General features: G+C 43.2%; 1 protein-coding gene across 1 annotated transcript; it reads left to right on the top strand.

Moving 5' to 3' along the window:
• The first annotated feature begins 1,825 nt into the window (after nt 1-1,825).
• On the top strand, nt 1,826-17,976 carry slc2a1a (solute carrier family 2 member 1a). The gene is made up of 10 exons (XM_049016280.1): nt 1,826-2,194; nt 9,563-9,658; nt 11,125-11,285; nt 11,980-12,220; nt 12,951-13,113; nt 13,388-13,575; nt 13,672-13,776; nt 13,911-14,012; nt 14,111-14,314; nt 14,733-17,976. The coding sequence occupies exons 1-10, from the start codon at nt 2,177-2,179 to the stop codon at nt 14,928-14,930; spliced, it is 1,476 nt and encodes a 491-aa protein (XP_048872237.1). The 5' UTR covers nt 1,826-2,176; the 3' UTR covers nt 14,931-17,976.
• Nucleotides 17,977-62,428: the final 44,452 nt, after the last annotated feature.

Below are 62,428 nucleotides of genomic sequence, written 5' to 3'. Positions count from 1 at the left end.
TGCAGATATTTGCTCATGCCTTGCGCCTCTGCACTGGCCTGGCTGCCGGGACACACCCACCCGTCTTTGTTTCAGGAATTGTCTGCTTTTGTTTGTTGATGTTGGTTTTCAAAGACATTACATGAAGCACAAGGGGACAAAATTCCACGATATTTGCCAGCATTTCTAATATTCCCCTCTCATTGTATTCTATGCACGTAAACTTCTTCCTGTTCCGGCTTAAAGATTATTTTCTTTTTGCTTTTGGGCCACAATGTTCTGCTGTCGGACTTTAACGTCTTGCCTTAGTTTTGTCACCAGAACTCAGACACAGACAAACATTTATCACAGTTAACTTTAATGCAGCCTTTTTCATTTTTTATTTAAACAATAATGTTACAGAGATTGTAGTTGGGTATAGTTTTGTATTTTTCTTAGAATTATATGTAAAACGGTACTTTTTCATCTCTGTTTCATAACAGTTTCATAACAGGAGTTCTTATAATAAGAATTAAGTTAAGACAGTTTCAACTTAACTTAAAAATAAACATCTTTTCATGTTTTACTATAGTATTTTTTTCTCTAACATTTTAAACACAAATTTTTCTTCAAAGGTTTAATGTGAACGTTATGTGAATCTGGTTTGGAATGTTCTAGACACGTGAAGTTGACTCTCGTGCAGTTCGTTCAGTTGAGTATAATACATGCTAGAAGCCAAAGATATATGCAGAAATATGACAGTTAATGGTTTTCGGTTGTTTGGGAAAGTTATTTATTTACTAAATGTACAAAACGCGGTAAATTCTTCAGAATAAGGGATTTACTAACTGATTCTGCTACGAGGTGACTGTCAGCTCTTCCATAAGCTCTTCCTTTGTAGCCTAAACACACGCAGTTAGGTTTGATTAAGTCTCTGAATTGCCCGTAGTGTGTGATGTTGCGTAAGCGTATCCATCTTTATGCCCTGTGAAGGCCTGGCAACCCCCCCCCACACACACACACGTTATTACTTTTATTACTAGGAATAACAGTAATGAAAGTGAGAATACCGAAGGATTGTGTTCAAGCCTTTATAGATATTTTTTTTTACAATAGACTGAAAAATAAATTCACATCAAAAAATAAATATCCATCGATCTTTCAACCGCAGGTCGCCAGATTAACGCATACATATATATTTGGAAAGTAAATCACTTACTGTGTATGTGGCGTAATGTAAAAATAATGAATGAAACTAATCATAACAAACATCCATCCATTTTCCAAACCGCTTATCCTACTGGGTTGCGGGGGGTCCAGAGCCTATCCTGGAAGCAATGGGCACGAGGCAGGGAATAAGATTTTTAGTTCATTTCATCAGCACAGCAAGTATAAAGGAGATTTTCCTCTCTGGGAATAATGTAATGTGAAAATGCGGCATGCAATTAAAGCTTAATTGAATTTGAATAATTCAAAAATGAATACACTTTTAATATGTAACCACAAATTAAATATATAATTAAATATATGTATATATAAACATTGTTTATCTCATCCACTTTTGTTACACAATTTAATAAAAATGTAATGTTAATAGATATTTATTAGAAAAATATATAAAACTGAACGAATCTATGGACGATTCTGAAAGACTCGATTCACGGAAAAGGGATCACGATCCCCATTATTAATTCTCACTGAAGAATTTGCTCAACCAACCTCCCCCCACACCCCACCGCTGCCGCCGCCACCCCTCGAGCTGGCAGATAGTGAGGCGGGGCTACAGCGCGCAGCCAATGAGGATGCTCCGCTCGCACACACACCTCCACCTCGGGGCTTCCGCGAGCGATAACTGGCTAATGAAAGCTGCGCTATCCCTGCACGCTGAGGACCTCATGCTCCTGCAGGAGCACGCCGGTGCATTTTCCTGCAGGAGGTGTCTTCGTCTACATCGTAGCTGAGTCAGGATAAGTACAGCGATCACGCTGGCTGAACTTCCCTGCCTCCCTCGGATACGATGAACTATGTTTCTGCTTGCCGTCTTTTTGTTAAGCCTTTTACGTATTAATTACGTACACGTATGCTCCTGCGTTGTTGCGTGTTCCAAGACCTCTGGCTCTAGAAGAACATTTTGAAACATCAGCTATTTAGCGACGTGAGGAAAGCGCATAAAGACTTAAACAGACTTTGAAAAGGAAAGCGTGCATTTGTGACCGCGATGGAATCCGGTGACAAGGTAAATATTTACATTTACGCTTCGTGCTTATGTGTGCCACGCGGCTGCTAGTGACAGATTATACGGCCGTAGTGACACTGCGGCTCGCAGCCCGGGCACCGTTGCGTCAGCCCACTAACAAAGTTTCACGGTCTCTTACTAGATTTATATCGCATAAATAGATAACGTGGACAGTGGACTTGCTTTGTGATTTTTAGAATTTGACGCTAAACATTAAAATTCCCTTTTCGCAAAAAATATCATGAACAAAAATAATTGGAGTATTTTTCTAAGTGTGTAGATGTGATAATTTTTTACTTTAACATCTTGGTATTGTTATATTTTACAGTCCCTGTATATGCCAAAACATATTTTACTAAGATGAGTTTTGATTTACCTTGGCGACATGTGTCTTGTTTGTACTAATACTAATACTTGATCACCACTTCCACGTAATTTCAAGAACAGAGTACTTGTGGTTGACCTATATATAACGAAACGGAAGCAAAAATTGGGACGTCACCGGCATCTTGGATCGATAAAAAAAAATTAATTTGAGTCAAAAGTGAATACATTAAAAAAATTATTACTTTGCGTTGATTTTTCCCAAGGTGATGTTATAAAACGTTTTGCATTTTTCTCAGACCAGTTCCAGGTGCTTCTTTCGAGATTCTGCCGAAGTCTCTTTCGATGCTGCATGGATCAACATGTATTTGCTAAACAGAGGTGGACACTAGTACCGAGACTCTAGTCGCTTTTTGGTCTCTTGTGCACAAAAGATGATTATATCCTTTTCATCTAAGCAGTGCATTCAATGACGAAGAATGAAGAAACCCATAAAATGATAAATGAATCATTGGCTCTTTGGTTAGGGTGTTGTGGTCCAGACAGCTTTGTTAAACTGGTTTCCTGATGTGAAAAGTTAGTTTTGAGATCTGGTGTCCCGAAGAGCGTCACTGTCTTAAAACCTGTTAGGGTTTCAAGGGCAGCATCCTTAGCTTGGGAACATTAGTCACACAAATTCCACCATGGAACTTGCCCATTACCTGTTGCTGTCTGCCGTGAATAAATTCTACTTCTGTCATTTCACACGTCTTTTGTCACCCAGTATGTGCTTAGCATCACAGCACACATGTAAGGGAATGAAGTTTGGCAGTGGGAAATGGGAATGTCGCGCTACACATTTGGCTGCCAACTGGTGGATTCACAGTGTAACCAAGTTGCGTTTGAATCCGGAACATGTGACCCACCCAGTTTTGTTATTGGGATCCCTCCCCCAGGTTGACATTTTTAGAACCTTGGCTTTTGGGTCTTAGAGAGCCCTTCTCACATGCTGCAGTTTCTGATTCTACGTATCTATACCAGGGGTCTCCAACTCCGGTCCTGGAGAGCTACTATCTAGCAGGTTTTCTATCCTACCCTGGCTTCTGATGAGTCACACCTGTTCCTGGTATTTACCTGAGAGCAGGTGTGGCTCATCAGAAGCCAGGTAGGACAGAAAACCTACTGGAGTTGGAGACCCCTGATCTATACTATATCTATACTATGTATCTATACTGCATTCTATACTATCGATACATATTCAGTTTAACCATGGTGCTGCCAATTGCAGCCCATCTCAGTAATTTTAGAGGACAGACAACCCAGGAGGGAAGCCCACACACACAGGAAAAAACCACCAGAGAACCCAGGAGGGAAACCTACACACACAGGAAAAAACCGCAAGAGAACCCAGGAGGGAAACCTACACACACAAGAAAGAACCAACCAAAGAACCCAGGATGGAAGCCCACACACACAGGAAAGAACCAAACAAAGAACCCAGGAGGGAAACCTACACACACAAGAAAGAACCAACCAAAGACCCCAGGAGGGAAACCTACACACACAAGAAAGAACCAGCCAAAGAACCCAGGAGGGAAGCCCACACACACAAGAAATAACCAACCAGAGAACCCAGGAGGGAAGCCCACACACGCAAGAAATAACCAATCAGAGAACCCAGGAGGGAAGCCCACACACACAAGAAAGAACCAGCCAAAGAACCCAGGAGGGAAGCCCACACACACAAGAAATAACCAACCAGAGAACTCAGGAGGGAAGCCCACACACACAAGAAAGAACCAGCCAGAGAACCCAGGAGGGAAGCCCACACAGACAAGAAAGAACCAACCAGAGAACCCAGGAGGGAAGCCCACACACACAAGAAATAACCAATCAGAGAACCCAGGAGGGAAGCCCACACACACAAGAAAGAACCAGCCAAAGAACCCAGGAGGGAAGCCCACACACACAAGAAATAACCAACCAGAGAACCCAGGAGGGAAGCCCACACACACAAGAAAGAACCAGCCAAAGAACCCAGGAGGGAAGCCCACACACACAAGAAATAACCAACCAGAGAACTCAGGAGGGAAGCCCACACACACAAGAAAGAACCAGCCAGAGAACCCAGGAGGGAAGCCCACACAGACAAGAAAGAACCAACCAGAGAACCCAGGAGGGAAGCCCACACACACAAGAAATAACCAATCAGAGAACCCAGGAGGGAAGCCCACACACACAAGAAAGAACCAGCCAAAGAACCCAGGAGGGAAGCCCACACACACAAGAAATAACCAACCAGAGAACCCAGGAGGGAAGCCCACACACACAAGAAAGAACCAGCCAGAGAACCCAGGAGGGAAGCCCACACACGCAAGAAAGAACCAGCCAAAGAACCCAGGAGGGAAGCCCACACACGCAAGAAAGAACCAGCCAAAGAACCCAGGAGGGAAGCCCACACATGCAAGAAAGAACCAGCCAAAGAACCCAGGAGGGAAGCCCACACACACAAGAAAGAACCAGCCAGAGAACCCAGGAGGGAAGACCACACACCCAAGAAAGAACCAGCAGTTGTTTCTCTGCTTTAGTATGAGAAACATTCGTGACATGAGATGCTATGCTTCACATTTATAATCGAGAACCATTGTGGCTGTTTTTTTTTATACAATGGAAGTACTGTTAGTTGCAGTCAAGTCAACATTGCTGTAATCCAAATGCAAACAGATTAAAACATAATTAATTTACTGTCTTTGATATGACGCTTATGGTGTCAAGGCAACTGGAGGGACAGAGGCCTGGTTTAATCTCCCTATTTTAAGGGTAATAAACATTGGCTGAGTATTTCGGAGCCCAGATTTAATCCAATTTCAACCTCAGAGACGACTAAGACCTCATTTACCGTGTCGGGATGGATTTTACAGGCATACAAACTCAAACTCTCTTTAATATTCATGAGCGTGTAACAATGTAAAGAAAGCGAATCAAGGCGCTCCAATATAAAACCCGAAGCCATTTTGATCGTGCACAAGGGCTCCCAGGATGCACTTCGCCCCGGCTCTGCTGAAACCTTATAGTGGGTGTGGCACAGCGATAAAATTCCAGTCAATCAGTAGTTTCGGATTATGCATTTTGAACATTTGCGAAGTCGTCATGCTCGAGGTGGAATTGTGGAGGCCACCTGTACAAAAACACATTCAGGTTTGTTTTTATCTGTCAGGCATGATGTGATTGAGGATGGTGGAAAAACTGATGATCACTCTATAATCAATACAGACAAACTATAATTTATTCTTGAAAAACAAAAGAAGTGTACAGTACAAACCTGGCTGAGGGCTTTATAAGTGCTTCATTCATTGTGCACTAATTGAAATCAGCCTTTCCTGGTACGCATGCGTCTGGAGAGAGAGACACTGCCATGTTTGTTCCTAAAGTCATGGGGTCTACACTAACTCCACTGAACAGGTTTACTGTATCCTTGTTCCCCCTGCCATCTGTCCATCTTGCCTGCGTTTGGGGGGGGGGGCTGTCCTAGGCAGCACAGGGTGCCCAGAGGGGAAACACCCTGTCCAGGAAGGTATCCCTGTTCTGTATTTCCAAAAAAACATCTCTGCCCCCACTTTGCTTGGCCTCAAAAAATGTGTGGGTGAAAGGTTAAAAAAAGACTGAAAGGAGCGTACAGTGATTCAAGGCTGAATTCCTGCGTGTCAGTGAGATGGTGAGGGGGGGGTGCGTAACACGCCTTTCAGAAAGCGTGTGGGGGTGTGCCCCACAGAGATGCGCGCAGCGACCTGGCCCCCTGGTGCGCCGCATTACACCTCGCATTTATTAAAGCACAATCCTTTTCTTTTTCCTTCCTTTAGCCTGTCGGGAGGGTTGGCAGCCAGGGGACCTCGGACCCCCGGAGGTTTCCCCGATAGTTCGACAGGAGTTTTTCGAGTCTTTTCTTTGTCGCCTTCTGGAATTTACTTTTTCCCTCAATCATGATCAGTTCAGTGTAAATGAAGTAATCATGCATTGCAACACACTCTCGTCAGCGCAAGGGTCCAGCTGTGTTTTGAAAGGCGGCATATAAAATTGAATTGTTCTGATGTTTGTGCTTTCTGAAGTTCCAGTATTTTGATTCCACATTTTTTTATAATTTCCAACAGCCTTTAAGAGGCTACAGCTATCTGCACTCTGTGGTTTCCATGCTAATGCATCCTTCCCTGCATAGTAGTGCTTGGAAAACATAATACAAAAAATCTCTGCATATAGTCTGGGTCACGACTAAAGTTCCTGAAAGTAAATAGAGGGGGGCTCCCTTTAGTTCATGCTGCATATTTTAACCACAGTGAGGGACTTTTAAGGGGGGTGGGGGATGGGGGAAATTTGACAGAGGTAAAGCAGAATATGAACTCGCAGACCCCTGACGCCTGCCCTGATTGGCCGATTCCATCTTTTGGATGATGTAACTCCCTGTGTAGCACCTCCCTCCTCCATTCTTGACTCTGTCCAAATATGGGCATTTGTATCCCCCTTTTGCAACCCTTCTCCATCAGCACTAACAATGTGAAACCTAATATGTTTTGTGTAGTTAAGCAGTGTACAACAGACAGGGAGCACTCTGTTCCTGACAATCAGGTTATCTGGCTTCTTTTACGGTTTTTAATGCCCAACTCATTTCCAGATGCTTTAATATGGTCATGTATCCCCAGGGGAAAAGTCGGCAATTTGTGGTTAATGGAATATTTTATGACTAAGAGAATTTAAAAGGTTAAAAGAAGATAATAAAAATGAGTTTGGCCATCATGGTGTTTATACCGTCCGGTGCTGGTGTTCCTGCAGTGTGTGTTCTCATTCCGGCTGTGATTTAGGTTTAACTGAGATCGCTGGGAAGTTGTCAGAAACCGCAATAACATTATTTAATCGTTTATAAAAGGATTTTTTTGTAATGAAAGTCTACAGAGCTTCAAAAGCAGTAGATAAAATGAACAATAGACTCTCCATTATAGATTCAGGCAAGAGTGTAAAAAACAGTGATCATTCATTAAATAATATTTACGTGTGATATTTAGTACAGGGGAGTTTTGCAGAATAGTATTTGCTTGTATTGCATTTAACCATTATTATCATTTTTTAAATTGAATTTCATCCCTCCATCCATCCATGGTCTGCCGCTTATCTGGGGTCGGGTCGTGGGGGCAGCAGTCTTAGCAGAGATGCCCAGACCTCCCTCTCACCAGCCACCTCCTCCAGCTCCTCCATGGGAATACCAGGGAGTTCCAAGGCCAGTCGAGAGACATAATCTCTCCAGTGTCTCCTGGGTCTGCCCCGGGCCTCCTCCCAGTTGGACATGCCCCAAACACCTCCCCCGGGAGCCGTCCAGGAGGCATCCTACTGTAGGTAGATGCACAAACCACCTCAACTAGCCCCTTTTGATGTGGAGGATAAGGATACTCTCCTTAAGGCCCCCCCCCTCCCCCAAACCTCTGAGCCCCTCCCAAATGTCTGAGCCCCTCCACATATCTCTAAGGCTGAGCCCAGACACCCTGCGGAGGAAACTCATTTTGGTCGCTTGTATTTCACTTCAACACTATCCTTCTTCCAGAGGCAGCATTTGGGAAAGAGATGTTTCAGTATGAATATAATAATAATACTAAGGTATATATGTCATATGAGAGGTGCAGTGCAGTGTTCAGGCGTGTGATTGCTTTAAGGAAGATGCTGTTTTTGAGTCTGGTAGTGTGAGTGTGTTCTATAGCATTTACTAGATAATAGAGAGGCAGTCAGACAGTGATTGGGATACTTAGAGTCTTTGATCATGTTTATGACGCATATTTTTATGACATTTTTATGACCTTTTTTCATTCCCGTTCTCTTTGATGGCAATTTACTTTTCCTCCAGTTCTCCAGTTTGCATTCGCTGACCCAGTGGTCTGTGTCACAGCTTAATCAGACAGTAATTCTCCTTCTCAGCTGGGATGAAAACCTGCTAATACACAGTTGCTGGTAAACACAAGGATTCAGTGTGTTCATTCAGATTTTTTCCATTTTTGATTTTCCGTTTTGACAGTGCATTTCAATTTTTGTTGCGCTAGCATGAAAATCTGAAGTAAATATTGGTGACAGGAGAACTAAAGCCCAGGGTTTAATTCTGGAGGAGACTGGTCTCAAATCAGATATGCAGACCACAAATGGCCCGTTGGAGAGGGTTAGGGTCACTCCTCTGCATCCCTGAGAAGCTGTAGCACTCTTCCATATGCCGAGTGTTTCATGCTCCTTGGACAGGATTTACAGTAGATATGTGAATCAGGGTGGAGCTTCTGGGCGCCAAGTGATGGGTATGATATAGGAGGGGTGTGAAGTTTGTGGATTTGAATGAGAAGTTACTTGTATGTCATCAGGTAGTGGATTGCTGCCCACTGTGTGTGTTCAATGTCTGTGTCTTTATGAATGAAGTTACCCCATCACAGACTTTATCTCATATTGCTTTCCACTAGATTCAGATTTAAGTACTTTCCTCTTAGCTGCCAATTTGTTTAGCTTTTCAGTGTGAGGGAGACATTGAAAATGAAGTAATAGTCATTTTTACCACACAGTGCATTAACCCATATAGTATGTGATATAGCAGGGGCAGCAAATTCAGCACCCAGGGAGCAGTACCTTGCTCAGGGTAGCTCAGTGGTACCTTTCTGGTCGAGGATGCGAACCAGCAACCTATCAGTCACAAGTTTGCGTCCCTAACGATTAGGCCAGCCCTGCCCCTTATTTGTAACTTTGTAGTCAGTCTGAGGGGGGTTTAGCGTCTTGTGCTTTTGCTCAAAGTAATTAGCATCATTTTAAAAATTACTTGTAGCACAATAGCCCCCTCCATAGGAGTTAATAACAAATATATAGCAAGAAAGTATATAATGTAAGTACTGCTAAGGCAGAAGCATTGAAGGTGCATAATTTGGCCATGTGCTTATTGTAATTAAGAAACTTGTTTCAAGGTGATTATTGTGAACCAATGAGACATAAAGATCAATGAATTAAAATGTTTGTTTTTTTCTTTGTTTGCTCTCCCCCCTCCCCAAATTCGTTCAGCAAATAACGCTGCAGCTGATGTTGGCAGTTGGGACCGCTGTCATCGGCTCGCTGCAGTTTGGCTACAACACGGGGGTCATCAATGCTCCTCAGAAGGCAAGTACGCTCGGAATGCCGCGGTAACAGGTCCGTCAACTCAGGACACCCTTTAGCCATCTAGCTGCGGCAGTATTCCGCTCCCAGGAATGCCGTCTCATTATATCTCCGCTTAACTTTCCCCTAGCTGACATTACACAGTATCCCAGTGTTAAATCAGTACTGGTGCCCAGTAGCTGGTGGAAGAACAGGGCTCTGAGGAACAGATGAGCAAGAAGAAATCTTGTTGCGTTTGCCAAAAGGTGGAAATGTCTGGTCCAGAAAGTAGTGATCCAGATCATGGATTTGTTCCAACCAACCTGTTGCGTACTCTGCGACTGTGACTCTTAATACTCACCTATTTGGTTGGAACAAAGTCTTGGCCTGGATTTGTACTTACTGGACCTGAACTTTCTACCTCTGTGTTTACCTAGACTGTAAGGAAAGGAAAATGGGACAAAAGTTCATGAATTCAGACCGAGACCTTAGTTCCTCCCCACCAACGAGCAGCCTGAGTGGGCATGTGCGTATGTTCGTGCTGACAGCATGCTGTCACAAGCAGATTATTGCTGTGGCAAACAAGGCACCCCACACACACTCAGAAGTGAGCGTCTGCAGTAAAGGCGCTAACGCTAACATTGTAGCCTCAGCGCGGACGACGGACGCCTGACCTGGGCCGTCACCCAGAATAGCTCTGGGTTTATTAGATTATGTCCTTATAAAGGACTAGGGAACAGGTCAGCACTGTCTATCTCGCACTGCCTGCTGGGAACTGGGCTTGCAGTGATGAATAAGGAGTGGACTGTGTGCCTGTAGCACCGGGCATGGCTGGGCAACCCTGCTGCTTGGGGGAGGCCCCTAAGACACCCAAGCAGCTGAGCATAATGACTCTTCTTAGGTTAGCATAAGGGTCATTATGCTAACCTAGCCTTAGCGATAAACTTCCTCTACTACAGCTGTGGCAGTAAAGCACGACTGCTACATCGTTCATGTAAATGATGTAGCTCAGAGCGAAGAATCTTGTGACTGTGAAAGGTCGACCACGTTCCGTACTTAATTAGCCTGAACTGGCCAAATTTCGCTATTCAGCAGTTGCTGTGAAAGTGGCCTACAGACGAGGTGAATCATAGCCAAGACTGAATGGTGGGTTTCGGTGAAAGGGGGTTTTATTCGGGCTCAGCACCCTTTATTTTCATTGTGAAATTTTGCCCTCTTTTGTCCCACTTTGGAACTGTCAGCCTCGCAGTTTCTTTCAGGTCAAAGAAATGCCCTGGTATTCAGGGTCCCCAGCTCGCTTGTCAGGGTGCCGACTGTGATGCTGATGTGCTCTGGAGGTGGAGGAGAAACAGAGAGATACCTCTTTTTTAATATACTGCCCTCTACTGGGGGACTAGTAGACATTTATTAAATAAGATAAGATAATGGCTTTAACTGATAATTCTCCAGTCGCCTCGTCAGTGATAGCGGATCCTTTTCCACTCTCGCAGATTATTGAGAGCTTCTATAATGAGACCTGGTTTGACCGGTACTCGACGTCAATCCCTGCGACGTATCTCACCACGCTGTGGGCCATCTCCGTCTCCGTCTTCTCCATCGGGGGTATTGTTGGATCCTTCTCCGTGGGACTTTTCGTCAATCGCTTTGGAAGGTAAAGACAAAAGAAGGTCAATAGCTGGGGCCGCACCACATGATATTCCAGTATAATCATATCAGGATACGCTGAATTTATAAAGATCATTAACTTTTTTTGAGTCACAAAGTGCCTCATAAATATTTTAGGCTACCAGTACTACTATTAATACTACTACTAACCTGCCTACCAAATTGTGCGTGTAAATAAATGCCCGTATGGTACTGAAGAGCTGACGTCTCGACAAAGGTTCCACCTGTTATCTAAAGGCGTGGTGATTGTCGCTCATGTGCCATGTCTTTGAGATGTGATACTGTGCAGTGCTATCAATAGCTGAAGTCACTGATCAGCTACATTAAACGATTACAATGTTACACCAGCGTTTCCCACCCCTGTCATCGGGGAACCCCGGACAGTCGTACATTATTGCTCCCTCCCAGCTCCCAGCCAATCAGGAACACCGGATACCTGGCACAGGTGTGCTGGGAGCTGAGAGGAACAAAAACGTGGACTGTCAGGGGTTCCCCGAGGACTGGGTTGGGAAACGCTGGATTACACTCTTCAGTATAAGAGCAGATCCTCACCTGAAGTCATTTAGGCGCACGATCATTTATCAGATGGCTTTCTACTGTCTGGTTATGTGGGGATGTCATTCTCTGTTCTGGGGGGTATCCCCAGCCCTGGCCCTGATCCTTCCCCTTTGGGCCTCCAGGAAGAACTCCATGCTCATGGTGAACGTCTTGGCCTTCGTGGCGGCCGCCCTCATGGGCTTCTCCAAGATGGCAGCATCCTGGGAGATGCTGATCATCGGTCGATTCGTGGTGGGACTCTTCTCAGGACTCTGTACAGGCTTCGTGCCCATGTACGTGGGAGAGATCTCTCCCACCTCCCTCCGAGGGGCTCTGGGCACCCTGCACCAACTTGGCATCGTCATTGGCATCCTCCTGGCACAGGTGACACAGCAAAAATGTTCAGGGCCTGTCTGACCATATGCCATCGTTTTGCTGCCCAACCTGCACTTTCTGCAGATGGACTCGAGGTCTTCTCTGGGACTTCCCCTGACTCGGGGCCACTTCCTTCCCACTGTGAAACCCCGGGTGTTTCTCATTTGGCTGTACTTGTGTTCTCACGTATGCGTTTTACATCATCTTCCATTGCTGAAGACCGGTTCCAGTACTCGGGAACAGAAGTACAGAGGATGGTAAATGAATTAGGTGATCAGTGGTCATTTGTTGACACACCACAGCGCACACAGCACAAGTATCCATCAGTTGCATCCTCGCCAAACAAGATCAATCCCATGATTCATTGCTCCCCAAGTCCGTTCTTGGGAAGCAAGTTAGCAAGACCGGTCTTCCCAAGACCACAAGTACGGTGTTTGCATTACTGCTATTGAGAAACACCCCGTGTTCTGTGATTCCTCAGTGTTGTTTCTTTCTGTTAACTTCGTAATTTTACAGTCTGCAGTTGTTTCAAGGAGCCTGGGATAGAGGGCACTGTTGCACCTTTGGTTGCTGTTATCCATGAATCATTTAACTCAAACTATTGGTATAGCTTGTAATTGTGAGCTGCATAAGTTATTATGTATCAACTAAGCTTCTGAAACAGCCATAATTGATCTTGGCGGAACATGTATTAAGGCTGTTAGAGTTTGGTTGCACACTCTGCTGCTGTCCTTGGCAGGTGTTTGGCCTGGAGGCCCTCCTGGGCAACAGGACTATGTGGCCCTTTCTGTTGGGCTTCACCTTCATCCCTGCTGTGGTGCAGTGCGCACTCCTGCCCCTCTGTCCTGAGAGCCCACGCTACCTGCTCATCAACCTCAACCAGGAGACCAGGGCCAAGAGCGGTGAGGCCTGGTGCCCGGGACACCAGCATGGCAGTCTGGGGAGGCACTACTCTTATATCTTTGAGCGGGACGCTCGTCCCAAATTTTCCACTTCATTTCCAGCCGTACAAGTGAGAGCAGAGCTATGAGTCGGCGTGAGTGTGTGAACGGCTTCGCATAAAAGTGTCTGCAGAGTAACTGGACAACTTGCCGTTGGATGGATGCTGGTCAGATACCAGGCCCCTATCATGTGGCGCAGTTAAGGCGTTTACGTGTCTGTATCCGGCTTCATCAGTGCTGAAGAAGCTGCGGGGGACGACGGACGTGAACGCCGACCTGCAGGAGATGAAGGACGAGAGCCGGCAGATGCTGCGGGAGAAGAAGGTGACCATCTTGGAGCTCTTCCTGTCGCCGCTGTACCGCCAGCCGATCTTCATCGCCGTCATGCTGCAGCTCTCCCAGCAGCTGTCAGGGATCAACGCGGTGAGCTCCTCGCGCACGCACACGCACACGCACACGCGTGATCCACCATGCTTGGCATGACAGTGTCACTAGATGGCGCTGGGGCTCCTCTTTCAGGTGTTCTACTACTCAACCGGGATCTTCGAAAGGGCCGGTGTGGCTCAGCCGATTTATGCCACCATCGGAACCGGTGTCGTCAATACGGCATTCACCGTGGTGTCGGTAAGCTGTGCGGGGGGGTTGTCGGTAAGCTGTCCGGGGGGGTTGTCGGTAAGCTGTGCGGGGGGGTTCTGTGCTGCTTGACGGCTTCTGTTCTATGTGGTTGTTACAAATTCTGTACACACCCCCCCCTGAAGCTGTTTGTGGTGGAACGAGCCGGCCGACGCCCCCTGCACCTCACAGGCCTGATGGGAATGGCCATCTCCGCTGTCCTGATGACCATCGCCATGGCGCTGATTGTATGCATTCCTCCTCTCCGTCACCTCTCACCCGCTTTCGGCAGAGTGGCCTGCTGCTATTGAAACCCCCCCCTGTCTCCACCTTCCCCGCACCGCAGGAGACGCTGCCGTGGATGTCCTACGTCAGCATCGTGGCCATCTTCAGCTTCGTGGCGTTCTTCGAGATCGGCCCGGGCCCCATCCCTTGGTTCATCGTAGCTGAGCTGTTCAGCCAGGGCCCACGGCCTTCTGCCATCGCCGTGGCCGGCTTCTCCAACTGGACGGCTAACTTCATCGTGGGCATGTGCTTCCAGTATGGGGAGGTAGGCAGCCGTTCTGCAGGAACGGACAGTGTCGGCTCCCTCACCGTGGTTACATATACGATAAATGCGTCACCATCACCAGTCCATAGCTACTTTGTAGCTTTTAGTTTTTCCTAATTTTTACTACACATCTTGCTAAGTGTTACTAAATTGCCCGTAGGAGTGCACTGGTGTGTGAGTGTGCCCTGCGATGGGCTGGCCCCCCATCCTGGGTTGTTCCCTGCTTCGTGTCCATAGCTTCCGGAATAGGCTCCGGACCCCCCGCGACCCAGAAGGATACGTGGTTTGGAAAATGGATGGATGGATGGATCTTACTGAGCTTTACTTTCCGGTTTCGGAATTCCTCTGTTGGAGGCAAGTCCTTCTCCGGTGATTAATCAATCAATGGTGATCATGTCCCTTTTCCTGGTCTCCATAGCAACTCTGTGGCCCCTACATCTTCATCATCTTTACCTTCCTGCTGTTGGGATTCTTCATCTTCACATACTTCAAGGTGCCGGAGACCAAGGGCCGAACGTTCGACGATATCACCGCAGGTTTCCGCCAAACGGCGTTGGGGACTGAGAAGTATTGCCCCGAAGAGCTCAGCAGCCTGGGATCCGACTCCCAGCTGTAGACCCACCCAGGTTCCGACTGGTGCACCGGCTCCATGCATATCCTTAGCTTTCCTAGAACAGTAAATCCCCCAGCATCCGTTATAACCATTTTCACTTACATTTTTAACTCTCGACATAGACTGAGGAACAGAGGTGGGGATTTGAAAGGAAATAAGAGCAGTGATTGTCTTATGAAGAGGATACTCCCAGTGCGATCAGAGTAAAGTGGTGGCAGCCCTGCCCATTCTGACAGTGACCACTGCAGATTGTTAGCTGGTCACACTGCACTTGCATACTCGCGACTTCACACTGCCCATGGGAGTTGTACAGTCTGAGGACAGAACAAAAAATGATTGGTTTAGAGAGAGAGCCAATCAGATTGTAGAGGAGGTGGGTCCAAGCAAATAGAGGAGGGGGACCGAGATATTTGATTGGTTGGTCCCACCTCCTCCAGTTGCTTGGACTCACCTCCACTACAATCTGATTGGCTGTCTCTATAAACCAATCATTTTTCATTCTGTCCTAAGAACATTTTGTGTAATTAAAACTCCCATGACCCTTCACACTTAATCGTTCCTCTTTTATGTCCCATGGCCACAGATGCGAATCCAGATAGACAGCAGTAAGTCCTCTTATGGGTCCCACACTGCCACCTGCCTGCTCACCCCCGTTCTAGATCGTCCTCATTACCGGTCCATTACTTTTGACCCATGGCAGGTGTCTATGTATGGTGGAGACAGAGGGTTTTCTGGGGCTTTTCTGGAGTTGTATGTAACCTCTGCAGGACAAGGGTTTATTGGGACGAGGGAAAGCACTTCCCTCCATGAAGCAGGAGGTGTGGACAGGAACGGCTTCTCTTTCAGGCCCCGTGAGAAGAGCCCCATATCCACAGGGCCACCTTTGCGTACACAGTACCGTCAGAAATGCGTCTTGGTTCATCGCGTTACTACAGTGTAGTAGAAGGCGATGCCTTCGTTTATATGATTCGCTTAAGAGACGTTATCTAACTTGTACAAAGACAGCGTTGTTTTTTTTTTTACTACAAAATGTAATTTTTAAAGTCAAGGCGGAACTGCGTTCCTTTTTAAAGAGTTATTTTTAACGTTCTTTAAAAGCAGTAACAGTCTGAGATGCAAGAAGTGTTATAAGATTATGTAGTACAGTATTATTTAGCAGTCGAGCACTGTGGGTAATAGGATGCATGCCGTATATTATAGCATGTATAAAGCCCCACACTCACTGCTCGCTTAATATAGCGTATTTTTAAAACTGTATACAGTCACCAGCTGTTGCTGGGCCATTAAACCTTACTGTATTGGATTTGCCTCCATACACACTGCTTTTAAAATAAACTGTATGAAGTATATGTTGGAAAATAGGTTTCTATACTGTATTCCTTATTGTGTCAGCTTTGGTCTAGAACCTAATATATCATCATACTCTCCTTTTACATCTATTTATTTAGCAGTTGTTTTTGCCCAAAGCAGCGTATAAGTCAGTGGATGCGGTAGTTAGTGCATTAAGCACAGAGCGGCTACATAAATAATCTGTAATCAGCAATTAACAGGTTACAAGTGAGCACAGGAGATCTTGTGTAATGAGTCTTTGTATGTGAGATGCTATCGTGCAGCACTGGATAACAAGGTAGCTGATAGCTTGTAAGAAGCTGTCAAACAGGGTCGCATTATTAGTATTGTCTTCATTTCCTGTTACTTGAGTCGTGAACATTGTCATCATCCTTGTTACAGCTTAGTGATCAGTTAAGTGCAGGTGTCCAAAATTCGGCCAATGTCACATGTATGCACACTGACTCACCACCTGGGCCTCACACAGTCCATTTCATGAAATCGTTAATTATCTTTTCACCAGTTTTGTTATTACAAAAAGTTTTAATCTCTGTGAAGACGCCCCACCTCCCTCGCAGCTCCCTCGGATGGCTAACGAGCAGTCATCCTTTTGAAAGGTGAGGCAGTTGCATAAAGGAGGACGTCTTTGTTAAAGTCATAGAATGGACCACATGTGACTTTGGAACCCTGGGAAGTGCAAGCATGTTGAAAATGGGTGAAATAAGGGCTTCGGAGTAAATGTGCAAATGCGCTGCATCGTCGGTGATGTGCAGAGTCTGCTTGGAGATGCTTGGTTGTGTCGTGGTGGGTATGTGCCGTTACAGGAGCTCACCGAAGATGTCAGAAAAACACTGTTCTGAGTGAATAGCTGTAAACAGTGAAGTTCGGTTCATCTTATTTTAAGGAAAAAAGGGAAGAGTGACTCATTAATCAGAGTTCACCATTTAAATCGTTTAATTGCCCAGCAATCCCCTGCTGAGGACAATCAAACTCAAAGCACAAGATTTATTTGGCTTGCGAAGGTGAAGCTCCTATAAGGAGTGCATGATGGAAGAGCAGCCGCCCCTTACAGGTGGACCAAGCTGATGATGATCTTGAGGTGTCATCGTTACTCATTATTAATTGTAACACACGTTTAAGTCTGTAAATTTCTCCATTTTCAGCGCTGGTATGAACTGCTTTGTGTTGTACTTTTTCTTGCCAAACATCTGTCAAGCGAATAATCACTCATTTATTTTTAGTCACCACTAAATGAAATACATGTTTTTTTATCTGCTGTTAAAGTAGCATCCTTTTAAATGTTGACTGGGGATTCCGTACATGTCACTGATCTGTGTTTTGTTATTGTCAAAGTAATAAGCGTAAAGTTTGCTCAAACTGTAATAGATGAGGCAGAGATAAAGCTTTGACATCCATGGTGGGTGGGATTATTCTGCCCCGGTAGACGCCTCCGATTGGTTACTTAGCGGCTCCTTTTAAGGTAAGGCAAGCTGTGATTGGCAGCACGTGGTGACTGTCCACTGTGGGTTTTAAAGTTTTACGATGTTTCTGTGATGATGTGTTTCCCGAACTTTAATGATACGTTTTTTTGATTGATGTTTTTTTTTTTTTGTTTTTTTTATTTTGTTTTGCAGTTCTATAAACCTAAAAGTCTCAGGGCAAAAGAATTCTCTTTTTATATGTCCCTTAACTGCTGTATGACAAATAAATGGATCCGTTGCACTTTCCTAATATTTCTGAGAGTGGAATCACTTTTGAGGAGCACAGCGCTTGTCCTGCAGATGGTCGCCAGGTCTAACTGAGGACCTCATTTGGCTGTTTCAGTCTCACCCTCCCACACATGCATTCTGAGGGTATGCAGCAAAATACGTGTACATTCTGAGTTTGTAAATACACACTAACTCACATGTATGGATGCTTAGCTGATGTGCTGTATTATATGTAAATAATTAATAAGTAGTAGTGTGTTTCCCAGCTCCGCCTCCGAGGACCCACAGACAGACACGTTTTTGGTCCTTTCTGGCTCCCTGCCAGAATCATTGACCGTCTCATTGATATTTTACATCGGTAAAATATCGTATTGTGATTATGAACATTCATATCATCATCAGTTTGAATATCGCATCCTGGTGTAGTTGACAGTTTTTTTTTCTTGCATAACTAATAGTTACAATGCACTCTGTTAAATTCCATCAAGATTCTAGTCTGTCATTGGCGTCATTTATCATTTATACCTCTCAGCCTCTACGTAACTATTATTCTGGTCATCATAATCAGAAAAGCTGGAAGTCGGTGCTGGTGCCTTTTCAAAGCCTCCCCTGCAGCGCTGCGTCTTTCTGCCTTAGAACGAGAGTGCTGCATTTGGGTGTGTTCAGTAAAACGCTCCGGGAATTAAATTTGATCCTAACAGGTCACCATGCAAGGACTGGAAAGTTAGACCAACAAAACCAGGAAAAAAGAAAATATTTGTTTACAGAGTAAGGTAGTTATTTTGTTTCCTAGTGATGCCTTGCAGACACATTTTCTATTTATTATGCTCCTATATTAGAGTAATTTGTTCTACTCTATTTACAACTTTTTATTATTCGTGCGTAGAGATTAAAATACATTGTAAACCTGCTAATGGGGTGATGATTCTTAATTACCACAAGGGGGCAGTAGTCACCTTTCTACTTTTTATCCTGCCTACAGGATAGAAGCCACCATAGTTCTGAAACATGAGCTTATCACTGCCCTATACTGGATAAACTGTATGTAAGACAGAGGGATAATGTTACATATATTTATATAAGAAATAATCTTTTTCATTATTATTTTTTTGCATTTTTATAGGTTTCTAAATGATTTGTGTGGATGGAGTGGTAGCTCTGAAGCTAGGAATGTATCAGTCAGAAGGTTGCCGGTTCGAATCTCGTCAATGTCAGGAGTGATTCTATTCTGTTGGGCTCTTGAGCAAGGCCCTTAAAGAGGAGTTGCTTCGTCCTGAGTATGACGTTAACCTACATCCAGCCCAGCCAGCCCTCCAGCTTCCAGGGAAATTTTGAGGGTTGATGACAGGTCTGGCACTCCATCCACCAGGAAATAACTTACCTAAAGGTGGTGTTTCCAACCAAATGAATCCTGTATGAGCATGCAGGGCTGAATGGAATCATAATACTATAGTTAATGGTTGACTGATTGCAGAGTTTCAGTGATGCCGCAACAGGACATGGAGTCACAGCATAATGACTGAGGACAAAATCATCTCCAGCCCACTGCCTGCAGATCAGCCAGCTAACCCTGCTTGGCCTAAACAACTTATCGGAGGCTTTCGTGGTCAGTTGGGTGGATTCAGGAGAAGAATTTTGGAGAAAAGACCTGAGAAGGCTGACGGGGTTTCTTCTCCATGGTCTGGATATTTTTGTGTAGGGATGTCCCGATCCGATATTGATATCGGAAATAGGTCCGATATCAGCCCAAAAAAAACTATCGGATTATATCGGACTGCGTTAAAAATCTCCGATATAAGCAGTCCGTTCCGCTAAAATCTCCGTTACAGCTATTCTATCCAGCAGCGTCCAGAGCCAGCGTGCAAAGCCCACGTGATCACAACACTGCTTGCTAGCGAAGTAGCGAAGAAAAAGACCGATGTCGGTCGTGTGGCAGTATTTTTCATTAAAGTCCGAAAAAGACAGTGTGGCTCAGTGCAACACTTGTCATGCACAAGTTTCCCGTGGTGGAACAGAACCGGGAAAGTTTAATACGTCCAACCTCATCGCGCATTTGAAGCAGCATCACAAAACTCTGCATGAGGACTTTCGCAAGACCACTGAGTTAAAGAAACAAATTGAAATTGAAACTTTGGACACTCAACCTTTAGCAGTTGGTCAATTAACAATTTTTTTTTCTTATGTTCCTGCTCTCAGCTGTTCCTACCATTTGCTGATGGTAAAAAATAAATAACTGAAGTGACCTTTAATTAGTATTTTGCACTTTAAAAAATATATTTTTGTTTATTTAATTAAGATATTTTTCAGGGTCTTAATATTTATTCTTTAATTCTTTTTTATATATTCTTATGTAAAAGGTTCACATTTATGCAACCAATAGTTAATAAATTGGTCGTTTTTTCCCCATACTTACTGTTGCTGACTTTTGTTCTCAGTTTGATCTAGCCGTTCATACAGTCCCTGACAAAAGTCTTGTCGCTTGTGTACAAATTGACCTCAAGTGCCGCTGAAATATATTTCTAATCAAGATTTTTTTACAAGAAATGGCTCATTTTATTCCCAACAGCTTTTGTAGTAATGTTTCAGTGCAAAACGAAACTGTCAAAAAGTATTCTAATATTCAAAGCTTGGTAAAGCCCATTGAGTCCATTTTTTCAAAGACATAAGTGTTGTCGCCTTGTCATATGAGCTTCACCTGTGACTAATAATGGATCAATTAGGTCTCAGGTGTGTATAAAAAGAACCCCACTACACTAGACCTTCACATCAACTGCAACTAGACCTCTGCAAACATGCCTAAGATTCACCCTGAGACTAAAGTGTTGATCATCAAGAGGCTGAAGACCGGATCCACTGCTGATGTGGCAGACACCTTCAATGTGTCTCAGCGTCAAGTACAGAGGATAAAAAAAAGATTTGAAGAGACTGGAGACGTTTTTGACAAGCCCAGGTCAGGCAGACCCTGCAAGACAACTGCTCCACGAGACCGTTTGTTGGTTCGAAAATCCAAGGCCAGCCCATTTTCCACTGCAGCAGAACTCCACGAGACCTGGTCACCTGAAGTCCCTGTGTCAAGCAGAACAGTTTGTCGGATTCTGTCTGGAAATGGCCTCCATGGTCGAATCAGTGCCCAGAAGCCAGCACTGAACAAAAGACAATTGAAAAACCGTGTGGCATTTGCCAAAGCCCACAGCCTGCTAGAAGGATGGGCGCTGGAAAAGTGGCAGAAGGTGGATTTTTCAGATGAATCTTCTGTTGAATTACACCACAGTCGCCACAAATATTGCAGGAGACCTACTGGAGCCCGCATGGATCCGAGATTCACCCAGAAAACAGTGAAGTTTGGTGGTGGAAAAATCATGGTCTGGGGTTACATCCAGTATGGGGGTGTGCGAGAGATCTGCAGGGTGGAAGGCAACATCAAAAGTCTGACATACCAAGAAATCTTAGCTACCTTTTATATTCCCAACCATAAAAGAGGCCAAATTCTGTAGCAGGATGGTGCTCCATCACATACTTCCATCTCCACATCAAAGTTTCTCAAGGCGTAGAAGATCAAGATGCTCCAGTATTGGCCAGCCCAGTCACCAGACATGAACATCATTGAGCATGTGTGGGGTAGGATGAAAGAGGAAGCATGGAAGATGAAACCTAAGAATATTGATGAACTCTGGGAGGCATGCAAGACTGCTTTCTTTGCTATTCCTGATGACTTCATCAATAAATTGTATGAATCCTTGCCAAACCGCATGGATGCAGTCCTTCAAGCTCATGGAAGTCATACTTTAATACAAGATATTAAATTTGGATCTCACAGCACCACTACTTAATTTGCTGACATATTTTTGTATTTGCAGTACATTTGGTCAATTTCTGTATAGGCGACAAAACTTTTGTCTTGCCAAAATTTTGACCTTTCTGTCTTTATTAAATGATAAATCTTTTTTCAGTGAAACTACTTCATTTCAATGCATTAAACATCATTTGGTAGGGTTTTAGCTTTTCATATGAGCTATTTGTAACATCAATTGATTAATTAAAAGTCAAGTTAATAGCAGGTGTTTCTACAAAATAGATAAGCAACAAGACTTTTGTCAGGGACTGTACATTCCACACAACGAAATGGGTAAAAGTATTCATGATTTGTGCTGATTATTGTATCGGATTTGTATCGGTATCGGTTAGTACTGAAGGCTGCAATATCGGTATCGTATCGGAAGTTAAAACGTTGTATCGGGACATCCCTACTTGCAAACAATGCAGAAACCTACCAAACATTGCCGGGCCGTTCCTGTGCTCACAGAGCGTAGTGAGCTTTACTTTACTCAGGAGGAGGACAGGCTCACATTTTCTGACCGTGGCCTTGCTGTGCTATATTGTGAAAGGTGCTGAACTTAGTGATGAGACAGTTAATACCCAGATTCTGGAGATCGTCAAAGTGAGGCCCAGTGACTTCAAGCTGGGAATCGGGGCTTGCTAAGTTTATGCAATATCACGTGACCGATGACTTCCGATTCATCCTGAGGTGTAAGAGGCTTCGAATCCTGTTGGCTCTTCAAAACTTTTATATAAGTGAGATGATTCTAATTAGCAATGGTAGTGGAGGCCAGTTTAACCAAAGAACCAACCGCCAGGTGATGGGTCACAGCAAGGAGGGGTATGGGGTTGGGTTTCAGTGTTTGGGTACATTTAATGGAGGTAAGATAAAACATTTGGTAAGGTTTAGCAGCGTCTGTAATATCCCTGCATTGTAGGCAGAGCTTTCTGGATAGATTCTGGACACACACACCCTCGTATTGGACAAATTGATTCAGAAAATGGATGGATGGATGGATGGAATGCAGTGTTTTTCATGTGTTTTCATGAGTGGAAGTGAACTTTTACAGAACTGAGTATTTGAGTAAGTAGGAGAAAAATCCATTTTTCATTAATCTTATTGCCTGTATTTTTGCCCCTTATTTTGAGCTGTTTTAAATGCTGCACTGTTCAGTTGCAAATGGTAGGTCCCTCTGAATCCCATCTTCGCTTTACTCCACCTCCTGTTATTCACAGGTATCTGACTCTCGAATCCGGCTGAAATGATCCCAGTCGATTTTCCAATCTCCGCCTTTTCTATTTGGCAGAATGCACAGCCTGGATCCAAACTGCCTTCCTTCCCAGTTGGACTAACAGTTGGCTCCACCTGACACTCTATACCATTTAAACCTCAGCTGATCACAGAGCTTATTGCAGGATGTGCGTTTGTTCCTCTCCATGTGTTGTGGGGCTGCCTTGCCTAACTCCTATAGTAAGGAGAAGGTCATAAACTTGTGTTCTTATGTTTTAATAATTCTGAAATGGGTACGAAATGAGCAGCAGGACGATATAGAGCTAAAAGGTGCGATTTTTCTAGCACTACGATTTTCTAGCACTAAGAAAGGCAGCACTGCCTTGCTGAATGTGATTTCTGTGGCAAAAAGATGGTGATATTGCTGGCAAGCGGTCTTTTTATTAAACTCAAATGTAACTCTGTCAAAGTACAATTTTACCAGGGTCCCTGAATTCGCTTGAGATGCTCTGTTAAATGAACCCCCCAGAAGACAGAATGAAGCTGTAATTCATACAGGTGGCAAAACTAAAATGTCTCTTGGTAATTTCATCAGGGCGGTGATGGAATTACAAATGTGCATGTTTTCGGCGAGTAATGGATGAGGTGATATGAAACATGCAGTTGTCTGTAATCGCTGCAGCTTTGGGGAAAAAAACTAGCATCCCTTTAAAATTCATTACATTAGGATGGCAGGCAGAGGTCACTGCAGTTTGGACGTGCCAGGAACAGAGGAATAAAGCCAAGTAGAATGTATGGAACTTCCAGTCTTTCTGTAATATTTCACAGAGTAAGGCATAACTAAAGGCACTGCTGAGAAAATGAGCGTAGAGGATTACAGTAGTAAAATGGTAATCCCTACTATATACACTCCATATACGATACACGTTTTATATACATTTTATTATGTATACATATTTTATATGCAGCTCTGGAAACAAGAGACCGCATGTTGGAAAGGCTCTTGTAGCTTTAAGGAACACTGCTGCGTGCAAAGGACTGTGGGTGCACGCGTGACGAGAGCGCGCGGGAGAGCCTGAAGGAGTAGGCAGCACGTCGGCGAGCTGCAGTTTATGTGTAGTTAGTTTAGTTGTTCCTGGCAGTAAATACAGTCCCTGGTTTTTATGTATGCGTCACTGACGAATGTAAGTACTAAGTTTATTGATTATAAGTGATAAGTGACGCTGTGCTAATTTAGTTTACTTAATTGCGCGGCTAGGTTAACGTGACCTAGCTTGCTTACTGTTATAATTATCGCTGACGAGTGTTCAGTTGTATACCTCGGAAAGATATTTGCGTTTATTTCCCGTCCAATCATTCCCTCTAATACGAATTGTTGCTAATGTAATGTATTGTTGTGGGTATAGCCGAACTTATCAATGTTAAGGCGATGTGGTACAATTATGCATTATGTTAGTGTATTATGGTAATAACCATTGTAGGCACTGTGGTAATTTGTTTTTCCTGTTTATTTGTTATAGAACCACAAATAAATACAAACTTACTTACTTACCAAACCACTTCGTCTGAGTGTGCATCCAACTGACCTCAAGTAAGATAAGCCAGAGTACAACTAATTGCTCCCCCCTCCTGATTGAGAACGTGTATCTGGTGAAATACCCCCCCATCCTGAATCGTGACTGATATCCCACAGCGAGTACTACCCTCCTGCAGCAACCCCTTACAGTTTCCCAGGGGAGTGTGGCCCCCCTTTCCCACACCGCATCAAATTTTTCAGTTTCACTCATTTCTCAGTTTATGGGTTATGGGTATGAGCCTGTGTAAAATACACTTTTTTTTTGCAAACTCCAGCCTGGCTCTTCCCTGCTTCTCATTGATGAAGGGCTTCTTTCTTGCTTTATGGGTCTTCAGCGCTGCTTCTAGGAGCCTGTCCCACCAGTACGCTTCACACTTAATGTTTTCCATTCCTTTTGAAGGTCACTTGAGGTCATCCTCCGATTTGTTAGACACTGATGGATAAGTTGATGGTCATCTCTGGCATTAGAAGGTTGCTTCTGCCCTCTACCTGGCTGGTTTTTGATTTTTCCCAGTGTCTCCTGCTTCTTCACCCTGTTCTTGTGTACTGCGGTCTTAGAAACTCACGAGCATGGAAGCAGCCTGCCTCACAGTGTAGCCTTCTGCCAGCAGAACCAGGATTAAACCAGAATTTAACAATGCAGATTTTAAAAAAGTATATAGAGTGGTCTCTTAATTTTTTACAGAGCTGTGTATTGTTTATATGTACCTATTTTATCTTTTGGCTGCATGTTTGAACCTGAGACCAGTTTTCAAATGGAGTCTGTTTCAGAATACTACATTCACACCCCCAAAACCTTCATATCCCAAATACTGCATCATGAAAGGTGAAAATTGGTAGGTTTATGCTAGTGAAATAATGAAGATAGATGTTGCTGCTTTTAAATCATTAACAAGGTTGTTTATTGAAATGGTTTATTGAAAGGCATCTAACAATTTCAAACACATATGGAGATATAATACACATTCGCCTCAGAATTATATTTTATGTAATTTTATCTTTAAAGTGACCTTATTAAATTTGTTCCCCGAAGTAATAATTTCATCCCACACCCTGAGTGCTTTTGCACGCTGGTTATATGTGCTGTTAGTGTGCTAACAGCATTTTCTACCCAGGGAGTCTGATCGAAACCCAAAATCAAGCTGCTGCTGTGAGCTCCTGCTGAGCACCCTGCTCGGAGGCATGTACACTCGACGGACGCTACGGAGTGTTTAACAGTGATTTCTATGATCTATATTCTTGTCCTCAGTAGGCGTTATGATGCTGATGTGTCACTGAACGTGTCAGCCAATGTAGTCCATATCTGTTTTGATATCTTACTCCTGGGGATACCTGCATTTCTAGGTACACATTGAACTGCTTATAGACTTTTCCCAGTTTAGACCGTAAACCCGAACTGGACTGTGCATGAGCAGATAAGTATCATTTCCGCTCACTACTGCTTCACGGCAGCTGGGCGATTTCACAAATTGATTTATTGCAGTTTTTTTTTTTTAACAAAGGTTGTACTTAGCACTTATTTGAATTATTGTGTATATATGTGTTTTTAGGGGGCAGCATGGTGCTGCAGTGGTTAGCACTGTTGCCTCACACCTCTGGAACCTGGGTTCGAGTCTCCACCTGGGTCACATGCGTGCGGAGTTTGCATGTTCTCCCCATGTCATCGTGGGGTTTCCTCCGGGTACTCCGGTTTCCCCCCACAGTCCAAAAACATGCTGAGGCTAATTGGAGTTACTAAATTGCCCATAGGTGTGCATGTGAGAGTGCATGGTGTGCGAGTGTGCCCTGTGATGGGCTGACCCCCCATCCTGGGTTGTTCCCTGCCTCATGCCCATTGCTTCCGGGATAGGCTCCAGACCCCCCGTGACCCAGTAGGATAAGCAGTTTGGAAAATGGATGGATATGTGTTTTTAAATTACAAAGATTATTTTATTTAAAAATAGTATTTAGCACGATTTGGCTTATTACAGTTTAATAATAGTTTGTAATTATGACATGTTATAATGTATTTTTAAATTATTATAATCGTATTTTTTAATAATTTGTAATTAAAAAAATAGTCTGTGGTACATTGGGCGGAGCTACAATTTGGCCGTCATTGTTATTATGAATTATGACGTCATAAGTAGGAGGGGGAGCGTATCCCTTATTCTGATTGGTCGAGGGGTTATCTCCATATACCATACATTGCCGATAGGGAGCCATATGGTTTGGGTGATAAGGGTTGCTGTTAAACTTTAATAGAATAAAAATACATTACATGTATTTATTTGTGTTATTTTTAATTACGTTTTTAAGGAATAATAAAACATGTGGCAGGATGAATGCAAGCTAGCGCATACACATCTAGCGGGGCCCGTCAGGCCGCAGGCACGGGTTGTTAGGGGTAGGCACAAGCGCCACGGCGTATTTTAAAAGAATGTGGGGATCTGAACGGGCTGGTAGGAGTAGTTGCATGGCACTGGTAATTATACTATATTGGCAACCACTTGAGCCAGGTCATATGACCTACCAGGAAGTTATAAAAGGCTGCCAAGATGGAATCTCATTCTCTTGCTGCTGTGTTTTACAACTGGACATGGGGTGGGTTCTTCTTCCCTGTGGGTAAGGAAAGGAGTAGAGGGTTTGTTTGAGAACTTGAATGTTTCATTTTAATTTTACCAGGGTGACTGCTAGCAGCATGTAACTCTTCGTGGAGGACGCGGAGGTGACTGTTTGGAATTTTATCATTTGACGTGATCCCCTACGAGCTGATGGGCTACAGACACTGAGGCTCTGGTCACTTGGGTTATACTGTGGGATTTAAAAGGGTCTATGTTTCTTTGTTGATTGTTTCTTTGTACCTGTAGCATTGGAACGCTTCCTCTTGGTGTTGCTGTGCTGCGAGGGCATTAAGCATTCCTGCAAAGGACCAGACTAGCCACTGTTTTAGGTTTATTTGATAGGCTTGTAAGTTGTAAGTGTAATTGTAGTATTGTATTTTGGGCGGTGGACATCGGCCGCTACCCTCCCCTTATGTTTGTACATGGGATCTTTCTGTACAAGGCCGGATCCGCACAGGCTTTTGCTCTGCTGTTGGGGTGCCACACTGAGTGGACACTGTACTGTTGTATGTAGTGTTTGTCGTGTTGTATGCTGTGTGGTGTTGAGTTTTGCTGTTTTCTTTGTCACCAGGGGCCTCCTGAGCTGAGAGCTGCGTGTGCTGATCTGACCTTACCATCTGGAGGATAGTCAGCTGCCCCCCACCCCCAGCAACCTTCATTTGTCTGATTTTAGATATTTGTAATAGATATTTGTAATAAAGTGGATTGGGTTTTATTTTTACATGCCTCTTTGTTATTGTCCCTTTGCGGGGAGGGTTCGAACTTCGCCACGTTACAGAAGGAACATTAGGGGTTACCAGGAGGTGGCGTAGTCAGAGCAGTGTGGGTATTCTGTGCTTTGGGCACCACAAGAAAGCACCGAAATGTTTTAAAGGAACTTTAGCGTTAATTTTAAAGAGAAAAAAAAAGAATCAAGGAATAACCCTGTTAATTCTTGTTTAAATAAATTAACGCAAGAGAGTCGGCTCTTTAACGAAAACTGTGTGGCTCTATGCGCATGCGCTGCATGAGCGAGCCAGAGAGGAGAGCGCATTCGCTAATTTAATCAAGAATTAACCGCGTTATTCCTTGATTCTTGTTGAAATGCTTAGAGCGTTTTACTTTACATTGGCAGAAAAGTGCTTCATTACTTAAACCCCTATAACCATAACGTTAATTTGAAATAACAGGCGCTCCTCTGGTGTCGCCATTTTGAAACGGGCTGGCCAATATCGTTTCGACCGCTTTTTTCAAACAGACCTGCCGATTATGGCCGAGCTCTGGGACTCGCTCATTTCGCTGTTTAAATGCTTTCTTCAACCTAACACTGGTAAATAATGTTTTTCCTTCTAATTCTTTAAGCATGTTGATTAAATGTAATGAGTTTAAGTTTTCTTTTAAAACGACGTGCTGCATGTTAATTGCTTTCGCTTGTGCTTGTTTAAACTCAGCATTTGCTCTTCTGCTGCTTTCGGGCATGTTTGTACTGGTTTAAATTCCGCCTGCTTTCTTCTAAAATAACGCTAAAGTTTTTCTTAAACATTTTGGTGCTTGCTTTTAAAATACGCCGTGGCGCTTGTGCACACATGGCTGCGGCCGGACTGGTCCCCGCTGGACGTGTATTTTGCATTCATTCCGTTATGTTTTATTCCTTAAAGACGTAATTAAAAATACAACATAAATACATGTAATGTATTTTCATTCTATTAAAGTTTAAAGGCAACCCTTACCACCCAAACCATATGGCCCCCTATAGGCAACACGTGTAATAGACATTTGGAATATTCCTGACATTTAACATCTACTCACATTCAATTGAAAACACCTGTGTCTTCATTTTTAATGATTTATTTACAAGTATTTACATATTTCAGTAGTACTGATAGTCAGTGTTCTATGTTGAGTCGCATCTCCTCCCTTGCCTTGCTCTCCTTCACCATTGCCTTGCTCTCCTTCACCATTGCCTTGCTCTCCTCCACCATTGCCTTGCTTTTCTCCACCATTGCCTTGTACTCCTCCTCCATTGCCTTGCACTTCTCCTCCATTGCCCTGTACTTCTCCTCCATTGCCTTGCTCTCCTCCTCCATTGCCTTGCACTCCTCCACCATTGCCTTGCTCTCCTCCTCCATTGCCTTGCACTCCTTCACCATTGCCTTGCTCTCCTCCTCCTCCTCCATTGCCTTGTACTCCTCCATTGCCTTGTACTCCTCCTCCATTGCCTTGTATTCCTCCTCCATTGCCTTGTACTTCTCCTCCTCCTCCATTGCCTTGTACTTCTCCTCCTCCACCTTTGCCTGGCTCTCCTCCACCTTTGCCTGGCTCTCCTCCTTCACCGCCACTGTCTGGCTCTCCTCCTTCACCGCCACTGTCTGGCTCTCCTCCTTCACCGCCACTGTCTGGCTCTCCTCCTTCACCGCCACTGTCTGGCTATCCTCCATCGCCAATGTCTGGCTATCCTCCATCGCCAATGTCTGGCTATCCTCCATCGCCAATGTCTGGCTGTCCTCCATCGCCAATGTCTGGCTGTCCTCCTCTATCGCCAATGTCTGGCTGTCCTCCTCTATCGCCAATGTCTGGCTGTCCTCCTCTATCGCCAATGTCTGGCTGTCCTCCATCGCCACTGTCTGGCTCTCCACCACCATTGCCTTTTTTCCTTTCCCTTTTTTTGTAAAAAGCTTCTTCAGCCAGGATTTCTTTTTCTTTCCTTCTTTGTCCTTTTTTCTTTCCTCCTTTGCGTCTATAGCTTCTCCAGCGTCCTTTGGTACCGCTGGGGGCCTAAAGCAATTGAGAAAAATCCACTTCATATTGAGATGCTTCTTCTTCGAAATCAGATTTGTTTTGAAGTGGTATTGGTGCCTACAGCAGAATTTATACCTTCAGAATGATGACGTCAGAGTTGTCACGGTAACATTGTGTTCTAGAATTCAACTGTAGGTGCCATATTTGGTCAGTGGTTCAATTTTTTTTAAATTCTCTGCATTTTTTATATGCTTTATTCAGCTCATATTCTGCAGCATATATTGTATGAATTTCCATATTTACCTTAATTAGTTTACTCGCAGATAATATTCTGTACTTGCAAATAGGGATATAGGAAAATAGGTCCGATATCAGCCAAAAAAAAAACTATCGGATTATATCGGACTGCGTTAAAAATCTCCTATATAAGCAGTCCGTTCCGCTAAAATCTCCGTTACAGCTATTCTATCCAGCAGCGTCCAGAGCCAGCGTGCAAAGCCCACGTGATCACAACACTGCTTGCTAGCGAAGTAGCGAAGAAAAAGACCGATGTCGGTCGTGTGGCAGTATTTTTCATTAAAGTCCGAAAAAGACAGTGTGGCTCAGTGCAACACTTGTCATGCACAAGTTTCCCGTGGTGGAACAGAACCGGGAAAGTTTAATACGTCCAACCTCATCGCGCATTTGAAGCAGCATCACAAAACTCTGCATGAGGACTTTCGCAAGACCACTGAGTTAAAGAAACAAATTGAAATTGAAACTTTGGACACTCAACCTTTAGCAGTTGGTCAATTAACAATTTTTTTTTCTTATGTTCCTGCTCTCAGCTGTTCCTACCATTTGCTGATGGTAAAAAATAAATAACTGAAGTGACCTTTAATTAGTATTTTGCACTTTAAAAAATATATTTTTGTTTATTTAATTAAGATATTTTTCAGGGTCTTAATATTTATTCTTTAATTCTTTTTTATATATTCTTATGTAAAAGGTTCACATTTATGCAACCAATAGTTAATAAATTGGTCGTTTTTTTCCCATACTTACTGTTGCTGACTTTTGTTCTCAGTTTGATCTAGCCGTTCATACAGTCCCTGACAAAAGTCTTGTCGCTTGTGTACAAATTGACCTCAAGTGCCGCTGAAATATATTTCTAATCAAGATTTTTTTACAAGAAATGGCTCATTTTATTCCCAACAGCTTTTGTAGTAATGTTTCAGTGCAAAACGAAACTGTCAAAAAGTATTCTAATATTCAAAGCTTGGTAAAGCCCATTGAGTCAATTTTTTCAAAGACATAAGTGTTGTCGCCTTGTCATATGAGCTTCACCTGTGACTAATAATGGATCAATTAGGTCTCAGGTGTGTATAAAAAGAACCCCACTACACTAGACCTTCACATCAACTGCAACTAGACCTCTGCAAACATGCCTAAGATTCACCCTGAGACTAAAGTGTTGATCATCAAGAGGCTGAAGACCGGATCCACTGCTGATGTGGCAGACACCTTCAATGTGTCTCAGCGTCAAGTACAGAGGATAAAAAAAAGATTTGAAGAGACTGGAGACGTTTTTGACAAGCCCAGGTCAGGCAGACCCTGCAAGACAACTGCTCCACGAGACCGTTTGTTGGTTCGAAAATCCAAGGCCAGCCCATTTTCCACTGCAGCAGAACTCCACGAGACCTGGTCACCTGAAGTCCCTGTGTCAACCAGAACAGTTTGTCGGATTCTGTCTGGAAATGGCCTCCATGGTCGAATCAGTGCCCAGAAGCCAGCACTGAACAAAAGACAATTGAAAAACCGTGTGGCATTTGCCAAAGCCCACAGCCTGCTAAAAGGATGGGCGCTGGAAAAGTGGCAGAAGGTGGATTTTTCAGATGAATCTTCTGTTGAATTACACCACAGTCGCCACAAATATTGCAGGAGACCTACTGGAGCCCGCATGGATCCGAGATTCACCCAGAAAACAGTGAAGTTCGGTGGTGGAAAAATCATGGTCTGGGGTTACATCCAGTATGGGGGTGTGCGAGAGATCTGCAGGGTGGAAGGCAACATCAAAAGTCTGACATACCAAGAAATCTTAGCTACCTTTTATATTCCCAACCATAAAAGAGGCCAAATTCTGTAGCAGGATGGTGCTCCATCACATACTTCCATCTCCACATCAAAGTTTCTCAAGGCGTAGAAGATCAAGATGCTCCAGTATTGGCCAGCCCAGTCACCAGACATGAACATCATTGAGCATGTGTGGGGTAGGATGAAAGAGGAAGCATGGAAGATGAAACCTAAGAATATTGATGAACTCTGGGAGGCATGCAAGACTGCTTTCTTTGCTATTCCTGATGACTTCATCAATAAATTGTATGAATCCTTGCCAAACCGCATGGATGCAGTCCTTCAAGCTCATGGAAGTCATACTTTAATACAAGATATTAAATTTGGATCTCACAGCACCACTACTTAATTTGCTGACATATTTTTGTATTTGCAGTACATTTGGTCAATTTCTGTATAGGCGACAAAACTTTTGTCTTGCCAAAATTTTGACCTTTCTGTCTTTATTAAATGATAAATCTTTTTTCAGTGAAACTACTTCATTTCAATGCATTAAACATCATTTGGTAGGGTTTTAGCTTTTCATATGAGCTATTTGTAACATCAATTGATTAATTAAAAGTCAAGTTAATAGCAGGTGTTTCTACAAAATAGATAAGCAACAAGACTTTTGTCAGGGACTGTACATTCCACACAACGAAATGGGTAAAAGTATTCATGATTTGTGCTGATTATTGTATCGGATTTGTATCGGTATCGGTTAGTACTGAAGGCTGCAATATCGGTATCGTATCGGAAGTTAAAACGTTGTATCGGGACATCCCTACTTGCAAACAATGCAGAAACCTACCAAACATTGCCGGGCCGTTCCTGTGCTCACAGAGCGTAGTGAGCTTTACTTTACTCAGGAGGAGGACAGGCTCACATTTTCTGACCGTGGCCTTGCTGTGCTATATTGTGAAAGGTGCTGAACTTAGTGATGAGACAGTTAATACCCAGATTCTGGAGATCGTCAAAGTGAGGCCCAGTGACTTCAAGCTGGGAATCGGGGCTTGCTAAGTTTATGCAATATCACGTGACCGATGACTTCCGATTCATCCTGAGGTGTAAGAGGCTTCGAATCCTGTTGGCTCTTCAAAACTTTTATATAAGTGAGATGATTCTAATTAGCAATGGTAGTGGAGGCCAGTTTAACCAAAGAACCAACCGCCAGGTGATGGGTCACAGCAAGGAGGGGTATGGGGTTGGGTTTCAGTGTTTGGGTACATTTAATGGAGGTAAGATAAAACATTTGGTAAGGTTTAGCAGCGTCTGTAATATCCCTGCATTGTAGGCAGAGCTTTCTGGATAGATTCTGGACACACACACCCTCGTATTGGACAAATTGATTCAGAAAATGGATGGATGGATGGATGGAATGCAGTGTTTTTCATGTGTTTTCATGAGTGGAAGTGAACTTTTACAGAACTGAGTATTTGAGTAAGTAGGAGAAAAATCCATTTTTCATTAATCTTATTGCCTGTATTTTTGCCCCTTATTTTGAGCTGTTTTAAATGCTGCACTGTTCAGTTGCAAATGGTAGGTCCCTCTGAATCCCATCTTCGCTTTACTCCACCTCCTGTTATTCACAGGTATCTGACTCTCGAATCCGGCTGAAATGATCCCAGTCGATTTTCCAATCTCCGCCTTTTCTATTTGGCAGAATGCACAGCCTGGATCCAAACTGCCTTCCTTCCCAGTTGGACTAACAGTTGGCTCCACCTGACACTCTATACCATTTAAACCTCAGCTGATCACAGAGCTTATTGCAGGATGTGCGTTTGTTCCTCTCCATGTGTTGTGGGGCTGCCTTGCCTAACTCCTATAGTAAGGAGAAGGTCATAAACTTGTGTTCTTATGTTTTAATAATTCTGAAATGGGTACGAAATGAGCAGCAGGACGATATAGAGCTAAAAGGTGCGATTTTTCTAGCACTACGATTTTCTAGCACTAAGAAAGGCAGCACTGCCTTGCTGAATGTGATTTCTGTGGCAAAAAGATGGTGATATTGCTGGCAAGCGGTCTTTTTATTAAACTCAAATGTAACTCTGTCAAAGTACAATTTTACCAGGGTCCCTGAATTCGCTTGAGATGCTCTGTTAAATGAACCCCCCAGAAGACAGAATGAAGCTGTAATTCATACAGGTGGCAAAACTAAAATGTCTCTTGGTAATTTCATCAGGGCGGTGATGGAATTACAAATGTGCATGTTTTCGGCGAGTAATGGATGAGGTGATATGAAACATGCAGTTGTCTGTAATCGCTGCAGCTTTGGGGAAAAAAACTAGCATCCCTTTAAAATTCATTACATTAGGATGGCAGGCAGAGGTCACTGCAGTTTGGACGTGCCAGGAACAGAGGAATAAAGCCAAGTAGAATGTATGGAACTTCCAGTCTTTCTGTAATATTTCACAGAGTAAGGCATAACTAAAGGCACTGCTGAGAAAATGAGCGTAGAGGATTACAGTAGTAAAATGGTAATCCCTACTATATACACTCCATATACGATACACGTTTTATATACATTTTATTATGTATACATATTTTATATGCAGCTCTGGAAACAAGAGACCGCATGTTGGAAAGGCTCTTGTAGCTTTAAGGAACACTGCTGCGTGCAAAGGACTGTGGGTGCACGCGTGACGAGAGCGCGCGGGAGAGCCTGAAGGAGTAGGCAGCACGTCGGCGAGCTGCAGTTTATGTGTAGTTAGTTTAGTTGTTCCTGGCAGTAAATACAGTCCCTGGTTTTTATGTATGCGTCACTGACGAATGTAAGTACTAAGTTTATTGATTATAAGTGATAAGTGACGCTGTGCTAATTTAGTTTACTTAATTGCGCGGCTAGGTTAACGTGACCTAGCTTGCTTACTGTTATAATTATCGCTGACGAGTGTTCAGTTGTATACCTCGGAAAGATATTTGCGTTTATTTCCCGTCCAATCATTCCCTCTAATACGAATTGTTGCTAATGTAATGTATTGTTGTGGGTATAGCCGAACTTATCAATGTTAAGGCGATGTGGTACAATTATGCATTATGTTAGTGTATTATGGTAATAACCATTGTAGGCACTGTGGTAATTTGTTTTTCCTGTTTATTTGTTATAGAACCACAAATAAATACAAACTTACTTACTTACCAAACCACTTCGTCTGAGTGTGCATCCAACTGACCTCAAGTAAGATAAGCCAGAGTACAACTAATTGCTCCCCCCTCCTGATTGAGAACGTGTATCTGGTGAAATACCCCCCCATCCTGAATCGTGACTGATATCCCACAGCGAGTACTACCCTCCTGCAGCAACCCCTTACAGTTTCCCAGGGGAGTGTGGCCCCCCTTTCCCACACCGCATCAAATTTTTCAGTTTCACTCATTTCTCAGTTTATGGGTTATGGGTATGAGCCTGTGTAAAATACACTTTTTTTTTGCAAACTCCAGCCTGGCTCTTCCCTGCTTCTCATTGATGAAGGGCTTCTTTCTTGCTTTATGGGTCTTCAGCGCTGCTTCTAGGAGCCTGTCCCACCAGTACGCTTCACACTTAATGTTTTCCATTCCTTTTGAAGGTCACTTGAGGTCATCCTCCGATTTGTTAGACACTGATGGATAAGTTGATGGTCATCTCTGGCATTAGAAGGTTGCTTCTGCCCTCTACCTGGCTGGTTTTTGATTTTTCCCAGTGTCTCCTGCTTCTTCACCCTGTTCTTGTGTACTGCGGTCTTAGAAACTCACGAGCATGGAAGCAGCCTGCCTCACAGTGTAGCCTTCTGCCAGCAGAACCAGGATTAAACCAGAATTTAACAATGCAGATTTTAAAAAAGTATATAGAGTGGTCTCTTAATTTTTTACAGAGCTGTGTATTGTTTATATGTACCTATTTTATCTTTTGGCTGCATGTTTGAACCTGAGACCAGTTTTCAAATGGAGTCTGTTTCAGAATACTACATTCACACCCCCAAAACCTTCATATCCCAAATACTGCATCATGAAAGGTGAAAATTGGTAGGTTTATGCTAGTGAAATAATGAAGATAGATGTTGCTGCTTTTAAATCATTAACAAGGTTGTTTATTGAAATGGTTTATTGAAAGGCATCTAACAATTTCAAACACATATGGAGATATAATAGACATTCGCCTCAGAATTATATTTTATGTAATTTTATCTTTAAAGTGACCTTATTAAATTTGTTCCCCGAAGTAATAATTTCATCCCACACCCTGAGTGCTTTTGCACGCTGGTTATATGTGCTGTTAGTGTGCTAACAGCATTTTCTACCCAGGGAGTCTGATCGAAACCCAAAATCAAGCTGCTGCTGTGAGCTCCTGCTGAGCACCCTGCTCGGAGGCATGTACACTCGACGGACGCTACGGAGTGTTTAACAGTGATTTCAATGATCTATATTCTTGTCCTCAGTAGGCGTTATGATGCTGATGTGTCACTGAACGTGTCAGCCAATGTAGTCCATATCTGTTTTGATATCTTACTCCTGGGGATACCTGCATTTCTAGGTACACATTGAACTGCTTATAGACTTTTCCCAGTTTAGACCGTAAACCCGAACTGGACTGTGCATGAGCAGATAAGTATCATTTCCGCTCACTACTGCTTCACGGCAGCTGGGCGATTTCACAAATTGATTTATTGCAGTTTTTTTTTTTTTAACAAAGGTTGTACTTAGCACTTATTTGAATTATTGTGTATATATGTGTTTTTAGGGGGCAGCATGGTGCTGCAGTGGTTAGCACTGTTGCCTCACACCTCTGGAACCTGGGTTCGAGTCTCCACCTGGGTCACATGCGTGCGGAGTTTGCATGTTCTCCCCATGTCATCGTGGGGTTTCCTCCGGGTACTCCGGTTTCCCCCCACAGTCCAAAAACATGCTGAGGCTAATTGGAGTTACTAAATTGCCCATAGGTGTGCATGTGAGAGTGCATGGTGTGCGAGTGTGCCCTGTGATGGGCTGACCCCCCATCCTGGGTTGTTCCCTGCCTCATGCCCATTGCTTCCGGGATAGGCTCCAGACCCCCCGTGACCCAGTAGGATAAGCAGTTTGGAAAATGGATGGATATGTGTTTTTAAATTACAAAGATTATTTTATTTAAAAATAGTATTTAGCACGATTTGGCTTATTACAGTTTAATAATAGTTTGTAATTATGACATGTTATAATGTATTTTTAAATTATTATAATCGTATTTTTTAATAATTTGTAATTAAAAAAATAGTCTGTGGTACATTGGGCGGAGCTACAATTTGGCCGTCATTGTTATTATGAATTATGACGTCATAAGTAGGAGGGGGAGCGTATCCCTTATTCTGATTGGTCGAGGGGTTATCTCCATATACCATACATTGCCGATAGGGAGCCATATGGTTTGGGTGATAAGGGTTGCTGTTAAACTTTAATAGAATAAAAATACATTACATGTATTTATTTGTGTTATTTTTAATTACGTTTTTAAGGAATAATAAAACATGTGGCAGGATGAATGCAAGCTAGCGCATACACATCTAGCGGGGCCCGTCAGGCCGCAGGCACGGGTTGTTAGGGGTAGGCACAAGCGCCACGGCATATTTTAAAAGAATGTGGGGATCTGAACGGGCTGGTAGGAGTAGTTGCATGGCACTGGTAATTATACTATATTGGCAACCACTTGAGCCAGGTCATATGACCTACCAGGAAGTTATAAAAGGCTGCCAAGATGGAATCTCATTCTCTTGCTGCTGTGTTTTACAACTGGACATGGGGTGGGTTCTTCTTCCCTGTGGGTAAGGAAAGGAGTAGAGGGTTTGTTTGAGAACTTGAATGTTTCATTTTAATTTTACCAGGGTGACTGCTAGCAGCATGTAACTCTTCGTGGAGGACGCGGAGGTGACTGTTTGGAATTTTATCATTTGACGTGATCCCCTACGAGCTGATGGGCTACAGACACTGAGGCTCTGGTCACTTGGGTTATACTGTGGGATTTAAAAGGGTCTATGTTTCTTTGTTGATTGTTTCTTTGTACCTGTAGCATTGGAACGCTTCCTCTTGGTGTTGCTGTGCTGCGAGGGCATTAAGCATTCCTGCAAAGGACCAGACTAGCCACTGTTTTAGGTTTATTTGATAGGCTTGTAAGTTGTAAGTGTAATTGTAGTATTGTATTTTGGGCGGTGGACATCGGCCGCTACCCTCCCCTTATGTTTGTACATGGGATCTTTCTGTACAAGGCCGGATCCGCACAGGCTTTTGCTCTGCTGTTGGGGTGCCACACTGAGTGGACACTGTACTGTTGTATGTAGTGTTTGTCGTGTTGTATGCTGTGTGGTGTTGAGTTTTGCTGTTTTCTTTGTCACCAGGGGCCTCCTGAGCTGAGAGCTGCGTGTGCTGATCTGACCTTACCATCTGGAGGATAGTCAGCTGCCCCCCACCCCCAGCAACCTTCATTTGTCTGATTTTAGATATTTGTAATAGATATTTGTAATAAAGTGGATTGGGTTTTATTTTTACATGCCTCTTTGTTATTGTCCCTTTGCGGGGAGGGTTCGAACTTCGCCACGTTACAGAAGGAACATTAGGGGTTACCAGGAGGTGGCGTAGTCAGAGCAGTGTGGGTATTCTGTGCTTTGGGCACCACAAGAAAGCACCGAAATGTTTTAAAGGAACTTTAGCGTTAATTTTAAAGAGAAAAAAAAAGAATCAAGGAATAACCCTGTTAATTCTTGTTTAAATAAATTAACGCAAGAGAGTCGGCTCTTTAACGAAAACTGTGTGGCTCTATGCGCATGCGCTGCATGAGCGAGCCAGAGAGGAGAGCGCATTCGCTAATTTAATCAAGAATTAACCGCGTTATTCCTTGATTCTTGTTGAAATGCTTAGAGCGTTTTACTTTACATTGGCAGAAAAGTGCTTCATTACTTAAACCCCTATAACCATAACGTTAATTTGAAATAACAGGCGCTCCTCTGGTGTCGCCATTTTGAAACGGGCTGGCCAATATCGTTTCGACCGCTTTTTTCAAACAGACCTGCCGATTATGGCCGAGCTCTGGGACTCGCTCATTTCGCTGTTTAAATGCTTTCTTCAACCTAACACTGGTAAATAATGTTTTTCCTTCTAATTCTTTAAGCATGTTGATTAAATGTAATGAGTTTTCTTTTAAAACGACGTGCTGCATGTTAATTGCTTTCGCTTGTGCTTGTTTAAACTCAGCATTTGCTCTTCTGCTGCTTTCGGGCATGTTTGTACTGGTTTAAATTCCGCCTGCTTTCTTCTAAAATAACGCTAAAGTTTTTCTTAAACATTTTGGTGCTTGCTTTTAAAATACGCCGTGGCGCTTGTGCACACATGGCTGCGGCCGGACTGGTCCCCGCTGGACGTGTATTTTGCATTCATTCCGTTATGTTTTATTCCTTAAAGACGTAATTAAAAATACAACATAAATACATGTAATGTATTTTCATTCTATTAAAGTTTAAAGGCAACCCTTACCACCCAAACCATATGGCCCCCTATAGGCAACACGTGTAATAGACATTTGGAATATTCCTGACATTTAACATCTACTCACATTCAATTGAAAACACCTGTGTCTTCATTTTTAATGATTTATTTACAAGTATTTACATATTTCAGTAGTACTGATAGTCAGTGTTCTATGTTGAGTCGCATCTCCTCCCTTGCCTTGCTCTCCTTCACCATTGCCTTGCTCTCCTTCACCATTGCCTTGCTCTCCTTCACCATTGCCTTGCTCTCCTCCACCATTGCCTTGCTTTTCTCCACCATTGCCTTGTACTCCTCCTCCATTGCCTTGCACTTCTCCTCCATTGCCCTGTACTTCTCCTCCATTGCCTTGCTCTCCTCCTCCATTGCCTTGCACTCCTCCACCATTGCCTTGCTCTCCTCCTCCATTGCCTTGCACTCCTTCACCATTGCCTTGCTCTCCTCCTCCTCCTCCATTGCCTTGTACTCCTCCATTGCCTTGTACTCCTCCTCCATTGCCTTGTATTCCTCCTCCATTGCCTTGTACTTCTCCTCCTCCTCCATTGCCTTGTACTTCTCCTCCTCCACCTTTGCCTGGCTCTCCTCCACCTTTGCCTGGCTCTCCTCCTTCACCGCCACTGTCTGGCTCTCCTCCTTCACTGCCACTGTCTGGCTCTCCTCCTTCACCGCCACTGTCTGGCTCTCCTCCTTCACCGCCAATGTCTGGCTATCCTCCTTCACCGCCAATGTCTGGCTATCCTCCATCGCCAATGTCTGGCTATCCTCCATCGCCAATGTCTGGCTATCCTCCATCGCCAATGTCTGGCTGTCCTCCATCGCCAATGTCTGGCTGTCCTCCTCTATCGCCAATGTCTGGCTGTCCTCCTCTATCGCCAATGTCTGGCTGTCCTCCTCTATCGCCAATGTCTGGCTGTCCTCCATCGCCACTGTCTGGCTCTCCACCACCATTGCCTTTTTTCCTTTCCCTTTTTTTGTAAAAAGCTTCTTCAGCCAGGATTTCTTTTTCTTTCCTTCTTTGTCCTTTTTTCTTTCCTCCTTTGCGTCTATAGCTTCTCCAGCGTCCTTTGGTACCGCTGGGGGCCTAAAGCAATTGAGAAAAATCCACTTCATATTGAGATGCTTCTTCTTCGAAATCAGATTTGTTTTGAAGTGGTATTGGTGCCTACAGCAGAATTTATACCTTCAGAATGATGACGTCAGAGTTGTCACGGTAACATTGTGTTCTAGAATTCAACTGTAGGTGCCATATTTGGTCAGTGGTTCAATTTTTTTTAAATTCTCTGCATTTTTTATATGCTTTATTCAGCTCATATTCTGCAGCATATATTGTATGAATTTCCATATTTACCTTAATTAGTTTACTCGCAGATAATATTCTGTACTTGCAAATAGGGATATAGGAAAATAGGTCCGATATCAGCCAAAAAAAAAACTATCGGATTATATCGGACTGCGTTAAAAATCTCCGATATAAGCAGTCCGTTCCGCTAAAATCTCCGTTACAGCTATTCTATCCAGCAGCGTCCAGAGCCAGCGTGCAAAGCCCACGTGATCACAACACTGCTTGCTAGCGAAGTAGCGAAGAAAAAGACCGATGTCGGTCGTGTGGCAGTATTTTTCATTAAAGTCCGAAAAAGACAGTGTGGCTCAGTGCAACACTTGTCATGCACAAGTTTCCCGTGGTGGAACAGAACCGGGAAAGTTTAATACGTCCAACCTCATCGCGCATTTGAAGCAGCATCACAAAACTCTGCATGAGGACTTTCGCAAGACCACTGAGTTAAAGAAACAAATTGAAATTGAAACTTTGGACACTCAACCTTTAGCAGTTGGTCAATTAACAATTTTTTTTTCTTATGTTCCTGCTCTCAGCTGTTCCTACCATTTGCTGATGGTAAAAAATAAATAACTGAAGTGACCTTTAATTAGTATTTTGCACTTTAAAAAATATATTTTTGTTTATTTAATTAAGATATTTTTCAGGGTCTTAATATTTATTCTTTAATTCTTTTTTATATATTCTTATGTAAAAGGTTCACATTTATGCAACCAATAGTTAATAAATTGGTAGTTTTTTTCCCATACTTACTGTTGCTGACTTTTGTTCTCAGTTTGATCTAGCCGTTCATACAGTCCCTGACAAAAGTCTTGTCGCTTGTGTACAAATTGACCTCAAGTGCCGCTGAAATATATTTCTAATCAAGATTTTTTTACAAGAAATGGCTCATTTTATTCCCAACAGCTTTTGTAGTAATGTTTCAGTGCAAAACGAAACTGTCAAAAAGTATTCTAATATTCAAAGCTTGGTAAAGCCCATTGAGTCCATTTTTTCAAAGACATAAGTGTTGTCGCCTTGTCATATGAGCTTCACCTGTGACTAATAATGGATCAATTAGGTCTCAGGTGTGTATAAAAAGAACCCCACTACACTAGACCTTCACATCAACTGCAACTAGACCTCTGCAAACATGCCTAAGATTCACCCTGAGACTAAAGTGTTGATCATCAAGAGGCTGAAGACCGGATCCACTGCTGATGTGGCAGACACCTTCAATGTGTCTCAGCGTCAAGTACAGAGGATAAAAAAAAGATTTGAAGAGACTGGAGACGTTTTTGACAAGCCCAGGTCAGGCAGACCCTGCAAGACAACTGCTCCACGAGACCGTTTGTTGGTTCGAAAATCCAAGGCCAGCCCATTTTCCACTGCAGCAGAACTCCACGAGACCTGGTCACCTGAAGTCCCTGTGTCAACCAGAACAGTTTGTCGGATTCTGTCTGGAAATGGCCTCCATGGTCGAATCAGTGCCCAGAAGCCAGCACTGAACAAAAGACAATTGAAAAACCGTGTGGCATTTGCCAAAGCCCACAGCCTGCTAAAAGGATGGGCGCTGGAAAAGTGGCAGAAGGTGGATTTTTCAGATGAATCTTCTGTTGAATTACACCACAGTCGCCACAAATATTGCAGGAGACCTACTGGAGCCCGCATGGATCCGAGATTCACCCAGAAAACAGTGAAGTTTGGTGGTGGAAAAATCATGGTCTGGGGTTACATCCAGTATGGGGGTGTGCGAGAGATCTGCAGGGTGGAAGGCAACATCAAAAGTCTGACATACCAAGAAATCTTAGCTACCTTTTATATTCCCAACCATAAAAGAGGCCAAATTCTGTAGCAGGATGGTGCTCCATCACATACTTCCATCTCCACATCAAAGTTTCTCAAGGCGTAGAAGATCAAGATGCTCCAGTATTGGCCAGCCCAGTCACCAGACATGAACATCATTGAGCATGTGTGGGGTAGGATGAAAGAGGAAGCATGGAAGATGAAACCTAAGAATATTGATGAACTCTGGGAGGCATGCAAGACTGCTTTCTTTGCTATTCCTGATGACTTCATCAATAAATTGTATGAATCCTTGCCAAACCGCATGGATGCAGTCCTTCAAGCTCATGGAAGTCATACTTTAATACAAGATATTAAATTTGGATCTCACAGCACCACTACTTAATTTGCTGACATATTTTTGTATTTGCAGTACATTTGGTCAATTTCTGTATAGGCGACAAAACTTTTGTCTTGCCAAAATTTTGACCTTTCTGTCTTTATTAAATGATAAATCTTTTTTCAGTGAAACTACTTCATTTCAATGCATTAAACATCATTTGGTAGGGTTTTAGCTTTTCATATGAGCTATTTGTAACATCAATTGATTAATTAAAAGTCAAGTTAATAGCAGGTGTTTCTACAAAATAGATAAGCAACAAGACTTTTGTCAGGGACTGTACATTCCACACAACGAAATGGGTAAAAGTATTCATGATTTGTGCTGATTATTGTATCGGATTTGTATCGGTATCGGTTAGTACTGAAGGCTGCAATATCGGTATCGTATCGGAAGTTAAAACGTTGTATCGGGACATCCCTACTTGCAAACAATGCAGAAACCTACCAAACATTGCCGGGCCGTTCCTGTGCTCACAGAGCGTAGTGAGCTTTACTTTACTCAGGAGGAGGACAGGCTCACATTTTCTGACCGTGGCCTTGCTGTGCTATATTGTGAAAGGTGCTGAACTTAGTGATGAGACAGTTAATACCCAGATTCTGGAGATCGTCAAAGTGAGGCCCAGTGACTTCAAGCTGGGAATCGGGGCTTGCTAAGTTTATGCAATATCACGTGACCGATGACTTCCGATTCATCCTGAGGTGTAAGAGGCTTCGAATCCTGTTGGCTCTTCAAAACTTTTATATAAGTGAGATGATTCTAATTAGCAATGGTAGTGGAGGCCAGTTTAACCAAAGAACCAACCGCCAGGTGATGGGTCACAGCAAGGAGGGGTATGGGGTTGGGTTTCAGTGTTTGGGTACATTTAATGGAGGTAAGATAAAACATTTGGTAAGGTTTAGCAGCGTCTGTAATATCCCTGCATTGTAGGCAGAGCTTTCTGGATAGATTCTGGACACACACACCCTCGTATTGGACAAATTGATTCAGAAAATGGATGGATGGATGGATGGAATGCAGTGTTTTTCATGTGTTTTCATGAGTGGAAGTGAACTTTTACAGAACTGAGTATTTGAGTAAGTAGGAGAAAAATCCATTTTTCATTAATCTTATTGCCTGTATTTTTGCCCCTTATTTTGAGCTGTTTTAAATGCTGCACTGTTCAGTTGCAAATGGTAGGTCCCTCTGAATCCCATCTTCGCTTTACTCCACCTCCTGTTATTCACAGGTATCTGACTCTCGAATCCGGCTGAAATGATCCCAGTCGATTTTCCAATCTCCGCCTTTTCTATTTGGCAGAATGCACAGCCTGGATCCAAACTGCCTTCCTTCCCAGTTGGACTAACAGTTGGCTCCACCTGACACTCTATACCATTTAAACCTCAGCTGATCACAGAGCTTATTGCAGGATGTGCGTTTGTTCCTCTCCATGTGTTGTGGGGCTGCCTTGCCTAACTCCTATAGTAAGGAGAAGGTCATAAACTTGTGTTCTTATGTTTTAATAATTCTGAAATGGGTACGAAATGAGCAGCAGGACGATATAGAGCTAAAAGGTGCGATTTTTCTAGCACTACGATTTTCTAGCACTAAGAAAGGCAGCACTGCCTTGCTGAATGTGATTTCTGTGGCAAAAAGATGGTGATATTGCTGGCAAGCGGTCTTTTTATTAAACTCAAATGTAACTCTGTCAAAGTACAATTTTACCAGGGTCCCTGAATTCGCTTGAGATGCTCTGTTAAATGAACCCCCCAGAAGACAGAATGAAGCTGTAATTCATACAGGTGGCAAAACTAAAATGTCTCTTGGTAATTTCATCAGGGCGGTGATGGAATTACAAATGTGCATGTTTTCGGCGAGTAATGGATGAGGTGATATGAAACATGCAGTTGTCTGTAATCGCTGCAGCTTTGGGGAAAAAAACTAGCATCCCTTTAAAATTCATTACATTAGGATGGCAGGCAGAGGTCACTGCAGTTTGGACGTGCCAGGAACAGAGGAATAAAGCCAAGTAGAATGTATGGAACTTCCAGTCTTTCTGTAATATTTCACAGAGTAAGGCATAACTAAAGGCACTGCTGAGAAAATGAGCGTAGAGGATTACAGTAGTAAAATGGTAATCCCTACTATATACACTCCATATACGATACACGTTTTATATACATTTTATTATGTATACATATTTTATATGCAGCTCTGGAAACAAGAGACCGCATGTTGGAAAGGCTCTTGTAGCTTTAAGGAACACTGCTGCGTGCAAAGGACTGTGGGTGCACGCGTGACGAGAGCGCGCGGGAGAGCCTGAAGGAGTAGGCAGCACGTCGGCGAGCTGCAGTTTATGTGTAGTTAGTTTAGTTGTTCCTGGCAGTAAATACAGTCCCTGGTTTTTATGTATGCGTCACTGACGAATGTAAGTACTAAGTTTATTGATTATAAGTGATAAGTGACGCTGTGCTAATTTAGTTTACTTAATTGCGCGGCTAGGTTAACGTGACCTAGCTTGCTTACTGTTATAATTATCGCTGACGAGTGTTCAGTTGTATACCTCGGAAAGATATTTGCGTTTATTTCCCGTCCAATCATTCCCTCTAATACGAATTGTTGCTAATGTAATGTATTGTTGTGGGTATAGCCGAACTTATCAATGTTAAGGCGATGTGGTACAATTATGCATTATGTTAGTGTATTATGGTAATAACCATTGTAGGCACTGTGGTAATTTGTTTTTCCTGTTTATTTGTTATAGAACCACAAATAAATACAAACTTACTTACTTACCAAACCACTTCGTCTGAGTGTGCATCCAACTGACCTCAAGTAAGATAAGCCAGAGTACAACTAATTGCTCCCCCCTCCTGATTGAGAACGTGTATCTGGTGAAATACCCCCCCATCCTGAATCGTGACTGATATCCCACAGCGAGTACTACCCTCCTGCAGCAACCCGTTACAGTTTCCCAGGGGAGTGTGGCCCCCCTTTCCCACACCGCATCAAATTTTTCAGTTTCACTCATTTCTCAGTTTATGGGTTATGGGTATGAGCCTGTGTAAAATACACTTTTTTTTTGCAAACTCCAGCCTGGCTCTTCCCTGCTTCTCATTGATGAAGGGCTTCTTTCTTGCTTTATGGGTCTTCAGCGCTGCTTCTAGGAGCCTGTCCCACCAGTACGCTTCACACTTAATGTTTTCCATTCCTTTTGAAGGTCACTTGAGGTCATCCTCCGATTTGTTAGACACTGATGGATAAGTTGATGGTCATCTCTGGCATTAGAAGGTTGCTTCTGCCCTCTACCTGGCTGGTTTTTGATTTTTCCCAGTGTCTCCTGCTTCTTCACCCTGTTCTTGTGTACTGCGGTCTTAGAAACTCACGAGCATGGAAGCAGCCTGCCTCACAGTGTAGCCTTCTGCCAGCAGAACCAGGATTAAACCAGAATTTAACAATGCAGATTTTAAAAAAGTATATAGAGTGGTCTCTTAATTTTTTACAGAGCTGTGTATTGTTTATATGTACCTATTTTATCTTTTGGCTGCATGTTTGAGCCTGAGACCAGTTTTCAAATGGAGTCTGTTTCAGAATACTACATTCACACCCCCAAAACCTTCATATCCCAAATACTGCATCATGAAAGGTGAAAATTGGTAGGTTTATGCTAGTGAAATAATGAAGATAGATGTTGCTGCTTTTAAATCATTAACAAGGTTGTTTATTGAAATGGTTTATTGAAAGGCATCTAACAATTTCAAACACATATGGAGATATAATAGACATTCGCCTCAGAATTATATTTTATGTAATTTTATCTTTAAAGTGACCTTATTAAATTTGTTCCCCGAAGTAATAATTTCATCCCACACTCTGAGTGCTTTTGCACGCTGGTTATATGTGCTGTTAGTGTGCTAACAGCATTTTCTACCCAGGGAGTCTGATCGAAACCCAAAATCAAGCTGCTGCTGTGAGCTCCTGCTGAGCACCCTGCTCGGAGGCATGTACACTCGACGGACGCTACGGAGTGTTTAACAGTGATTTCTATGATCTATATTCTTGTCCTCAGTAGGCGTTATGATGCTGATGTGTCACTGAACGTGTCAGCCAATGTAGTCCATATCTGTTTTGATATCTTACTCCTGGGGATACCTGCATTTCTAGGTACACATTGAACTGCTTATAGACTTTTCCCAGTTTAGACCGTAAACCCGAACTGGACTGTGCATGAGCAGATAAGTATCATTTCCGCTCACTACTGCTTCACGGCAGCTGGGCGATTTCACAAATTGATTTATTGCAGTTTTTTTTTTTTTAACAAAGGTTGTACTTAGCACTTATTTGAATTATTGTGTATATATGTGTTTTTAGGGGGCAGCATGGTGCTGCAGTGGTTAGCACTGTTGCCTCACACCTCTGGAACCTGGGTTCGAGTCTCCACCTGGGTCACATGCGTGCGGAGTTTGCATGTTCTCCCCATGTCATCGTGGGGTTTCCTCCGGGTACTCCGGTTTCCCCCCACAGTCCAAAAACATGCTGAGGCTAATTGGAGTTACTAAATTGCCCATAGGTGTGCATGTGAGAGTGCATGGTGTGCGAGTGTGCCCTGTGATGGGCTGACCCCCCATCCTGGGTTGTTCCCTGCCTCATGCCCATTGCTTCCGGGATAGGCTCCAGACCCCCCGTGACCCAGTAGGATAAGCAGTTTGGAAAATGGATGGATATGTGTTTTTAAATTACAAAGATTATTTTATTTAAAAATAGTATTTAGCACGATTTGGCTTATTACAGTTTAATAATAGTTTGTAATTATGACATGTTATAATGTATTTTTAAATTATTATAATCGTATTTTTTAATAATTTGTAATTAAAAAAATAGTCTGTGGTACATTGGGCGGAGCTACAATTTGGCCGTCATTGTTATTATGAATTATGACGTCATAAGTAGGAGGGGGAGCGTATCCCTTATTCTGATTGGTCGAGGGGTTATCTCCATATACCATACATTGCCGATAGGGAGCCATATGGTTTGGGTGATAAGGGTTGCTGTTAAACTTTAATAGAATAAAAATACATTACATGTATTTATTTGTGTTATTTTTAATTACGTTTTTAAGGAATAATAAAACATGTGGCAGGATGAATGCAAGCTAGCGCATACACATCTAGCGGGGCCCGTCAGGCCGCAGGCACGGGTTGTTAGGGGTAGGCACAAGCGCCACGGCATATTTTAAAAGAATGTGGGGATCTGAACGGGCTGGTAGGAGTAGTTGCATGGCACTGGTAATTATACTATATTGGCAACCACTTGAGCCAGGTCATATGACCTACCAGGAAGTTATAAAAGGCTGCCAAGATGGAATCTCATTCTCTTGCTGCTGTGTTTTACAACTGGACATGGGGTGGGTTCTTCTTCCCTGTGGGTAAGGAAAGGAGTAGAGGGTTTGTTTGAGAACTTGAATGTTTCATTTTAATTTTACCAGGGTGACTGCTAGCAGCATGTAACTCTTCGTGGAGGACGCGGAGGTGACTGTTTGGAATTTTATCATTTGACGTGATCCCCTACGAGCTGATGGGCTACAGACACTGAGGCTCTGGTCACTTGGGTTATACTGTGGGATTTAAAAGGGTCTATGTTTCTTTGTTGATTGTTTCTTTGTACCTGTAGCATTGGAACGCTTCCTCTTGGTGTTGCTGTGCTGCGAGGGCATTAAGCATTCCTGCAAAGGACCAGACTAGCCACTGTTTTAGGTTTATTTGATAGGCTTGTAAGTTGTAAGTGTAATTGTAGTATTGTATTTTGGGCGGTGGACATCGGCCGCTACCCTCCCCTTATGTTTGTACATGGGATCTTTCTGTACAAGGCCGGATCCGCACAGGCTTTTGCTCTGCTGTTGGGGTGCCACACTGAGTGGACACTGTACTGTTGTATGTAGTGTTTGTCGTGTTGTATGCTGTGTGGTGTTGAGTTTTGCTGTTTTCTTTGTCACCAGGGGCCTCCTGAGCTGAGAGCTGCGTGTGCTGATCTGACCTTACCATCTGGAGGATAGTCAGCTGCCCCCCACCCCCAGCAACCTTCATTTGTCTGATTTTAGATATTTGTAATAGATATTTGTAATAAAGTGGATTGGGTTTTATTTTTACATGCCTCTTTGTTATTGTCCCTTTGCGGGGAGGGTTCGAACTTCGCCACGTTACAGAAGGAACATTAGGGGTTACCAGGAGGTGGCGTAGTCAGAGCAGTGTGGGTATTCTGTGCTTTGGGCACCACAAGAAAGCACCGAAATGTTTTAAAGGAACTTTAGCGTTAATTTTAAAGAGAAAAAAAAAGAATCAAGGAATAACCCTGTTAATTCTTGTTTAAATAAATTAACGCAAGAGAGTCGGCTCTTTAACGAAAACTGTGTGGCTCTATGCGCATGCGCTGCATGAGCGAGCCAGAGAGGAGAGCGCATTCGCTAATTTAATCAAGAATTAACCGCGTTATTCCTTGATTCTTGTTGAAATGCTTAGAGCGTTTTACTTTACATTGGCAGAAAAGTGCTTCATTACTTAAACCCCTATAACCATAACGTTAATTTGAAATAACAGGCGCTCCTCTGGTGTCGCCATTTTGAAACGGGCTGGCCAATATCGTTTCGACCGCTTTTTTCAAACAGACCTGCCGATTATGGCCGAGCTCTGGGACTCGCTCATTTCGCTGTTTAAATGCTTTCTTCAACCTAACACTGGTAAATAATGTTTTTCCTTCTAATTCTTTAAGCATGTTGATTAAATGTAATGAGTTTAAGTTTTCTTTTAAAACGACGTGCTGCATGTTAATTGCTTTCGCTTGTGCTTGTTTAAACTCAGCATTTGCTCTTCTGCTGCTTTCGGGCATGTTTGTACTGGTTTAAATTCCGCCTGCTTTCTTCTAAAATAACGCTAAAGTTTTTCTTAAACATTTTGGTGCTTGCTTTTAAAATACGCCGTGGCGCTTGTGCACACATGGCTGCGGCCGGACTGGTCCCCGCTGGACGTGTATTTTGCATTCATTCCGTTATGTTTTATTCCTTAAAGACGTAATTAAAAATACAACATAAATACATGTAATGTATTTTCATTCTATTAAAGTTTAAAGGCAACCCTTACCACCCAAACCATATGGCCCCCTATAGGCAACACGTGTAATAGACATTTGGAATATTCCTGACATTTAACATCTACTCACATTCAATTGAAAACACCTGTGTCTTCATTTTTAATGATTTATTTACAAGTATTTACATATTTCAGTAGTACTGATAGTCAGTGTTCTATGTTGAGTCGCATCTCCTCCCTTGCCTTGCTCTCCTTCACCATTGCCTTGCTCTCCTTCACCATTGCCTTGCTCTCCTCCACCATTGCCTTGCTTTTCTCCACCATTGCCTTGCTTTTCTCCACCATTGCCTTGTACTCCTCCTCCATTGCCTTGCACTTCTCCTCCATTGCCCTGTACTTCTCCTCCATTGCCTTGCTCTCCTCCTCCATTGCCTTGCACTCCTCCACCATTGCCTTGCTCTCCTCCTCCATTGCCTTGCACTCCTTCACCATTGCCTTGCTCTCCTCCTCCTCCTCCATTGCCTTGTACTCCTCCATTGCCTTGTACTCCTCCTCCATTGCCTTGTATTCCTCCTCCATTGCCTTGTACTTCTCCTCCTCCTCCATTGCCTTGTACTTCTCCTCCTCCACCTTTGCCTGGCTCTCCTCCACCTTTGCCTGGCTCTCCTCCTTCACCGCCACTGTCTGGCTCTCCTCCTTCACCGCCACTGTCTGGCTCTCCTCCTTCACCGCCACTGTCTGGCTCTCCTCCTTCACCGCCACTGTCTGGCTCTCCTCCTTCACCGCCACTGTCTGGCTCTCCTCCTTCACCGCCACTGTCTGGCTATCCTCCATCGCCAATGTCTGGCTATCCTCCATCGCCAATGTCTGGCTATCCTCCATCGCCAATGTCTGGCTATCCTCCATCGCCAATGTCTGGCTGTCCTCCATCGCCAATGTCTGGCTGTCCTCCATCGCCAATGTCTGGCTGTCCTCCTCTATCGCCAATGTCTGGCTGTCCTCCTCTATCGCCAATGTCTGGCTGTCCTCCTCTATCGCCAATGTCTGGCTGTCCTCCATCGCCACTGTCTGGCTCTCCACCACCATTGCCTTTTTTCCTTTCCCTTTTTTTGTAAAAAGCTTCTTCAGCCAGGATTTCTTTTTCTTTCCTTCTTTGTCCTTTTTTCTTTCCTCCTTTGCGTCTATAGCTTCTCCAGCGTCCTTTGGTACCGCTGGGGGCCTAAAGCAATTGAGAAAAATCCACTTCATATTGAGATGCTTCTTCTTCGAAATCAGATTTGTTTTGAAGTGGTATTGGTGCCTACAGCAGAATTTATACCTTCAGAATGATGACATCAGAGTTGTCACGGTAACATTGTGTTCTAGAATTCAACTGTAGGTGCCATATTTGGTCAGTGGTTCAATTTTTTTTAAATTCTCTGCATTTTTTATATGCTTTATTCAGCTCATATTCTGCAGCATATATTGTATGAATTTCCATATTTACCTTAATTAGTTTACTCGCAGATAATATTCTGTACTTGCAAATAGGGATATAGGAAAATAGGTCCGATATCAGCCAAAAAAAAAACTATCGGATTATATCGGACTGCGTTAAAAATCTCCGATATAAGCAGTCCGTTCCGCTAAAATCTCCGTTACAGCTATTCTATCCAGCAGCGTCCAGAGCCAGCGTGCAAAGCCCACGTGATCACAACACTGCTTGCTAGCGAAGTAGCGAAGAAAAAGACCGATGTCGGTCGTGTGGCAGTATTTTTCATTAAAGTCCGAAAAAGACAGTGTGGCTCAGTGCAACACTTGTCATGCACAAGTTTCCCGTGGTGGAACAGAACCGGGAAAGTTTAATACGTCCAACCTCATCGCGCATTTGAAGCAGCATCACAAAACTCTGCATGAGGACTTTCGCAAGACCACTGAGTTAAAGAAACAAATTGAAATTGAAACTTTGGACACTCAACCTTTAGCAGTTGGTCAATTAACAATTTTTTTTTCTTATGTTCCTGCTCTCAGCTGTTCCTACCATTTGCTGATGGTAAAAAATAAATAACTGAAGTGACCTTTAATTAGTATTTTGCACTTTAAAAAATATATTTTTGTTTATTTAATTAAGATATTTTTCAGGGTCTTAATATTTATTCTTTAATTCTTTTTTATATATTCTTATGTAAAAGGTTCACATTTATGCAACCAATAGTTAATAAATTGGTCGTTTTTTTCCCATACTTACTGTTGCTGACTTTTGTTCTCAGTTTGATCTAGCCGTTCATACAGTCCCTGACAAAAGTCTTGTCGCTTGTGTACAAATTGACCTCAAGTGCCGCTGAAATATATTTCTAATCAAGATTTTTTTACAAGAAATGGCTCATTTTATTCCCAACAGCTTTTGTAGTAATGTTTCAGTGCAAAACGAAACTGTCAAAAAGTATTCTAATATTCAAAGCTTGGTAAAGCCCATTGAGTCCATTTTTTCAAAGACATAAGTGTTGTCGCCTTGTCATATGAGCTTCACCTGTGACTAATAATGGATCAATTAGGTCTCAGGTGTGTATAAAAAGAACCCCACTACACTAGACCTTCACATCAACTGCAACTAGACCTCTGCAAACATGCCTAAGATTCACCCTGAGACTAAAGTGTTGATCATCAAGAGGCTGAAGACCGGATCCACTGCTGATGTGGCAGACACCTTCAATGTGTCTCAGCGTCAAGTACAGAGGATAAAAAAAAGATTTGAAGAGACTGGAGACGTTTTTGACAAGCCCAGGTCAGGCAGACCCTGCAAGACAACTGCTCCACGAGACCGTTTGTTGGTTCGAAAATCCAAGGCCAGCCCATTTTCCACTGCAGCAGAACTCCACGAGACCTGGTCACCTGAAGTCCCTGTGTCAACCAGAACAGTTTGTCGGATTCTGTCTGGAAATGGCCTCCATGGTCGAATCAGTGCCCAGAAGCCAGCACTGAACAAAAGACAATTGAAAAACCGTGTGGCATTTGCCAAAGCCCACAGCCTGCTAAAAGGATGGGCGCTGGAAAAGTGGCAGAAGGTGGATTTTTCAGATGAATCTTCTGTTGAATTACACCACAGTCGCCACAAATATTGCAGGAGACCTACTGGAGCCCGCATGGATCCGAGATTCACCCAGAAAACAGTGAAGTTTGGTGGTGGAAAAATCATGGTCTGGGGTTACATCCAGTATGGGGGTGTGCGAGAGATCTGCAGGGTGGAAGGCAACATCAAAAGTCTGACATACCAAGAAATCTTAGCTACCTTTTATATTCCCAACCATAAAAGAGGCCAAATTCTGTAGCAGGATGGTGCTCCATCACATACTTCCATCTCCACATCAAAGTTTCTCAAGGCGTAGAAGATCAAGATGCTCCAGTATTGGCCAGCCCAGTCACCAGACATGAACATCATTGAGCATGTGTGGGGTAGGATGAAAGAGGAAGCATGGAAGATGAAACCTAAGAATATTGATGAACTCTGGGAGGCATGCAAGACTGCTTTCTTTGCTATTCCTGATGACTTCATCAATAAATTGTATGAATCCTTGCCAAACCGCATGGATGCAGTCCTTCAAGCTCATGGAAGTCATACTTTAATACAAGATATTAAATTTGGATCTCACAGCACCACTACTTAATTTGCTGACATATTTTTGTATTTGCAGTACATTTGGTCAATTTCTGTATAGGCGACAAAACTTTTGTCTTGCCAAAATTTTGACCTTTCTGTCTTTATTAAATGATAAATCTTTTTTCAGTGAAACTACTTCATTTCAATGCATTAAACATCATTTGGTAGGGTTTTAGCTTTTCATATGAGCTATTTGTAACATCAATTGATTAATTAAAAGTCAAGTTAATAGCAGGTGTTTCTACAAAATAGATAAGCAACAAGACTTTTGTCAGGGACTGTACATTCCACACAACGAAATGGGTAAAAGTATTCATGATTTGTGCTGATTATTGTATCGGATTTGTATCGGTATCGGTTAGTACTGAAGGCTGCAATATCGGTATCGTATCGGAAGTTAAAACGTTGTATCGGGACATCCCTACTTGCAAACAATGCAGAAACCTACCAAACATTGCCGGGCCGTTCCTGTGCTCACAGAGCGTAGTGAGCTTTACTTTACTCAGGAGGAGGACAGGCTCACATTTTCTGACCGTGGCCTTGCTGTGCTATATTGTGAAAGGTGCTGAACTTAGTGATGAGACAGTTAATACCCAGATTCTGGAGATCGTCAAAGTGAGGCCCAGTGACTTCAAGCTGGGAATCGGGGCTTGCTAAGTTTATGCAATATCACGTGACCGATGACTTCCGATTCATCCTGAGGTGTAAGAGGCTTCGAATCCTGTTGGCTCTTCAAAACTTTTATATAAGTGAGATGATTCTAATTAGCAATGGTAGTGGAGGCCAGTTTAACCAAAGAACCAACCGCCAGGTGATGGGTCACAGCAAGGAGGGGTATGGGGTTGGGTTTCAGTGTTTGGGTACATTTAATGGAGGTAAGATAAAACATTTGGTAAGGTTTAGCAGCGTCTGTAATATCCCTGCATTGTAGGCAGAGCTTTCTGGATAGATTCTGGACACACACACCCTCGTATTGGACAAATTGATTCAGAAAATGGATGGATGGATGGATGGAATGCAGTGTTTTTCATGTGTTTTCATGAGTGGAAGTGAACTTTTACAGAACTGAGTATTTGAGTAAGTAGGAGAAAAATCCATTTTTCATTAATCTTATTGCCTGTATTTTTGCCCCTTATTTTGAGCTGTTTTAAATGCTGCACTGTTCAGTTGCAAATGGTAGGTCCCTCTGAATCCCATCTTCGCTTTACTCCACCTCCTGTTATTCACAGGTATCTGACTCTCGAATCCGGCTGAAATGATCCCAGTCGATTTTCCAATCTCCGCCTTTTCTATTTGGCAGAATGCACAGCCTGGATCCAAACTGCCTTCCTTCCCAGTTGGACTAACAGTTGGCTCCACCTGACACTCTATACCATTTAAACCTCAGCTGATCACAGAGCTTATTGCAGGATGTGCGTTTGTTCCTCTCCATGTGTTGTGGGGCTGCCTTGCCTAACTCCTATAGTAAGGAGAAGGTCATAAACTTGTGTTCTTATGTTTTAATAATTCTGAAATGGGTACGAAATGAGCAGCAGGACGATATAGAGCTAAAAGGTGCGATTTTTCTAGCACTACGATTTTCTAGCACTAAGAAAGGCAGCACTGCCTTGCTGAATGTGATTTCTGTGGCAAAAAGATGGTGATATTGCTGGCAAGCGGTCTTTTTATTAAACTCAAATGTAACTCTGTCAAAGTACAATTTTACCAGGGTCCCTGAATTCGCTTGAGATGCTCTGTTAAATGAACCCCCCAGAAGACAGAATGAAGCTGTAATTCATACAGGTGGCAAAACTAAAATGTCTCTTGGTAATTTCATCAGGGCGGTGATGGAATTACAAATGTGCATGTTTTCGGCGAGTAATGGATGAGGTGATATGAAACATGCAGTTGTCTGTAATCGCTGCAGCTTTGGGGAAAAAAACTAGCATCCCTTTAAAATTCATTACATTAGGATGGCAGGCAGAGGTCACTGCAGTTTGGACGTGCCAGGAACAGAGGAATAAAGCCAAGTAGAATGTATGGAACTTCCAGTCTTTCTGTAATATTTCACAGAGTAAGGCATAACTAAAGGCACTGCTGAGAAAATGAGCGTAGAGGATTACAGTAGTAAAATGGTAATCCCTACTATATACACTCCATATACGATACACGTTTTATATACATTTTATTATGTATACATATTTTATATGCAGCTCTGGAAACAAGAGACCGCATGTTGGAAAGGCTCTTGTAGCTTTAAGGAACACTGCTGCGTGCAAAGGACTGTGGGTGCACGCGTGACGAGAGCGCGCGGGAGAGCCTGAAGGAGTAGGCAGCACGTCGGCGAGCTGCAGTTTATGTGTAGTTAGTTTAGTTGTTCCTGGCAGTAAATACAGTCCCTGGTTTTTATGTATGCGTCACTGACGAATGTAAGTACTAAGTTTATTGATTATAAGTGATAAGTGACGCTGTGCTAATTTAGTTTACTTAATTGCGCGGCTAGGTTAACGTGACCTAGCTTGCTTACTGTTATAATTATCGCTGACGAGTGTTCAGTTGTATACCTCGGAAAGATATTTGCGTTTATTTCCCGTCCAATCATTCCCTCTAATACGAATTGTTGCTAATGTAATGTATTGTTGTGGGTATAGCCGAACTTATCAATGTTAAGGCGATGTGGTACAATTATGCATTATGTTAGTGTATTATGGTAATAACCATTGTAGGCACTGTGGTAATTTGTTTTTCCTGTTTATTTGTTATAGAACCACAAATAAATACAAACTTACTTACTTACCAAACCACTTCGTCTGAGTGTGCATCCAACTGACCTCAAGTAAGATAAGCCAGAGTACAACTAATTGCTCCCCCCTCCTGATTGAGAACGTGTATCTGGTGAAATACCCCCCCATCCTGAATCGTGACTGATATCCCACAGCGAGTACTACCCTCCTGCAGCAACCCCTTACAGTTTCCCAGGGGAGTGTGGCCCCCCTTTCCCACACCGCATCAAATTTTTCAGTTTCACTCATTTCTCAGTTTATGGGTTATGGGTATGAGCCTGTGTAAAATACACTTTTTTTTTGCAAACTCCAGCCTGGCTCTTCCCTGCTTCTCATTGATGAAGGGCTTCTTTCTTGCTTTATGGGTCTTCAGCGCTGCTTCTAGGAGCCTGTCCCACCAGTACGCTTCACACTTAATGTTTTCCATTCCTTTTGAAGGTCACTTGAGGTCATCCTCCGATTTGTTAGACACTGATGGATAAGTTGATGGTCATCTCTGGCATTAGAAGGTTGCTTCTGCCCTCTACCTGGCTGGTTTTTGATTTTTCCCAGTGTCTCCTGCTTCTTCACCCTGTTCTTGTGTACTGCGGTCTTAGAAACTCACGAGCATGGAAGCAGCCTGCCTCACAGTGTAGCCTTCTGCCAGCAGAACCAGGATTAAACCAGAATTTAACAATGCAGATTTTAAAAAAGTATATAGAGTGGTCTCTTAATTTTTTACAGAGCTGTGTATTGTTTATATGTACCTATTTTATCTTTTGGCTGCATGTTTGAACCTGAGACCAGTTTTCAAATGGAGTCTGTTTCAGAATACTACATTCACACCCCCAAAACCTTCATATCCCAAATACTGCATCATGAAAGGTGAAAATTGGTAGGTTTATGCTAGTGAAATAATGAAGATAGATGTTGCTGCTTTTAAATCATTAACAAGGTTGTTTATTGAAATGGTTTATTGAAAGGCATCTAACAATTTCAAACACATATGGAGATATAATAGACATTCGCCTCAGAATTATATTTTATGTAATTTTATCTTTAAAGTGACCTTATTAAATTTGTTCCCCGAAGTAATAATTTCATCCCACACCCTGAGTGCTTTTGCACGCTGGTTATATGTGCTGTTAGTGTGCTAACAGCATTTTCTACCCAGGGAGTCTGATCGAAACCCAAAATCAAGCTGCTGCTGTGAGCTCCTGCTGAGCACCCTGCTCGGAGGCATGTACACTCGACGGACGCTACGGAGTGTTTAACAGTGATTTCAATGATCTATATTCTTGTCCTCAGTAGGCGTTATGATGCTGATGTGTCACTGAACGTGTCAGCCAATGTAGTCCATATCTGTTTTGATATCTTACTCCTGGGGATACCTGCATTTCTAGGTACACATTGAACTGCTTATAGACTTTTCCCAGTTTAGACCGTAAACCCGAACTGGACTGTGCATGAGCAGATAAGTATCATTTCCGCTCACTACTGCTTCACGGCAGCTGGGCGATTTCACAAATTGATTTATTGCAGTTTTTTTTTTTTTAACAAAGGTTGTACTTAGCACTTATTTGAATTATTGTGTATATATGTGTTTTTAGGGGGCAGCATGGTGCTGCAGTGGTTAGCACTGTTGCCTCACACCTCTGGAACCTGGGTTCGAGTCTCCACCTGGGTCACATGCGTGCGGAGTTTGCATGTTCTCCCCATGTCATCGTGGGGTTTCCTCCGGGTACTCCGGTTTCCCCCCACAGTCCAAAAACATGCTGAGGCTAATTGGAGTTACTAAATTGCCCATAGGTGTGCATGTGAGAGTGCATGGTGTGCGAGTGTGCCCTGTGATTGGCTGACCCCCCATCCTGGGTTGTTCCCTGCCTCATGCCCATTGCTTCCGGGATAGGCTCCAGACCCCCCGTGACCCAGTAGGATAAGCAGTTTGGAAAATGGATGGATATGTGTTTTTAAATTACAAAGATTATTTTATTTAAAAATAGTATTTAGCACGATTTGGCTTATTACAGTTTAATAATAGTTTGTAATTATGACATGTTATAATGTATTTTTAAATTATTATAATCGTATTTTTTAATAATTTGTAATTAAAAAAATAGTCTGTGGTACATTGGGCGGAGCTACAATTTGGCCGTCATTGTTATTATGAATTATGACGTCATAAGTAGGAGGGGGAGCGTATCCCTTATTCTGATTGGTCGAGGGGTTATCTCCATATACCATACATTGCCGATAGGGAGCCATATGGTTTGGGTGATAAGGGTTGCTGTTAAACTTTAATAGAATAAAAATACATTACATGTATTTATTTGTGTTATTTTTAATTACGTTTTTAAGGAATAATAAAACATGTGGCAGGATGAATGCAAGCTAGCGCATACACATCTAGCGGGGCCCGTCAGGCCGCAGGCACGGGTTGTTAGGGGTAGGCACAAGCGCCACGGCATATTTTAAAAGAATGTGGGGATCTGAACGGGCTGGTAGGAGTAGTTGCATGGCACTGGTAATTATACTATATTGGCAACCACTTGAGCCAGGTCATATGACCTACCAGGAAGTTATAAAAGGCTGCCAAGATGGAATCTCATTCTCTTGCTGCTGTGTTTTACAACTGGACATGGGGTGGGTTCTTCTTCCCTGTGGGTAAGGAAAGGAGTAGAGGGTTTGTTTGAGAACTTGAATGTTTCATTTTAATTTTACCAGGGTGACTGCTAGCAGCATGTAACTCTTCGTGGAGGACGCGGAGGTGACTGTTTGGAATTTTATCATTTGACGTGATCCCCTACGAGCTGATGGGCTACAGACACTGAGGCTCTGGTCACTTGGGTTATACTGTGGGATTTAAAAGGGTCTATGTTTCTTTGTTGATTGTTTCTTTGTACCTGTAGCATTGGAACGCTTCCTCTTGGTGTTGCTGTGCTGCGAGGGCATTAAGCATTCCTGCAAAGGACCAGACTAGCCACTGTTTTAGGTTTATTTGATAGGCTTGTAAGTTGTAAGTGTAATTGTAGTATTGTATTTTGGGCGGTGGACATCGGCCGCTACCCTCCCCTTATGTTTGTACATGGGATCTTTCTGTACAAGGCCGGATCCGCACAGGCTTTTGCTCTGCTGTTGGGGTGCCACACTGAGTGGACACTGTACTGTTGTATGTAGTGTTTGTCGTGTTGTATGCTGTGTGGTGTTGAGTTTTGCTGTTTTCTTTGTCACCAGGGGCCTCCTGAGCTGAGAGCTGCGTGTGCTGATCTGACCTTACCATCTGGAGGATAGTCAGCTGCCCCCCACCCCCAGCAACCTTCATTTGTCTGATTTTAGATATTTGTAATAGATATTTGTAATAAAGTGGATTGGGTTTTATTTTTACATGCCTCTTTGTTATTGTCCCTTTGCGGGGAGGGTTCGAACTTCGCCACGTTACAGAAGGAACATTAGGGGTTACCAGGAGGTGGCGTAGTCAGAGCAGTGTGGGTATTCTGTGCTTTGGGCACCACAAGAAAGCACCGAAATGTTTTAAAGGAACTTTAGCGTTAATTTTAAAGAGAAAAAAAAAGAATCAAGGAATAACCCTGTTAATTCTTGTTTAAATAAATTAACGCAAGAGAGTCGGCTCTTTAACGAAAACTGTGTGGCTCTATGCGCATGCGCTGCATGAGCGAGCCAGAGAGGAGAGCGCATTCGCTAATTTAATCAAGAATTAACCGCGTTATTCCTTGATTCTTGTTGAAATGCTTAGAGCGTTTTACTTTACATTGGCAGAAAAGTGCTTCATTACTTAAACCCCTATAACCATAACGTTAATTTGAAATAACAGGCGCTCCTCTGGTGTCGCCATTTTGAAACGGGCTGGCCAATATCGTTTCGACCGCTTTTTTCAAACAGACCTGCCGATTATGGCCGAGCTCTGGGACTCGCTCATTTCGCTGTTTAAATGCTTTCTTCAACCTAACACTGGTAAATAATGTTTTTCCTTCTAATTCTTTAAGCATGTTGATTAAATGTAATGAGTTTTCTTTTAAAACGACGTGCTGCATGTTAATTGCTTTCGCTTGTGCTTGTTTAAACTCAGCATTTGCTCTTCTGCTGCTTTCGGGCATGTTTGTACTGGTTTAAATTCCGCCTGCTTTCTTCTAAAATAACGCTAAAGTTTTTCTTAAACATTTTGGTGCTTGCTTTTAAAATACGCCGTGGCGCTTGTGCACACATGGCTGCGGCCGGACTGGTCCCCGCTGGACGTGTATTTTGCATTCATTCCGTTATGTTTTATTCCTTAAAGACGTAATTAAAAATACAACATAAATACATGTAATGTATTTTCATTCTATTAAAGTTTAAAGGCAACCCTTACCACCCAAACCATATGGCCCCCTATAGGCAACACGTGTAATAGACATTTGGAATATTCCTGACATTTAACATCTACTCACATTCAATTGAAAACACCTGTGTCTTCATTTTTAATGATTTATTTACAAGTATTTACATATTTCAGTAGTACTGATAGTCAGTGTTCTATGTTGAGTCGCATCTCCTCCCTTGCCTTGCTCTCCTTCACCATTGCCTTGCTCTCCTTCACCATTGCCTTGCTCTCCTCCACCATTGCCTTGCTTTTCTCCACCATTGCCTTGTACTCCTCCTCCATTGCCTTGCACTTCTCCTCCATTGCCCTGTACTTCTCCTCCATTGCCTTGCTCTCCTCCTCCATTGCCTTGCACTCCTCCACCATTGCCTTGCTCTCCTCCTCCATTGCCTTGCACTCCTTCACCATTGCCTTGCTCTCCTCCTCCTCCTCCATTGCCTTGTACTCCTCCATTGCCTTGTACTCCTCCTCCATTGCCTTGTATTCCTCCTCCATTGCCTTGTACTTCTCCTCCTCCTCCATTGCCTTGTACTTCTCCTCCTCCACCTTTGCCTGGCTCTCCTCCACCTTTGCCTGGCTCTCCTCCTTCACCGCCACTGTCTGGCTCTCCTCCTTCACTGCCACTGTCTGGCTCTCCTCCTTCACCGCCACTGTCTGGCTCTCCTCCTTCACCGCCAATGTCTGGCTATCCTCCTTCACCGCCAATGTCTGGCTATCCTCCATCGCCAATGTCTGGCTATCCTCCATCGCCAATGTCTGGCTATCCTCCATCGCCAATGTCTGGCTGTCCTCCATCGCCAATGTCTGGCTGTCCTCCTCTATCGCCAATGTCTGGCTGTCCTCCTCTATCGCCAATGTCTGGCTGTCCTCCATCGCCACTGTCTGGCTCTCCACCACCATTGCCTTTTTTCCTTTCCCTTTTTTTGTAAAAAGCTTCTTCAGCCAGGATTTCTTTTTCTTTCCTTCTTTGTCCTTTTTTCTTTCCTCCTTTGCGTCTATAGCTTCTCCAGCGTCCTTTGGTACCGCTGGGGGCCTAAAGCAATTGAGAAAAATCCACTTCATATTGAGATGCTTCTTCTTCGAAATCAGATTTGTTTTGAAGTGGTATTGGTGCCTACAGCAGAATTTATACCTTCAGAATGATGACGTCAGAGTTGTCACGGTAACATTGTGTTCTAGAATTCAACTGTAGGTGCCATATTTGGTCAGTGGTTCAATTTTTTTTAAATTCTCTGCATTTTTTATATGCTTTATTCAGCTCATATTCTGCAGCATATATTGTATGAATTTCCATATTTACCTTAATTAGTTTACTCGCAGATAATATTCTGTACTTGCAAATAGGGATATAGGAAAATAGGTCCGATATCAGCCAAAAAAAAAACTATCGGATTATATCGGACTGCGTTAAAAATCTCCGATATAAGCAGTCCGTTCCGCTAAAATCTCCGTTACAGCTATTCTATCCAGCAGCGTCCAGAGCCAGCGTGCAAAGCCCACGTGATCACAACACTGCTTGCTAGCGAAGTAGCGAAGAAAAAGACCGATGTCGGTCGTGTGGCAGTATTTTTCATTAAAGTCCGAAAAAGACAGTGTGGCTCAGTGCAACACTTGTCATGCACAAGTTTC

This window comes from Brienomyrus brachyistius, chromosome 6, assembly GCF_023856365.1.
Source record: "Brienomyrus brachyistius isolate T26 chromosome 6, BBRACH_0.4, whole genome shotgun sequence".
NCBI classification, from domain to species: Eukaryota; Metazoa; Chordata; class Actinopteri; order Osteoglossiformes; family Mormyridae; genus Brienomyrus; species Brienomyrus brachyistius.
The sequence above is the reverse complement of the archived record's forward strand: the minus strand, read 5'-3'. Positions and strand labels throughout refer to the sequence as shown.

Bases quoted from the DNA above. Each gene is read 5' to 3' on its own strand.
- slc2a1a (XM_049016280.1), top strand. The intron at 13,576-13,671 runs GTGAGCTCCTCG...CTCCTCTTTCAG, and splicing joins AGCTGTCAGGGATCAACGCG to GTGTTCTACTACTCAACCGG. The intron at 14,315-14,732 runs GTAGGCAGCCGT...TGGTCTCCATAG, and splicing joins TGTGCTTCCAGTATGGGGAG to CAACTCTGTGGCCCCTACAT.